General features: G+C 36.7%; 2 protein-coding genes across 6 annotated transcripts in view; both read left to right on the top strand.

The window, feature by feature from the left end:
- LOC114663692 (protein spire homolog 1-like) overlaps positions 1-7,189 on the top strand; it is a 98,369-nt gene extending 91,180 nt beyond the window's left edge. For both annotated transcript variants that reach the window (XM_028817601.2, XM_051935969.1), the window contains 3 exons: positions 3,600-3,627; positions 4,280-4,425; positions 5,632-7,189. In XM_028817601.2, the coding sequence (XP_028673434.1) occupies positions 3,600-3,627; positions 4,280-4,425; positions 5,632-5,890 (433 nt within the window). In that variant the 3' untranslated portion in view covers positions 5,891-7,189. The remainder of the gene's footprint in view (positions 1-3,599; positions 3,628-4,279; positions 4,426-5,631) is intronic.
- A 10,590-nt stretch (positions 7,190-17,779) lies between these two features.
- prelid3a (PRELI domain containing 3A) lies at positions 17,780-69,924 on the top strand. Of its 4 annotated transcripts, XR_007936625.1 has the most exons (11): positions 17,780-18,460; positions 24,032-24,200; positions 26,396-26,485; positions 28,035-28,105; positions 28,201-28,303; positions 32,070-32,159; positions 50,754-51,017; positions 54,489-54,542; positions 63,270-63,410; positions 66,452-66,697; positions 68,721-69,924. XR_007936625.1 is itself a non-coding variant. In XM_028817602.2 (7 exons), exons 1-6 carry the CDS (start codon positions 18,429-18,431, stop codon positions 32,121-32,123), a joined length of 519 nt encoding a protein of 172 aa, XP_028673435.1. In that variant the 5' UTR covers positions 17,780-18,428; the 3' UTR covers positions 32,124-32,159; positions 37,257-37,565. The 4 variants fall into 4 exon arrangements, 2 of the variants coding, with proteins under 2 accessions (XP_028673435.1, XP_028673436.1); XR_007936624.1 differs by lacking the exon at positions 32,070-32,159; XM_028817602.2 differs by lacking the exons at positions 50,754-51,017; positions 54,489-54,542; positions 63,270-63,410; positions 66,452-66,697; positions 68,721-69,924 and adding an exon at positions 37,257-37,565.
- The last annotated feature ends 2,165 nt before the right edge of the window (positions 69,925-72,089 follow it).

Genomic DNA, 72,089 nt, shown 5'->3' with positions numbered 1-72,089 from the left:
TTGTGCAGTAAAACTGAAATTAATCTTGATGATTAACAGAAACAGAGAATTACATCCTGTTAACACAATAATTGAGATATGGCCAGTTATATGAAGAACAGGAAAAGAAAAACTCCAGTCAATAGCATTCCAAGAGAAAATAAACCTCAGGCTTGGTTCCATGTTTGGTAAAAACATACAGTTACAGTTCTGCTGATCTAGGCCAAATCACCGTCCTTCCCAAACATGAGTATGCAATAGACAGTGCAATAATAATATGAATTGCTCCTAATATGTCTGGTGTCACTTTCCATGTGCAGAAGTAGAAGCACTATAACGCAGCAGGATACCGAAAAGAGAACCTGAAACAAAATAGATGCAGGTCATTAACAATTCTTATTATTGCCAGCGCCAATGTAATGTGCTAGGCTAAAATAGTGAGAGTAAGGGTTTACACATTTTATATGTGAATTTGGTGATTTTTTTTATATACAGATTGTGTTTTGGGGGTTATTAATACTGTATCTTCAACTTATTTTAAAGACATTTAATGTAATTTCTACTCCATTTTGTCCTTTGTTTACGTGATGTAGTGAGAAGTGACTGTGATTGTCACATCTTTGAAGTTCACAGGAAGTGGTGGTATATATATGATGGTGGTTCCTGATTACTTTATCCCTAGGTGGATTCACATTTTAAAATCTTTATTAGTGATAGTTAGCTTCGATACAGAGGAGGCTCTAGTGTCAGGTTTTGTTTCTGGGTGTTTTTGAACTCCTTTTTGTCCTTTACTTCGGTTTCCTTCAGTGCTACCAGCTTCGACCTTGCCTTCCCCACGATGTTTGGCTCGTGTTATCATTTCCTGGCTATTTCTTTTTCATCCCACAGCAGTTCTGAAATTTCATGTCTTTTAACAGTGAGTCTTTAGCTTGTGAATGATGTGACTACCTTTGATAAATGCTAGTGTTCTTACAGTGTTCTGCAAAGAATGCCAGTGTTCATATATAATAGATTTATGAGAGCTAATTAAACCAAAAAGGTTACACTATTGAGAGTTCAACATCTGATTCACCATCCGACTGACCTATTGCTTTTGATAACATGACAAAATAGGCACTGCAGTGAAGATAACATTAGTCATACACTGTATCCCTATTTAGGAAATACCGGCTAAGGCCCCAAACATCTTGCCTAAAGAAGGTGTCATTTTGCTTGACTTCTCATATAATCTGGATCAGAATGTTACTTGTCATGGGGTATTATGGACTTCGCATCAGTTATATGCAATTTGACATATAAGAATTTGACTCATTGCTGCTGAATCGTGCTGTGCCCTCTTCATTAATTCATATATATATAGATATTGATATATATATATATATATATATGTATATATATTATTTATATAATACTGTATATGTATTGCATTGGATTCCAAACAACTGCCACCACCCCAGGGTCACCAACACCTAGTTCCAAAATTTCCCGTTTCTCTGCGCCACCCCATACAATGTACAGTTTGAATTCACCGGTTACTGGTAAATCAGTCTTCCCACATAACAGGCTCAAATATATTTCAAGCTACATAGGACAATATTTGCACAGGTCTGGTCAAAATTATTTTTTTTGACCTGACTGGTACTGTAAGAACAAAATATTGGCATTTAATTGCAAAAACAATATCATCAGGCTTTCACAGTGAAGATGAAGATCTGATGATATTGCATACAGTGGTGTGAAAAACTATTTGCCCCCTTCCTGATTTCTTATTCTTTTGCATGTTTGTCAAACAAAATGTTTCTGATCATCAAACACATTTAACCCTTAGTCAAATATAACACAAGTAAACACAAAATGCAGTTTGTAAATGGTGGTTTTTATAATTTAGGGAGAAAAAAAAAATCCAAACCTACATGGCCCTGTGTGAAAAAGTAATTGCCCCCCTGAACCTAATAACTGGTTGGGCCACCCTTAGCAGCAATAACTGCAATCAAGCATTTGCGATAACTTGCAATGAGTCTTTTACAGCGCTCTGGAGGAATTTTGGCCCACTCATCTTTGCAAAATTGTTGTAATTCAGCTTTATTTGAGGGTTTTCTAGCATGAACCGCCTTTTTAAGGTCATGCCATAGCATCTCAATTGGATTCAGGTCAGGACTTTGACTAGGCCACTCCAAAGTCTTCATTTTGTTTTTCTTCAGCCATTCAGAGGTGGATTTGCTAGTGTGTTTTGGGTCATTGTCCTGTTGCAGCACCCAAGATCGCTTCAGCTTGAGTTGACGAACAGATGGCCGGACATTCTCCTTCAGGATTTTTTGGTAGACAGTAGAATTCATGGTTCCATCTATCACAGCAAGCCTTCCTGGTCCTGAAGCAGCAAAACAACCCCAGACCATCACACTACCACCACCATATTTTACTGTTGGTATGATGTTCTTTTTCTGAAATGCTGTGTTCCTTTTATGCCAGATGTAACGGGACATTTGCCTTCCAAAAAGTTCAACTTTTGTCTCATCAGTCCACAAGGTATTTTCCCAAAAGTCTTGGCAATCATTGAGATGTTTCTTAGCAAAATTGAAACGAGCCCTAATGTTCTTTTTGCTTAACAGTGGTTTGCGTCTTGGAAATCTGCCATGCAGGCCGTTTTTGCCCAGTCTCTTTCTTATGGTGGAGTCGTGAACACTGACCTTAATTGAGGCAAGTGAGGCCTGCAGTTCTTTAGACGTTGTCCTGGGGTCTTTTGTGACCTCTCAGATGAGTCGTCTCTGCGCTCTTGGGGTAATTTTGGTCGGCCAGCCACTCCTGGGAAGGTTCACCACTGTTCCATGTTTTTGCCATTTGTGGATAATGGCTCTCACTGTGGTTCGCTGGAGTCCCAAAGCTTTAGAAATGGCTTTATAACCTTTACCAGACTGATAGATCTCAATTACTTCTGTTCTCATTTGTTCCTGAATTTCTTTGGATCTTGGCATGATGTCTAGCTTTTGAGGTGCTTTTGGTCTACTTCTCTGTGTCAGGCAGCTCCTATTTAAGTGATTTCTTGATTGAAACAGGTGTGGCAGTAATCAGGCCTGGGGGTGGCTACGGAAATTGAACTCAGGTGTGATACACCACAGTTAGGTTATTTTTTAACAAGGGGGCAATTACTTTTTCACACAGGGCCATGTAGGTTTGGATTTTTTTTCTCCCTAAATAATAAAAACCATCATTTAAAAACTGCATTTTGTGTTTACTTGTGTTATATTTGACTAATGGTTAAATGTGTTTGATGATCAGAAACATTTTGTGTGACAAACATGCAAAAGAATAAGAAATCAGGAAGGGGGCAAATAGTTTTTCACACCACTGTATATAAATTTTCAAAGATTCAACATAATGCACTTGTGCTGTGAAATTAAGGATAGTGTGATTGCACTCAGGGTGTGAGTAACATGGCCACAGGGTAACCATAGTTTCAATGGCACAATCTTGATTGCATGCATTAAACAAATACAGTTTATCTTGACAAATATATAGATGAATAATAATATACTTACACACAAAGGCCTTTTGTTGCACAATTTTCACATTTTTACCTTTCTTCTCTCTTGTTCTGTCTCCATCTGTTATTCTCTCACTAGGCCAGTATGCTCTCAGTGCTGTAAAAAGGTAAGCTATACGATTTAGTTTTCTTAACATTTTAATGCATTTTTACAAAAGCATGTCTGCTAACTTGGGGAATTTCCTTAGCTCGTATCTATCTCACTGTCCAAGAATAAGTTAAATAGCCTTTATGTGATCTTTCTCTAGTGCTGTTATCTCCTTCCTGGAATATGCACACCAACTTAAAAAAAAAAAAAGTCAAACACTAAGCACACTTGTCATTCTTGATTTCCCTTTATTTAATAATGTATTTACAGACGACTTTATGTAAGCCATCGTATCAAACAGCCATAATCTTGACTTTTTTGAGGCCAGCCATCTTCCTATTTTAAAGCCTTCTTGTATTGCTTTGTGTCTTTTGCTACCAAGAGTGGCACCATATTTTTGTTACCCAAAACATAGAATACCATACTAGCAATCATGGATTACAATAGCCAGAAAAAGTATAAAGCGATTAAGGAAGAGCAGAATAGGCCAAATGAACATTGATTGTTACCACACAATAAGGTAGCACTCCTCTGCACCAAAATCCTCCAACATTTTTATGTCTACCTGTCAATACAATGATTTTACTCATTCCGTCCCTGCTTAGAAAATAAGTTGTTGTTTTAATTTTTAGGGAACCTAAATAATAGCTTCTGTATATTTATTGAAATAGATGAGGCTCCCTTCTAGGCCATATGCAACCCTACCAATATATTCCCTGGGATCCTCAGCTTTACAAAGACAAGAAAGCATCCCGAAGATGGAAAGACCAACTGCTAGTCCTCACCGACAACAGAGTCTGCACAAAACTGTTACAAGGTAAGCTTGCTCCAGTTTTCTGCATTCAGTCATTTTACTTAGCCATCATATAATTTGTGTTTCATTAACAAAATATGCTAAAACACTATGTTGAGTTATACCCTTTTTCTCTGAAATGTAAATCTTTCTAAATACTTTTTTAAAATAAAATTTGTACTTTTTACATTTAAAATATAAACTTGTAACACGTCACGGAAGCCTGGTATGAGGGAGTATGGGTGTGCCCATGGATGTGACTTGCAGTAGACTGTTACCCTATTTAGGGCTGGTTTCTGCTTCAATGTTATCCACAAGGGCTGCGGCTACTTGCCACCCTGTAATGGAATATGCAGGTTTAAAAAAAAATAATGGATGGATGGTACCCTACTTTTAATATCAAGTCAAAAGGTCCTCAAGCCATAACTAGTCACTCCATGTATTTAAGCACCCATCCGCACACTGCACCTTGATTTTTTTTTTTTTAAGTGGTACCTTATCAAAATAATTTTTAACATCAACATTAATATTATATGCTTGAATTAACATCCTAATTTACACACAGAGGTAGCATCACCAAGTGCCTTGCATTAGCAGACCTGAGTGGTTGAGAAGAAGCAGAGGACCTCACAAGTGTCTCTGTATATAGCTGCTGGCCCTTTGACTACTCTGTAGGCAAGAATCAGGGATTTGAACTTGCTGCATGGCACTACAGGGAGCCAGTATAGTGATCTGAAAAGAGAAGTGACATGTGACTTTGGTTGAACACCAGATTTGCCACTACATTTTGAATCATCTGCAGTGGCTTTGTAACACATGCCAGGACTCCTGCCAGCAGAGAGTTGAAGTAGGCTAAACATGACAAAACAAAGCCTGGACCAGACATTGTGCAGCATCTCTGTAAATATAGTGTCACCTTGTTGATGTCAAATAGAGTGAATCTTCAAGACCGAGAGACTGTTGCAGCGTGGTCATTAAATTAAGCTTTCTATGGAAATCACGTGATCTGGTCCATTTTTTTAACACTAGAATCCTTGAAGCTTACGATTTTTTGTTAAAAAAAAAATTAAAATGTTAAAATTAATAAAATTTTCCTGAAAAAAGCCAAGAAGTTTATAGCTCCTGATAACTACTACAATGTGTATTGTTAAGCTTTTAAACAAAAGTAATCATAATAATAAACTATGTGTAAATACTAGCAATAATTGTAATCATTGTTTTCTTTTTAAGATTGGCATCTGCCTCCAGACTATCAGAAAAGACAAAAAATGACTTGGAGCTTCCCAAAGAGCTCACAGACGACTGGAGTGCAATGGAGGTATGCGTGGACTGCAAAAAGTTTATTTCAGAAATCATAAGTTCCAGTAAACGGAGCCTGCTGCTGGCTAACAAGCGAGCCCGTTTGAAACGGAAGACACAATCCTTTTACATGTCTTCAGCAACCCCCTCAGAATATCGACCCTCAGAGAGAACTATTAAAGAAGTTTAAACTGTGCCTTTGTTTTATTTTTGCTTCCAAGTTGTCCTGAAGGGTGCTTTTCTTGTCACAGTACACAGATTTGTCATGCTCCAGCTGGCTTTTGCATCCAGATTTTTTTTTCCCAAATGATTTCTTTTGGACTGACAGGATTCCTCTTAAAAAATGACCTCTACTATCTGCGATACACCGTCATGTGAAATTTAGTGACAACTACAATTTCCAGGTAAAATGAAAATGCTGAACTGTCTTTTAATATTCAGCTGTGGGAGATAACATTTGCTTCTATAAATTGAAAAACCGAAGAACTCAGTGATGGAAATTATGCATTCTAGGTGGAAAAAAAATACTTCCTTTGTGGTGAGAGAAACTGACTCATAAATATACTTTCATGTCTTTCTCCTCAAGAATTCAGGAATTTCAAGGACTTTTGTGTGAAAAGATTATTTAAATTGTTTCACTTTAAATAATGGTAAAAAAATTACCTTTTTAGTGAAAGTAATGTTTCATCCCCTTAAGTTTGTGTGTAAAGAAGTGCCAAGGCCTGGTATTTCTGCATGCTTGTTACAGCTTCTTGACAGTGTATGCATTTATGATTTAAGAAAGGAAAAAACACACAAACACAGAAAGTATTGATCTGTTAACTGAATTTGCAAAAAAAAAATAAATAAATAAATAAATAATAGAATCATAAACAGCACTTATATTCTACAGTTGGAACCCTATTTATACAAACATTGTACATGTTGCATTTGCATAAAACATGACCTTTTTGTAATGTAACATGACTGTCCTTTCTGAAAGTGCTTGTTCCTAAGCAAACCCTGCAGGACTTGTTTTTTTTAATGAAAAAAAATTGTAAAATAGTCTTGGAGCATCTGTGCCAGTTTCTTTACTTAGGGCTTGCTAAATGATTGTGACATATGGTATGTAAATACATGAATTGTATTTTAATAATGAACAGATTTCTCATGCCTGGCTCGTGCATGTACATCACAGCAGGTTGTTGAGACATTACCAGATTTCTTAAGTGTATGCTGTGTTAGTATTTCACTATCGTTAAAACATTTTATGGTATTTTCAAAGCCTCTTATTTATAACTATTATTTGCATACTAGGTTAATTGCACTTACAAGTCACTGGTTGCTTAATATTTTAAGCTGTCATTATTTAATTATAAACAAAATACAGTTTTGTTTGTTTATATTGCTAAATGCTTGAAGCATCGTAAATGTATCCAGGGAGCCTTTTTCATTATGAATATTCTTGTGGTTGACAATTAGAAATAAATATTTTTTACTTGCCCCTCAACTTTCCCATCCAAGCCTTTACTTTCTTCTAATGACTCTCACTGTGAGGTTCAGTCTCACCTAAGGATTCCATTGCTGGTCTATTACACCCTCCTGGCACTTGATCTGGATCCACTGTCCTGAATAGGGAACAGTTAGATATGGTGCTTAGCTAAGCAGGTTTAAGGTCATTGCAGAGTTTCTTAGGTATTCTGTTGCACTATTATATGATATCTATATTTTTTCTCTTTATTTAGGTGGGTGTTAAAGAAATACATGATAATTCAGCCAATGCGAATGTCTATCTATGGTCCACTTTGGTTAAAAGGCATTTCTCAAGTTTAAAAACAAACATTACATCTATTCATCCATTTTCAAAACCCACTATATCCTGATCAAGGTCGCAGGGGAGCTGGAGGCTATCCTAACAAACATACAGCACAAGGCAGGAACAATCCTGGGACAGGACACCAGTCCACCACAGGGTAAGCACACTTACATACACACACGGGGCAATTTTGCATCACCAGTCCACCTAACTTGCATGACTTTGGACTGTAGGAGAAAACTGGAGCACCCTGGGAAACCCATGCAGAGTGAGGGAAAACCATGTAAGCTCTATGCAGGAAGCACCCCAGACATGAACCCTAGTCTTCTCATGAGAGAGAGTAGCGCTGCTACTACAGGCGAGTGCCACCCTTTAAAAACAAACATTATATAAAGTAATTATGTGAATATGTATTAAATAAGGAAAGGCAGGGTCTGGCTAGAGTTATTTTACTCTTTAAGACTGATGAATGTGTTTTTTTTTTTTGTTCATTTTATATCAAACTATTACTTTGATAGTTGCAAATATAATTAAAAACAATGCCCGATTCCTACATTTAGAAATAGACAGTACATTTAGGAATTTAGACAGCACTCTGAAATAACTGGCATGTAAAAATTAATATGCTACCTATTTTGTAACTATGATTGCTTATATTACAGCCGTTTTTTTACCATGTCACCAAATAATTCTTAAAATGTTTTATTTATGTAACACCTCAGTCTAGTTTTACCTGCACAAAGACACCTATTCCACTTTTCTGAATCTTACTGAATTTTAATTTAAAAGTTGTTTACTTTAAGCACAAATTGCTTACACTAATTTGCATACAGTAAGTGATGTTTTTGAACAGAAATGAACTTGTAGCAGAACTTGGATCCAATGTATTGTTGATCTTCATAACAATTCAAGGCTTGGATTCCACTGGAAGGCCAAAAGCCTACACAGAGGTAAAACATGAGTCAAAAGGAGAATCCAAATTCATACTCAAAGACAGGAAACAAAACTCAAATGCCAGTGTTGACTGGCAGTGATGCAGTTTCCTTTATGCTACTGACAGTGTTAGAAGCTGGACATAGCCAGCCCACAATACAGAAATGGATGTGTCCGCAGGTCATCTTCAAAACCAAAAAAAATGTAGACCTCCTCACATAATTCCATGTGACATTTTGCTGTTTAATACAACAGATAACTCCATGTCAGATATGACAGAACATCAGAATTGACTTGTAGGAAACTAGCAGTGTAACTGTAGGCTTACAGACACTTATGTTCCTAAATATTACGTAGCCTACATCCATTTTGCATACTATGAATGCACCTGTCTGAGGTGAAACAATTTAACAAATTGTGATTATAATGAACCTCAAGATGAAATGTAACATCTTGTGACAATTTTTTAATAATAATAATAATTGTGTTTAATTGTAATTATATATTAATAAATAAAAATAATGTACAATAATTTTCAAATAATGTTTACATACTGTAACAATTCAGATATTCAACTAAATTCTCTACTTTTAAAGAAAATTTGCATCATTTTTTCAGGGTTCCACACAAAAGTCATTTTTTTGTGGTCCAACTGTCAGATCCTGACTGCCAAATAATTCCTGTCACTAAGCAGCAGCCAAATTATCAAAAAAGTTGTGTAAAAGGAGTTTATTGTTCAAGGTTTATTTCCCTTACTTACATCTATGTTAAATAAGATCAGTCAAATCCCAACTACTGAATATTATTTTAAAATGTATACTACTGACTCTTGACTGAATGATTTTGATTCCACCTCCTGCAATGCCATCTGTCCCCAAACTGATCCAAACTATTAATGAGAAAAGCAGCAAATGTGAATTTGATCACAATGGTCTGAAATCAATGTCTGAATTATCACTTTTGTAACCATAGATCTGCATTTCATAATTTGTCTCAGAATACTGTATATGACACTATACATAAATATGATACTGTAATCTGTCAGGAAACACTGCTACTGATTAATAATATCTACAAACATCAGACACACCAGACTATGACATAAGCATGTATACTAAGTTAAAGATAGTGTTAAAGACTTTATATAAAGCATAATAATACGGAGTACCCATAGAAAAACTTGTATAGATATAAGTAGAATTTGTAAATTCCAAACAATCACCAAGCATGACATTTCCATCCAAACCATGAAGCCTCCCTGTAAATAATATGTTTGTCAAATACAAAATACAGATATTAGAATTCATGGTTTATCTCTCTCTCTCTCTCTCTCTCTCTAGTAGTAATTAAGGCTTGTGTGGAAAGGGCAACACCATTATAATAAAAGTAAATACTGGAACCAAGAAGGTTATAGATAACTAATAAAGTGCTTATGGTCTGGAGTGTTCATTTTAAACTCCCAGCTAAATAAATGTGCAGGAGCAAATCAGCCATGTAAACAAAAAAGAACAATGCAGGAAAAAAGAGGACACTGGTAACATAATTAGTTTAAATTACAGAATACAGCAATTGAAAATTCAAAAGGAAATCAAAAGATTATGCTTTCAGACACATATCAAACTATACATCTTATTGTATCAGAAATGAATAGAAATAAATACAGAATTGTTACCATTTACTGAACACCACATAGCAAAAAGGATTTAATGCTTCAAACTTTCAGAAACCCACACACTAGTATTTTCCTGGTCTGGAACACAAAAACAGGCTTCACCTCAGGCATCATGACATCAAATCCAAGCGCCAGGCCCCCAAAAGAGATCAAAATGCCCTTAAAGTTTCAAATTCTCTTACGATGTCTCTCAAAGGAGAGAAACCGTGAAAACACTGGTCTGTGGTAAAATCCGTGCTACATTCTTTATAAATTAAAATATATATTCCAAAAAAATAGAAAATTGCAAAAATGCCCTAAACAATGAAAAAAGAGCTGCATAAAAGTTGAACAAGTCTCAAAGCACAGTCCATAACAGAAATCCAGAGTGGTGGCTCTCTGGCTAAAGGGTCTGGGCTGGTAACTCAAAGGTTGCCAGTCCGAATCCTGGCAGTTACAGAAAGAATGCTACTGTGTTAGGCCCTTGAGCTTGGCCCTTAACCTGGAATTCCTCCAGGGGAGTTGTACAAATAGCTGGCACTGCACTCTGACCCCAAAACTCTCTGGAGAGTAAGTTGGGATATGATAAAAATGATAAATTCCTAATACAGTATAAGATATTGTAGACGTCCAATAAAGGATTTAAAAAAAAAAAAAACTAAAAATCACCAAATCAAAGCAAAATAATCAAAAAAAAAAAAATCAAGACAACAAAACTCAACAAACCAATCCTTCCACTACAAGGCACCACAACCCAAGATCTGGGCCTTAAATAGCCAGAGGGAGTTTTTAAGTGTGGTGTGATCATGGTGGGCCCACCCAAACAGTGTATAGAAAGTTATGTCTCTTTAAATGTGCAGCCAATGTATAAATAATAAAAACATTTGATAGAAATTACATTAAAATATAGTTAATATTTCAAAAATGATAATAAAGCAGAAAATAAACTTAAGCTATAGCCACTGTTTATGCCGTGACTTAACAACAATATCTTGTATTGTCACATGTTGTAAAAATAAATTTTTCTATGAATAAAATAGATTTATAGTAACAAACAATGTTTGATTTTTTGTATTACGTATGTAGTGTTGATAATTATTTTTCAGCAATATATATTTTGTATATGAAACATAGAAAAGACCAAGATAAAAAAAAATGGAAATGGCATGAGCTGACACGCTACCACCTTTACTAATGTGTAACCACCACAGAGCAGCACTAAGATGGTCCTTTCCGAGTATTAAATAGAAAAAAAAGCATTGTGATTTTCTCTGATTATTTTTCACAATTAACTTCTCATAGAGACTGGGCATCAGAGCCATGAGACTGATCCAGTAGTCAAAACCATTTTTCCATAGGTTGTCTGCAAACGCCCAAAAATTTCTTCTCGGTCAATGACTGAGTAAATCAGGGACATATAGTTTTGTATAAATCCATACAGAGACTATCTGGCCTAGTCTACAATAAACCTTGGAGTATTGGCCTAGCCTTTCACTCTAAATGCAGAAGTATCATCTAATCGAAATGAGTTCAACAGAGTGGACGTGCAGTCAACAATATCTACATTGTCACTCATGACACTGTCACTCGAGGGCTTCATTGTTGACAAACCCATTCCAAGATATAAGTCATGAGTACCAATAAAACACATTACAATTTTAACTCCAAAAGATGGCATATACAACTGACAATATAACCTAATTAAAGAAACTTTAAATAGAAAACAAAACTGATAGAAAATAGGCTGATAGGAGAGTCCATTTGACACACACAGGGAGGTTACTGAATTTCTGATCATGGGGGTCTCAAATTCAAGTCCGGGGAGCCCAGAGTATCATTTAAAGCTGTTGATGGAATTTGTTATTTACAGTATTTACACAATTTATTCCTGCTCATTCAAATATTTTTTCTATTTAAGTTTTCCTTTATTAAGTTGCAGTGTCAGATTTTCTGTTGTTGCAGTCATACATTTAATATAGGATTCTTAACAGTAGTGTAATGCATTTTGTTACTACATACATTAGAAAACACATTCCAATAAACAGGTCATTGCAAACATTAACACTGAATATACCAACAGAGTCTAACTGTTGAGCTGACTGAAAAGTACTTAACAATAATAACACATTTTCTTTATATAGCGCCTTTCACATGCTCAAGGCACTTACCTTTAGAGGAGGTCACAGGATAACCTGTTTAAAAGGCAAGTTTCTACTCAAAAGGATGAAAAACACCCAAATGAGGATCAGGTTTACAGAGATGTCAGTACAAACCAGTTGCAGTTTCCTTACACCTCCTCCATCTGACTCGGTTAGAGGTACCATCTAAAAAGGGCCACTGCCACCATTAAGGCAAATTGTGCATTTGCCTAGTGCACAGATCATAAGGGGAGGGTAAACGCAGCTGCTCGGGTTAGTTACCAACCAGTCGGTTGGCGCACTATAATGAGCTTGGCCTAGGGTGCAAAATAACCTAACACCGGCACTGGGTCTACAGTGTCAGCATGTTTCTTGTATTTCTCCTGGATAAACTGCAGTCACTTACAGGATGCTACCCATAAGGCTGCTGAACTTTGTCCCCAAGCCACCAGGTAGTAGCAGGGAATCCCAACATTATCACTAAAATACACAAAAAAGTAAAGACACAAAAAAGTACAAGCATCCCAAGATTACAATGATTTGTTCAATTATCTTATTTTTGGAGGCACAGAGGGCAGCCTAAATTTCATATCCGGTCACTGTCCCTTTGGGGTTGGCATGTGCTCCCATAGTCTGCATGGGTTTTCGTTCAAGAACCACCCCCCCAAAACTCCCTGAAGAAGTGCTTTGATAGGTTTAGTTGAACTGGTGATTTCTCGTAGTGTGAGTGTGGATGTGCGCATGGGTGGACCCAGTGCTCTCAGGATGGACTCAAGACCCAGCAACTCTGAGGGGGAACTAGAGAATGGTTGTATTGAGTGTAGTGAACACAATAACCTAATCATTTTAATGCTTAAACCTAACGATTCCCCCATCAAATTGGACTGCCGCTTCCAAAAGGACCTATTATATAAATTATGTCAACTGTACATGACAGTAACATATAAACGTTACTCAACAACAAGACTGAATAGAAAAAAAATTGTTGATACCTTTTTCTAGTAAGAAACTGTCTAAACATTGTCCATGAGTCTAAGCTGCACTCATGCCCTACTGATTTTTACTTATTGCCTATTTCAAAATATTGTGTATCCATTAGTTAAGTCCTAGTACACTTGCATTGAACCACTTAACACAAACATTTTTTTCCTACACTATACAGTATTTTGCGCTTAAATTTAGTTAAGTAAAAAATACTTAAGCCAGTGATAAATTCCCTCACGTAGGATATCTGAGAAATTATGAAAACTCAGACTGGTGCATGTATTTTCTATGCATCATCAAAAATCTCAACCAAGAAATGCAACAAATAAAAACAACAATATAAAGGAATTTTATGTTTATTTTTAGTGCAAAGAGTTTACAAAACCCAGAAAAGGTAACTGAAAGATACATCCATCCATCCATTTTCCAACCCGCTGAATCCGAACACAGGGTCACGGGGGTCTGCTGGAGCCAATCCCAGCCAACACAGGGCACAAGGCAGGAACCAATCCCGAGCAGGGTGCCAACCCACCGCATGACACACACAAACACACACACCTACACACCAAGCACACACTAGGGCCAATTTAGAATCGCCAATCCACCTAACCTGCATGTCTTTGGACTGTGGGAGGAAACCCACGCAGACACGGGGAGAACATGCAAACTCCACGCAGGGAGGACCCAGGAAGCGAACCCAGGTCCCCAGGTCTCACAACTGCGAGGCAGCAGCGCTACCCACTGCGCCACCGTGCCGCCCACGAAAGATACATGATGAGGAAAAAAAAAAAAAACACATTTGGGATTCATGGGAGATATTAGTTAATCTCCTAGCACTACATGTACATCAAAACCATTGAACATGTCACATCTGTTAAAAAGCTGGCAATATATTTACAGAATGCAACTAATCACATTAATTTGGTCCAAATCTTTTAAAGAACTTAAATATGTAAAGCATGCTTAGGAGCTTAAGACCCTGGACATTTTTCTCCTTTCTGTGCTAAATATCCCCAAAACCAGGAACCTGTATGAATAGGCATAAATCTGTTATGTATATAACATATATCAAATGTTTTGTGCTGCTTGAGAATAGAAGTAAAGCACATAGTTTTGCCACTTACCACTGTCACTGAGGTTATCCACACCCAGCACTTCATGACTCAGCCATAATTCTAATTGCAGTGCCTATACGTACATCTGTAACAGTAATAAATGAGTTCAGACCTAAAGAATTTGGACAATTTAACTTAAGAGCAAAGCCAGACACTGACCTCCATTTATTGAAAAACTGTTTTAATCCTGTCAACAATTCTTTGTTTTATGCATTGCTTTGGTAAGTTTATGTTAAGATATATCAATGTTACATTTGTCTTTGTCATTTACTGGTTTTTTTTCTACATTTTGTCTATATTAATCATATTGTGCTGCGCTTTGAGATGTCTAAAGCGCTGTAAAAATATATAAATAAATATCATTACCTTCATCCTGGAGTTGGCCTCTCTCTTTTGCCCCTTCCTCTTCCACCTTTAATATGTAGCTTTCTCATCAAAATAAAGAAATACAGTTTGTATTAATTGTTTTGTACCTCTCACAGAAGCCCCAAGAACCTTCAGTCAATCTTTTTTTCTGAACCCACATACTTCACAGCCACAGCTTTTCCCACAAGAACCAACCCACCCTGTACCTTGTTATAGTAAGGTTAATAAGGTTAACACCATTTAACCGAACAGTAGATGAGAGCTAAAAGAAAAGTAGACTTGTTTTTAATGTATCTTGTCTTATACATAGGGACCTAGAAAGCTGCATTATCAATTACTTTCCGTTGCAAAAAAGATTACATTTAAGACACATAGTTAAAAAATATTGGTCAAATTAAAAGTCTGAATTAGCATAAGCCACCCAAATTTGTAGTTTTCATAAGAAATGTAATGATTTACTTCATGAAGTTGAAGAACATAATGAACAAGAATAGTTGCATGGAATATCTGAAATATTAACATGAGACTATTTAGACTTGATTGGAGTACACAATCGTAAAAGACAATTGTCATTTTTCACCCACCTGATAGAGGTCTACAGAAGGCTGAATCCCTAGTAAAGGATCATAAATAACAATGTTAGTAATCACTGACCTTGAAATGGTCTAAAATGATACCCCACAACTTATGTTTGGGAGTGACTCTTAGAGGGCTAGGACCACTGGTAATGAATCAAAGATCAAAAATATTATCACATTTGGGATCAGCAACCTCACAATGGCATAAAATGACACTCCACATGCCTATATTATGAATCCCCGTTTGTTCAGTTTTATTACAAAAAAAACTTTGACCCCTTGTACCCATTTTAGGGGGTAAAACCCTGAAGTTGGTTGATGTGGCAGGCACAACATCAAGTCCTTCTGATCATTTTTGCTAATGACACCTATTGTTTTTCCCTTTATCATAAGGGTATCATTTCCTGCAGAAAATATCCAAAAATGGCCAAAAAAAAGATTTTCAGATATAGAGGTTCAGAAAGCGCAACGTCTTGCATAACTTGATATCAAGAAGAGTCAAATGGTTTTCTCCATACAGCTGAGTCAGGAGGCATCGGACAAAAAAACTGAAGTGATTTCGAAATGTTCAGAATAAATTTTTATGAAAACAAAATATAAGAAAAGTTGACAAACAAGGGACCATTCAGCCCATCAGGCTTGCTTGTTTAGCTAGTAGTCAGGATTTCCCAATAACTCATCCATTCAAGTGCAAGCAATTTCAAATTATAGAAGTGACCAACCAAGGTAGGGTCAACCAGACTGCTCAATGTACTGCACATCACAGCTTGAAAATTTTAAACAAAAGTCAAAATACAAGGTACATATGAGAATTATTTTTGGCTCGTATGCAGTTTGTTTGACTCTTCAAATAAATCCAGTTTACAATGTACCAGTATCAATCTAAATCCACAAAATTAATAAAAATACATTAGACAGATCATCTATAAACAAGCATAAACACCCATGCTGACTTCATATTGTTTACACTGCAGGACTTCTGCAGATGGCATGTGTGAAATCACCACTGGCAAATGTGTCTGCAAGACTCTCAGAAAGTACGAGTTATAGGCATGACACTGCAGGAAACAAAGCAATTTGGCTCTATTGGCAGGCTCTCTTTTGTTTAATTTAATGTTCTTAGAAAAACATCAAATCTATGTATCATGAATAAAAAAATACAACTTTGTCGGAATAGCGGTACATACAAATAGAATTTGGGACCTATTTGACCCACCAGCCAACCAGGTAGTTTAAAGTAACTAACTATATCTATGTAAATTATTTAAAGATTGTTCACAAAAATCTTAAAACCTGAACATAAAAATCTGGATACACCTAGTATCTTGGAAAAGTTGCAAAACGCATAAGACCGCTTTCATTATTCACCAGCATTAAAAAAAGTATTTTTTCTCTCGACTTGCATCGATAATGCTTTTAACTTTCCACACACTTTCTTAATCGTTTAATTCACTGCACCTCAATAACGTGTACTGTTCAAAAGGCATTTCTGCTGCAGTAATGTTTTACATGAAAATCCGCAGGGATCATTATGCATTTATTTTATTATTTGGTCATTTTTAATATTTGCTACATACTTTACATTTTTTCCGGGGTAAATTCTTATATTTTTCTATTTTAGTCTGCCTGATCTCACAGCAAATGGACCAGGTTCGGGTCATGAATCTTCCCTGCTCTTTGTTTGCATGTTCTTTCCTTGTTTCAGTGTTTCTTCCGGGTGCTCCAGATTCGTCCCACAATCCAAAGACAAGCAGGTTTGTTTGATGCACTGGTAATGCTGTGTGTGTATGTTTGGGTTCACCTTGCGACGACCTGACGCCTTGTTAATGGCTTGTTCCTGCCTTGCGCTCTATGCTTGTTAGTATGGGCTTTTGACTGTCATTTCCCACACCGACCCCGGAACACTGCTCAGGATTAAACGGGTTTAGAAAAGGATTTGGTACAGTATGGATTATCGGGGTCGTTCCGTAATCCGTGACTTCTTTTTTGTCCCGTTCCGTTCTCGAGTTCTGTATTAAGCGCTATACTTCAGCATGCCGTTTGTCTTCCATCATGAACACTGCCTCTAAAATAAGGTATATGGCCTTGAATGATAACTCCCTTACAATTTTAACTGCACCAGCGTCGCCGCCTACTTCTATCTTGCTCCGGACTCAAGTCTACAGCTAGTGCTTCGAGAAGGGCATTGCTGCAGACAGGAGACATTATGGGTGGATCTAGAGGTCTGCAGTAATATCTACTTGAGCGCTTCAGGCGAAAGAAAAACGCGAAATTGGCGCCCACCAGCATCACGTGGGTATCATTTCCGCATAACGTACCAATCCAATAACAACTTTTGAGCAACACCGCCCATTAAACGTTTAAACCTATTTCCGACATTTATTTGGATAATGCCGCCCTATTCTATGATAAATATTAATAGAGCCCGCCCCCTCAACGAAAAACCCCTATCTCGAATTACTAACCACTCCCACATTATGAGACAAATGAGGATGGCAGCCGAAAAATCTTTTAGTATTACTGGGTGGTGTGTGCGTTTGTCGCAGTACTACTTATTAATTGCAGCCTCATTAAAGCCCGGTTTAATTTTGAGAATGAATTATTATTTTAAAAGTGTGTATTTTTTCGGTGAAAAATAAGGCAGGAAACAACTTTAAGGTTTATAAACGTCGTGTTTTCCATTAAGAAATGACTTATAATTTGCTTACGACAGACTTGTTTGTGGCAAAATTGTAAATAAGTGGGGAACAAATAAATATTTCATTAATAGTTTCAATGTGTTTAACAGTGCATGAATAATCTTCCTTATCTGCCAGCTGCATGTCAAACTCCCTATGAAGCGACGCCCACTCAGTGGTGTGTCCATCTGCGCCAAGCGAATGCTGACTCGAGCTTCGGTGTTCTGTGCGAAGGATGCGATCAAGGGGTTGCAGACACTGAAATTAAAAACTGACTGTGCTAACATTTCGGATTAGACAGCAAGCATAGCGACTCCTGAAACATAGAGAAGCACCTGAAACCTCCAGAAACACCAGCAATCTATTGCTTGGGAAGAGAGAAGACTCCATGAGCGCCGGGAGGAGCAGGCCGGGACTGAAGAGGAGAGCGGCGAAATGCTCGGTGCTGTGAAGGCTACTGGCTACGGTGCTTTTGCTAACGGCAGACACGATGAAGATGTGGAGTTCGGAGCATATATTTAGGTATTTGAATCTCTTCATTAAGTGTAAGAGTGAGACTAGTCAAAAATGATCAATTACGGCATGGCTTTGCTGCATAAAAGTGTGCGGCGTGATACACGGGGACATAAAGGTGACAATAGGGGTGCCGTCATCGTAAAGTAAAAGGTAAAAAGGCATCACGGTTACGTGTACGTTTTGTTTATCAAAAATATAATCTCGCGCCCTTGTGTAGCTTGCTTCTCATCTATACTACTTTTGTATTGTACCTTTTTATTAAGCAATGGGTTATCGGTGTTATTTAACGTCAAGATATTTGTACATTTAGCCAAGTATACAGCCGCATACTATATTTGTTTCCATAACTGAAAAATCTCTTCTTGCCATTACGCCAATAAAACCAAAGTAAAAGTGATTTTCTTATTAGAGTGGCCTGCAAAAAAATCGTCAAAAAATTTAGGAATTCTTCATATATCGGAGAATGTTGAATTTAATTCGGCAACAGAACTGCTTTATCACAGCCCGTTTTTGAGAAATGAATATTATACCTATTGTTTTAAATGTAATTATTACTTTCAAAAAGTAGTCAACTTGCAGGTTTTTTACCTCTTATTATCCTTTGAGAGTGTTTTAACGGTAAAATGACCAGCAAAGAGACTCGCTCCACTTTCCTCAATAACGTCTCTCCATTTGAGCAATGACCTGTAGGAACCCTTTACCATGTCCAAACCAGTTAAACAACTTTTTCTTCTGGGCAATAAAGGGGCATCTTTCTCCGTTCTGCAAAAACCTACCGCCTTCGCCCCCCGTGACGAAACTTCATACAATGGGTGACCGAGCCTTTGCAGCCGCTGCTCCACGGCTCTGGAATGCCCTACCAGCGAGCCTAAGAACACAGCAGATTGTGGGCTGTTTTAAAGAACAGCTAAATACTTTTCTATTTAGGAAAGCGTATTAACAAGAATGTTATTATTATTATTTTATCTCTGGTTTTCATCTTGCTTTGCCTTTGTTTAAATTTTTTATGTAGCACTTTGAGATTTACTGCTAATGTAAAGTGCCCTATAAATAAAATGCATTATTATTATTATTGTCTTTCTATCCTTCTAAATACACATTCCTGGGTTATCAATTTTATTTTCCAAATTCCAATTTCAGAAAAGGATTCAGCACACCCAAAACTATACAGTACACCAACATTTTGTTTCGTGCCTGACGATGAATGACTCTAGTTTGTATTATGTAAATGTGCCTAAAAATGGGCAATCAAATCTTTGCAATATACAACATAGCAGCCATCACAGATTACACACATACACACATGGAGCTTGGCATTTTAGAAATTGAGCATACCACTGGATAACTGGCATGTGAATTATGCAAGTTGCATGAGTAACTTAAGTCACCTCCCCATGAACGTTTTTCGCATGGTTTGACGTTGTACACCATTGGTCATTATTGGCTTATGTCATAAATGTTTTATCTCCATTCTGCATGAAACCATTAGATTTCAAGTTTTCCTCAACCACCACTACAAAGTACATGGGGTAGGTAATACATAAAACCATTTTTGGTTGGAGTATTCCATTCATTATCTAACTCACTTAGCCTACCCAATCAAATTCTCTTGTCTTTGAAATATTCAAAACATTACTCTGTTCTGTTAATAAACTTAACATCAAACACTACTTTTTGATTAACAATAGCATTACCTGGCCACAAGAACAGAACAATGTAGTTCTCCTAAGAGGCATAACCAAGGATGATTATTGCTAGCTGGGCAAAGAATTGATCTGAGAATTTAAAAACTAAACTCACGAGAAGCATTCTGCAAAAGTGGCTGCGTAGAAAGGGTTGATATAGAGAGAGATTGAACAGCTAATGTCACCCGGAAGCGTTCAGAGACAGTCTCTGCGCGGTTGACTAATGGAGCTCCACTATTAGCTCACACTACAGGGAGATCGCTTGTGGCCCAGATATTGCAGGTTCACGACTGACCACCGGCAGTTACTACAGCGCAAACTTTCAAACTGAGATGCTTCACAATGCGAGTCCAAAGCAATTCACTTGGGGATTTACAGTGTGGATGGGTGGAATGTACTGGCAACACTGCATAGAAAAGGTAGGGGCTGATAGGAAGATCAGCTGACATCACCAGGTAGCACTCTGCTTGGAGTGTTCAGAGATGGTCTGCGCAGCTGACTAGTGGAGCTCTCGTATAAGCTTACACTGGAAGGAGTCCACTTTTAATCCAAATGTTGCAGGTTCGTGATTGGCCAATGGGAGTTTATTACAGTACAGATCTTCAGACTGATGTGCGTTGCAGTGTAACTCCTCGGCAATTCACCACTCATTGCCGCACCTACATTCATTTACCACAGTCCAATTCAGAATAATCAGACAATCATACTTACACATCTTTAGAATTTTGGGAGAATTTGGTGTAACTGGAGAAAATCCACATGGACAACATCCAAACTGCACAAACATTTGAAATCATGTCTGTGGTGGAGGGCACGGATATTATTTCAGCTAAGTTGATTCAGATATTCAGCCTGAAAGTATCCATATTACTAACCGAGAATGCTAAACCGGATGGACGCAGGGACATCCAGCCATGGGCCGTAGCCGCAAAAAGACGTACTGCGCAGGCGCCCCAAGAAATGAGGCTCCGCGAGAGGCGGCCGCAACCACAGAAAAAAGGAGTGAGCACAGAAAAAAGGAGTCAAAGAAATGAGGCCCCGCGACCACAGAAAAAAGGAGTCAGCACAGAAAAAAGGAGTCAAACGCAGGCGACACACAGCGCCGCACGAAACCCATTGCACACGAAACTAGCACACAAAAAAAAAAGAAGCCCCCCCCCCCCCCTACAGGCACCGGACGGGACATACACAAAGAGGACGATTCAACAAGCCCCTGGCACACAAAAAAAAAGAACCCAAAACCACCCCACCCACCCTACAAGCAACGGACGGGACACACACAAAGAGGAGGATTCAACAAGCCCCTGGCACACAAAAAGAAAGAAGACGCTCGCGCCCCACCAAACCTCCCCCACCCCCGCTCAGACACCGCAAAAGCACACAGCGCCGCACGAATCCCATTGCACACGAAACGGGACCCACACAAACAGGAGGATTTAACAAGCTCCTAACGCACCAAAAAAAAGGAGCCGTGACCGCCACGCCAGGCCCATTAGAGACGAGACATGGCACACGGAACGTTCACAACAATGACAAATCAGACCCACAAACACACTAACATCAATAAGAAGTGACACCCAAAGCCCCATTTCTAAAGGAACCGTCCATATTAAACATACGTCATCTCAACACCTTCACACTAGGCAGCATAAGTGGATCTCCTTACAATAAAGCACTATTAACCATTCAACTGCAGAAAAGGCTCCATATTAACAGTGAGTGCGATACTCCTTATTACTTATCCATATTTCGCATGCTGAGGAACAAACAAGTCATGAATACACGCTCACGGGTACAAAACGATTCGGCTCGGATAACGGGACCAAACACACGAACCCGCATGAAACAACAAAATACACGGCGGCGCATCTGCATTACATCCTACAATAGTTCATTTGATTTTGCATCTACCGGAGTAAATATCAGGTCACCAAAAGGCAATGACCCATACTGCTTTCGCGTATGTGGACAAATATTACATCGCATTGGAACAGTGCACCCTGAAACAAATCAAGAACGCAAATATGCACAAATCATGTCGGCACCTACAAAGCGCTTCTGAAACCGCGGAAGAAAAAATGTCTCGGCTCCAAAAACACATGTCACTCCTTATTCCAAATACCGGTCCCAATCACAGAAACATCGGTATCCACTATGACAATGCACAGTAACAATGCACGTGACATCCGTCTTGCCACACTATTAATTATAGATGAATGTAGAATGGCATCCAGTCACTTACTCAACACCATTGATAAACTTCTACAAACGTTGATGAATAATAATATTCCCTTTGCAGGAAAGGTACTTTTATTAGGAGGAGATTTTAGACAGTGCTTAACTATTACTACACTTACAATGCGCTCAGCTATTGTTCAGTCCACCTTAAAATACGCGGACAATTGGCATTGCGTTGATGAATAATAATATTCCCTTTGGAGTGAAGGTACTTTTATTAGGAGTAGATTTTAGACAGTGCTTACCTATTGCTCCACATGCCATGCGCTCATCTATTATTCAGTCCACCTTAAAATACGCGACGACGTCATATAAACAACACGAGACCGAACTACAATACATATACAGGCGCGAGACCTAATTGGTGATAAAACGAAGAAATGAACAGTCCGCATATTAACAGTGAGTTCGATCCTACTTATTACTTATCCATATTCCTAACGATAAAGATCAAACAAGTCATCAATTCACGATCACGGATACAAAACTAGACGGCTTGAGTAACGGGATCACAAACACGAACCCGCATCAAACAAAAAAATTCACCTCGGCGCGCTTCTAAAACCGCGGAACAAAAAATGTTACGCAAACAATTGGCTTTGCTTTCTAAAGATACACTTGGTACAAAACATGCGATTTCCAGATCCAGAATATAACAATTGGTTATTACAACTAGAACATTGTACACTCACCAATACAGATGGACTTCACCCAGATATTATTACAATTCCTCAACCCTTCATCTGCGACGACTTACTTACGGAGATATTTGGAACAGCGGTCTCATTAGACCAAATGCCCCTTTTAACACAACGCACTATATTATGTCCAAAAAATACTAATGTTGATCACATTAATAACCAGGTCATTTCATTACTTCCTGGAGAGGCACGGCTCTTTCTAAGCTCTGACAAAGTTGACTCTGATGACGACAATGAACATCTAAATTTCCCCTTAGAATATTTGAACACTATTAACCCAGCCGGATTACCACAACACAATCGTAACCTTAAAAACGGAACAATAATCATGCTATTAAGAAACCTTAACACTAAACAGGGTTTATGCAATGGCACACGTTTAGTCGTCAACACCATGACACACAATGTTATTCAAGCAACAGTTCTTACAGGATCACATGCTAACAATACTGTTCTCATTCCTAGAATTGACCTTACGAGTTCTGACCTAGAATTACCTTTTACATTGAAACGCCGACACTTCCCCATTAAACCTCCATTTGCCATAACCATCAACAAAGCACAAGAACAAACCATGGACATGGTTGGCATCTACCTCTCTGAGCCCATTTTTGGACATGGGCAACTTTATGTTGCCTTCTCACGTGTTCGACGTTCATCTGACGTTAAAGTTATAGATGCTCCATGCCAAGGAAGACTCATTCAAGGACAGGACACCATCTTTACTACTAATGTTGTGTACAAAGAAATATTCCAATAAACCATTACTCTGTGCCAAACACTGTATTTTTTGCTTTCTATATGCATCATCCACACTTGCACACTATTCCATATCTAATTCATACATCTCACTCTTTGTTATGCCCCAACGCCAGGGGTTGGCGAGCGAAGCGAGCAGGGGGCGGAGCCCCCTAGTAGTAACTAATAAACCATTTGTGCTTCTGTTTTTACAGTTACCCATGGGAGACTGTGATCAATGCTGCTATGAAGAAGTACCCCAACCCAATGAATCCCAGTGTGTTTGGAGTTGATGTGCTTGATAGAAAACTTGACACTCGAGGAAGGCTTCATAGCCATCGTCTTCTCAGTACTGAGTGGGGGCTGCCTAGTATTGTTAAAGCGGTAAACTTTTCAGTTTTTTTTTTTATTTTGGAGATTGTAGCTCAGTTTCAGAGTTTAAAAAGAAACAACAGAACAACTGTTATTTCAAATATTTATATAAAAGCCTAAAAATACATTTCTTTCACTGTCTTAATGGTTGTATATTGTTAGTTTGTTTAATGAATAAAAATAATACAGATGTATAAAGCAATTACTTTATTAGGTCCACCTTCTCATTAAAAAAATCGTGTGTTTCTCCAAAGAGGCCAAGCAAGTGGCTTTAACTCAATGTGCTGATATCTAGTAAGCAGACACGATCTAGTTTTTTAATTGTTGTTCGACCAACATTAGAATGGCCATGGCACATGATCTGAGGCACTTGAGCCTTAGTGTGGACTGGATTTTCACTCCTTATAGTCTCTAAGAGTTTACAGAGAATGGGCTGAAAAAGCAAAGTTATAGGGGGATGGAGAGAAATGGCCAGACACCTTCAAACCAACAGGAAAGCCACAAATCCTACAATAAGTTTTTTTTTTTTACAGCTGCATGCTAGTGAGGATTGGCTAAAGACATCACTCTATTCCTTCCAGCTAAGAATAAGAAGATGAGGCTATAGTGGTCATGTGAATGTCGACATGATTGAAAGTCAGAAAAATGTCATTGCTGATGGTAGTGACAGAATTTGAGATAAACAGCACAAATCCATGTGGGCCTGTGTCCTTGCATCAGTAGCATCAGCTGTTGGAGGGGAATGTTTCTTTGGAAGATATCGGTGTTCTTAACTCCTAAATGGATTATTTATCCTTGTCAGAAGGGGAAATATTTTGAATGACATCAGCTTTTGAATAGACCGACTTACCTTTGTGGAACTCTTCACATAAATCGCTAATACTTACCTGAAGCAGTAATTTCCACCAAGTTGAGAAAAGGGGATACTGTTGTATGGAAAAGCAGACAAATAATGGTTTCAAAGTGGAAAAACAAAAGAGAAGCAATAATGCTGTCTGCTATACATGCTGGAGAAATAGTTGAAGGCAGCAAAAGAAATAGGCATGGCAGACTCATCAAGAAACCTGACTGTGTGCTCTATTACAATGATTGCAAATGCAGTGTAGATCGTCTTGATTAGCTGTTATCATATCCCTCACTACTATGCCAAGTACTAAAATGATACAGAAAAGTAGCTGTACAGGTTCTGGACATTACCATGAGCTAATCGTTTTTGTTACACCATAAATGTGTTGGGGAAGCATCTCCAGATCTAGTTTCACTCTCATATCATCTGCACTCTCATTACTACACAAGATTGACCAGGTGAGGTTTCGGCTGCTCAGAAAATGTTTCTACATTACAAGGCATCCGACCTGTCACAGTTGCTAGAACAGCACAAAAAGTCACCAACCACCAAATGGGTTGTGTGCAGCAAGTGTGGACAATGCAAAGAAACACATTACATTTGCGACACGTGTTTTGAAGCCTGGCTATCTGATAAAAACTGTTTGGACTCCTCCCAAAATGTTTTTTTTTCTGCTTGAGTGGTCTTCCATTAGTAACTCAGTGAGGGCAAGAAGCCCATCTGCACTGTTAGATATCTGCTGACAAACATTAGGAGAACATCAGGTGCCACCATTTCAGATCTTTATTATCCAGTTAACCTTCAGTTCTAACCTACAATTTAGAATTCCTCAATTTACATGTTGCATGTGGAATGCTAGCCTGCAATAAGATCTTAGCATTGATCTTAACATATCCTTTACTGTCTGCTGCACTGTGGTACCAGTTTAACCCAAAAGTTCCTGCTGAAGCACAGACCAAGCATCCATCCAGAAGCACGTGTTTCTCCAATGTTAATCACAATTTAAAAAAAATTGCCTACCATTGTAGGTAGTGAACATTTTTGAATTTTAAATTGTTTGGTTACAGTGCGATTAACAGAAATTAGTCAAATCTTTTGCCATACCTTGTTCATACTAGAATTTAACACACCTGCATTTTGTTTTGTATAAATTTAACTTTTAACGTGATTATAACTTGAGCTTATAAATATACAGTATTTGTCACAACCATTTTTTCTATTCTCTAAAGTAAAATTATACTCACAGTTCACTGTTTTTCTAATTACAAAAATGTATTCACTATAAAACTGTTAAGTATGGTATACCTTGTAGTAATTTTTAATGTATTTCTTAAAGTTAATCTTAATCTTCTGTTTTTAGATATTGGGAACCAGCCGAACTGTTACCTATATTAAAGAGCACTCCATTGTAGATCCAGTTGAAAAGAAAATGGAACTCTGTTCAACCAATGTTTGTATCTTTTTACATTATTTACATTAATAACCAAATGAATGTTACTAGACTAAATAATAAAGTATTTTTTCAGGTGTGAAAGTTGCTGGAAGAAGTGCATGTGCAGCATGAGGCCAATAGTTGGTGCTGAGAAAATTCTAAAATCTCATCTGCCCATACCTGTGATAATAAGGCATGTCACACTTTGGCATGTAACATAGAAACTTCATTGCCTCTTTACCCGGTTTATCAATCTGTAAAGGAGGATTGTGTTACAGAAAATAGGGCAATCTGATAAAAAGTAAAGCGTTAGTCACTATAATGTACATAATATTATATCCTGCAACCCTGCTAGCCTAATTTAGGGACGTGTGGTTCTGTAGCCTAGACTCAGTGCATGGCAGGAAGCAACCCTAAATGGATCACCAACCAATCACAGGGCTCACATGCAAGTACACCCACAATCACTCATACTGAGAGTTGCTAATCCACTTACCAAGTACAGTATGTCTTTGGGGCTGTGGGAGGTAAAACATACACAGAAACAGGGAGCACGTGCAGACTCCACAAAGACAGCAAATAGGTGTGCATTTCAAATGCTAGGCGCTGGATTCATGTGGCGGTAGTGGCAATCATTATTGCGCCAACTTGCCTCTCCTGTAACATTCACCCACTTGATCCAATTTAGTGTCGTGGGGGACTAGTGCGTTTCTCAGTTGCTTTGGACACAAAGCAGAAAACAACTCTGGTCTATCATAAGAACCAGTTACATTCACACACACACACTAGCATCTCCATTCAATCTGACATACATCTTGGGAATGTGAGAAGAAAATGGGAAAACCTAGGAGAAAATTCATGCAGTCATGGGGAACAAGTGCAGAACACTTACAGACAGTGACAGGGCATGAGATTTTAACCTGGGATTCTGAGCCCATGAACATGCAATTCTATCCTCGGTGTCACCATGCCACCCCATTTGGTATATAAGCCAATATATGAACCTGTGCAAGTCACTTAATCTATTCCAGTTGCTGAAAACATATCTTTGTGAATAACTGTAATTTATCCCAATTCTTATTAATCGCTTTCATAAATAGTACTCTGTAAATTATTACAGTATCTCAGCAGTATCAGGTACAAGACAGCAATCAACTCTGAACAGGATGCAAGTCCAGTGCTGGCCTGGGCCTTGTTTTATACACACACATGGCTTTAACAGGATTTGTAGACATAGATGGCCTTCACTGCTAGGAGAAAGAAGGAGACGACACCATTTATTCTTATGGATCTCCTTTTAGTAATTTTAAATGTCAATTTTTGTCTAAACACCTTGACCTTGGGAAAGGTGCTATATAAATATGTATTATTAGATTGTAGCTACCTTTTGAGTAGCAAGACAAAAGATAAAATGTAGTTCACGTTCAGTCATGTTGTATTTGTGTTTTAAAAAAAAAACTTTGAAATTATACTCACAACAGTAGATTGAATATTGATTTTTGAACGGTTTGTTTTAAATATACTATTGGTGTTTGTTTATTTCACTGCATATAATTCTGCATTTCAGCTAAGCCTAACTAATTTTGTGTCGGTCGATGAAAGATTGGTGTACATACCACATCCAGAAAACCCAGATGTGTAAGTTTTTATATAAGATATATATGTCTTTTGTTCCTGATTTTGTTCCTCATATACAGAAATTGTGTCATTTATATTCTGCATTTTCTATACAGAACAGTCCTTACACAAGAAGCAGTAATCACAGTTAAGGGTGTTGGTCTAAGTAGCTACCTGGAAGGATTAATGGCTCACACCATATCAACTAATGCTAGAAAGGTATGTACATTAATTCTTAAAATGTTATTGTTCGGTGATTTTATATATATACAGTGCATCCGGAAAGTATTCCCAGCGCTTCATCACTTTTTCCACATTTTGTTATGTTACAGCCTTATTCCAAAATGGATTAAATTCATTTTTTTCCTCAGAATTCTACACACAACACCCCATAATGACAACGTGAAAAAAGTTTACTTGAGGTTTTTGCAAATTTATTAAAAATAAAAAAACTGAGAAATCACATGTACATACTGTAAGTATTCACAGCCTTTGCTCAATACTTTGTCGATGCACCTTTGGCAGCAATTACAGCCTCAAGTCTTTCTGAATATGATGCCACAAGCTTGGCACACCTATCCTTGGCCAGTTTCGCCCATTCCTCTTTGCAGCACCTCTCAGGCTCCATCAGGTTGGATGGGAAGCGTCGGTGCACAGCCATTTTAAGATCTCTCCAGAGATGTTCAATCAGATTCAAGTCTGGGCCACTCAAGGACATTCACAGAGTTGTCCTGAAGCCACTCCTTTGATATCTTGGCTGTGTGCTTAGGGTTGTTGTCCTGCTGAAAGATGAACCGTCGCCCCAGTCTGAGGTCAAGAGCGCTCTGGGGCAGGTTTTCATCCAGGATGTCTCTGTACATTGCTGCAGTCATCTTTCCCTTTATCCTGACTAGTCTCCCAGTCCCTGCCACTGAAAAACATCCCCACAGCATGATGCTGCCACCACCATGCTTCACTGTAGGGATGGTATTGGCCTGGTGATGAGTGGTGCCTGGTTTCCTCCAAACGTTTTCTCTCTCATGGTCTGAGAGTCCTTCAGGTGCCTTTTGGCAAACTCCAGGCGGGCTGCCATGTGCCTTTTACTAAGGAGTGGCTTCCGTCTGGCCACTCTACCATACAGGCCTGATTGGTGGTTTGCTGCAGAGATGGTTGTCCTTCTGGAAGGTTCTCCTCTCTCCACAGAGGACCTCTGGAGCTCTGACAGAGTGACCATCGGGTTCTTGGTCACCTCCCTGACTAAGGCCCTTCTCCCCCGATCGCTCAGTTTAGATGACCGGCCAGCTCTAGGAAGAGTCCTGGTGGTTTCAAACTTCTTCCACTTACGGATGATGGAGGCCACTGTGCTCATTGGGACCTTCAAAACAGCAGACATTTTTCTGTAACCTTCCCCAGATTTGTGACTCGAGACAATCCTGTCTCGGAGGTCTACAGACAATTCCTTTGACTTCATGCTTGGTTTGTGCTCTGACATGAACTGTCAACTGTGGGACCTTCTATAGTCAGGTGTGTGCCTTTCCAAATCATGTCCAGTCAACTGAATTTACCACAGGTGGACTCCAATGAAGCTGCAGAAACATCTCAAGGATGATCAGGGGAAACAGGATGCACCTGAGCTCAATTCTGAACTTCATGGCAAAGGCTGTGAATACTTATGTACACGTGCTTTCTCAATTTTTTTATTTTTAATAAATTTGCAAAAATCTCAAGTAAACTTTTTTAATGTTGTCATTATGGGGTGTTGTGTCTAGAATTCTGAGGAAAAAAATTAATTTAATCCATTTTGGAATAAGGCTGTAACATAACAAAATGTTGAAATAGTGATGCGCTGTGAATACTTTCCGGATGCACTATATATACACACACACACACAGTATGTAAAAAAAAATTCCATCTGCACAGTTTGAATTGCTTAATTTTGAGCTCACATGGTACGCTGTATGTGGGGCAGCACATAGTACACTACAGTGCCTCAAAAAAGTATTCACCTCCTTGGAAGTTTTCACATATTATTATATGGTAATTGCAGTGGATTTAATTTGATCAAAAAAAAAAAAAAAAAAAAGAGTCTAATGTCAGAATGAAAACAGATCTCTGCTAATGTAAAACACATTGATTACACAAGTATTTACCTCACGTCCAGTCAGTATTTAGTAGGTGGCAGCCATGAGAGCCTTGGATCTGTGTGAACAGGTCTTTCTCTGTCTCTATCAGTTTTGCACACCAGGACACTGAAATTCTTTCCCATTCTTCTTTGAAGAACTGCTGAAGCTGTGTCAGGTGTCATGGAGGTCATGAGTGAACAGCCTTTTTCAAGTTCAGACAAAAATTCTCGATTGAGACCTGGACTCTGATTCGGCTACTCCAGTTTTGTTTTTCAGCCATTCCTGTGTATCTTTAACTTTACTTTGGGGTAATTTTGCCAGTAAACAAATCTTCTCCCAAGGCACAGGTTTCTTGCAAATTGCATCAGGTTTTCTTTCAGGATTTCCTTGTATTTTGTTGCCGTCATTTTATCCTCACAAGCCTTCCAAAGCTTGCTACAGAGGAGCATTCCCACTGCCAGATGCTGCTGCCACCATGCATTATAGTGAGGATGGTATATTTTTGGTAATGTACAGTTTAATATGGCATTTAGCCCAGCTGTGGTCTCCTCAGACCATAGAATCTTCTTCCAGCTGACCTCAGAGTATCCCATGTGTCTTCTGACCAACTCTAGCTAGGATATCATCTGCTTTTTTGACTTTGGCTTTCTCTTTACAATTCTCCCATGAAGGTACAGCTAGTGAAGCACCCAGTTAATAGTTGTTTTCTGAAACAGTTGTTGTGTTAAGTTTCTCCAATGTCAATCACTGTAGCTTGTAATTTCTTGATAGTTCTCTCAGAGGTCTTGTGGTGGCAGTCTTCACTTGTCACCATCTTACACAATCACTCAGTTTTTGTAGCCTGCCTGCTTTAGGGGTGATTTACATCTGTGCAGTACGCTTTCCATTCCTTAATCATTATTTTAACTGAATATTCAGTGACTTGGATATTTTCTCCTTCCTCTGACTTGTGCTTTTCACAGAGTTTCTTGGAATTGAAAGCCCTTGACTACAAAGAGTGCACTGCATCAGTGATGATTTAGGTGTGTCATATTAAAAGAACCGAATGCTTATGTAATAAAGTAAATGTGTTTTATATTTGTAATTAATTTAGACCATTATGACATTAAAGAGTTTTTTTATGTTGATCAGTATCAAAAATGCCTAATTATATTCACTGTGATACAATACCGTATACCAATAAAATGTGAACAAATCCATGGGAGTGAACACGATTCATTTTACGTATTTTTGCTTAGGAGGCACGTTTATTATATGAAGTAATATATATTCTTTAATGTATACATACATAGGGGGTACAGTGGTTAGCATTGCTGCTTCACAGCTTCAGCACCCTAGCTTTGACTTCCATGCTTAGTCATTGTTATTGTGGAGTCTGCGTGTTCTCCCTGTATCTGAATGGATTTTTCTCTCACATCCCCATTATTGTCTGTGTCAGGTTAATTGGTAGTTCCAAATTGATCTTGTGTGGGTGTTAGCATGATTGAAGGACTGGTGTCCTTTCCAGCATTGGTTCCTGCCTTATGTCCAATGCTGTTGGGATAGGTTCCATGCATAAAGTACAACATCTAACAACACATTTATTTTCAACTTATTTTAGTTTACAGCAAGCCTCCCTCCCTAACCCCCAATATATAGTTCAGACCTTTCAGTCTCCCATTGTAGCAGCTGCTGATGTCAAAAGGAATGCCAATAAGTCCTCATAAACCAGGGCTTAGAGCTCTACTCTTTTCTTTCCAAACATCATGTTAGTGGTACTGACTTTTTAATTGAAAAATGTGGGCAGTCCCTAATTTGTATCAATGTATTATAAATGTTTTGTTTTCCTCCTCGTGTAAAATGAAACTGAACCAGTTTGATGAATGTTTTATATATTGCTCTAGGGGTGGGATGCTATTGAATGGATCATTCAAAATTCTGAAAGTGCTATTAGCTAACAGCGTTTCCTTCTATCAAGTATACTATTATCAGTGGTAATTATACATTTTTTCTTGCAATATTTTGTTGATGGCTGCTTGCATGACAACATTGATAGTATTGTATGTCTTTATTTATTTTTTAAATTCTAAGCTCTTTTTTCCTCTTTAATGTCCCTTATTAAATACTTGCTTCGGCATGACTTTCTAGTGCACTTGAACAACATCAGAGCCATTTTTACCAGTCTAGACTACTCCCATTTAACATTTTAAAATTGCACTGAAAATGTCTCTCTGCTTGAATGTTAGCAAGGAATACCTACAAAAGTAAAATAAAAAAATACCCTCCAGAGCAGGATTAGAGTATCTAACCTTTCTCTTAAATGTATATATACCTTTTGCCTCAAATGCATACACTTCTGTCTTTTCAGTCATATATATTTTGGTAATAATCTGTCAAAGGGTACTTCTCTGTGCCTTCAATTTGTATTGGACTGGCTAACTGTCCAGGAATTGTTTCCTGCTTTGTGCCCTGTGCTTGCTGGGATAGGCTTCAGCTTCTCAATGACCCTACTCAGGATAAGGCAGGTTGAGAAAATTGGTAAATGGATGGATGTTAAACTTATTTTTAATTATTTAATTGTGGAGAAGGATCTTATTTTGTGGCTTAAACAGCTCAGAGACAAATGTTGACTTAAAATAATTAAAGTTGGTTTACAGATCGTACTATTAGTTTAATGTTTCTTTACCTCTAATACACGAAATATTGAGGTGACCTTTTTAATACATAAAAAAATGTTTTATTTCACTCTGGTTATATAACCCTCAAAATGGGCCTCCACTCAAATCTCCATTCTGTAGTACTTGTCTGAGTTTCTCTCCATGCATGCCAGTCACTTTAGTCCACCTTAGATTTTATTACTACATTGCTTTTGTATTGGTCAATAAACAGGCCAATTAGGGTCATTCTAAACAATTAACCACAACTGCCTTAAGGGCAGTTAGGATCCATAACAGTTTCTATTGTTCCATTTAAAATCATAGAAGAGAGAGAATTCTGAAGCATTACGCATTTTCATTTAGCGCATTTACACACAAATATATTAGCAGAGGCAACTCTGCTTGGCTGTTTACAATCTAACTCATTATTCATTATCTAAATGATTTTTTTTATGTGTACCATTCTGTGGACACATAATACTTAAGAGAATAATTAGATCCAATGTAAAACATTGTGTTAGAAAGTTCAAGCACTTATTCATTAGGCTTTTTTCAAGGCATTCTTTCTCCTTATTTTGAAAATCCATTGTGGACATCCCTGAGCAAATCTGCTTTATTTTCATAATTTTTAGACATTTTCTTTTGTGTGTTTATATATTGTACGATATTTTCTCTAAGATATTTTTATTGGTGGGTGGCATTGTTTACTGATTTGGTGGGGTGGGAGAATCATGCCCTCTGTTAGGGATGTGGCATTGATAAATAATTAATCTATGCCTAGGAATAAATATAAACTTCTGTGTTATAAAACACATAAAATTACAACAAAAAAGAATTTATACAATTATTTGAATTGAATTACACTAAAAGCATATCTGCAAAAAATGCATATAATTGAATCACATTCACAAATGGCATACCTATAAAAAAAAAAAAGCATACAAATCTTTAACTGATCACATTTAACAACTTGGTATGATAAGTAGGAGGTCAGAACACTTTATTTGTTTTGTGTTATAAGTCAAATTGTGAGAATGTGTTTTCTTTGGAGGCAAGCAAAGCCATGCCCTTGCTTAAAAGCAGTGTCATATATGCATCTTGAAGCAACTTGTAATAACATATTTTAAGTGGGAGGGAGGCATGCAATGTTTAAGGATTGCCGTTAATAAAATTTTGCTACTCTTCATTTGTGGGAGTTGACACCTTACATCAATTGCCGTGTGTAACAAAAAAAAAAAAAAATCTTGTATTTTGTTACACACTGATGTTGTGTCATGTACTGTATTGTGAGTAGCATCATCCCATATTTTTGTGGTCTTTTATTGTACTTTTACATCCCCAAATGTGTGTGTCAATTGGTGATGCTATATATTATACCCCACTTTGTGAATGTAAATGTTGTTTGCTTGCACAAACAGTGGTTGGGTGTCCGCTGCACATAGGATAGGCTCTGGCCCACATGACTAAATTGAATTAAGCAGGTTTGAGATTGTTATGTTATATTAAAGAATAAAATTAATAAACCTAATGGAAAATATAATCTGTTGAACATACAGGATTACAGAAAATGTTAGCAAAGAGGTGTCTGCAAACTGGTCTAGTGTAAGATTATGTGTGAGAATGCCCTGCAGTAAGTTGAAGTCCCTGCTTCATGTGACATGCTGCCAGGAGAGAGACTAAGCCTTCCTGTGATTCTCTATTAATTCGGCTAAGAAGATTAATAAAACTAATGAATGAAATAACTTCCAATATTATATGTTATAGAGAATGTGTAATATTATTTTGAAGAAGTGTCTTTCTAATGATTATCCCTTCTTTACACTTATTCAGTCTATCATAATGATGATATCAATGTTAATCTTAGGATGCCATGATTTGAAGATGGGAATAAGATTAGTTTTTCCTCTCTCTCTTTTTTCTCTTAATTTATCTACAGCAGTCTTAATATTCCTTGTGATTTTTTTTCTGCACATTTTAATTAATGTGGGCTATAAGTAAGCAAACAAATAGTTCTGGATAGCAGAATGGTTGTCTGCTTGCACTTTGATTTAATATACTTGTGTTCACTTCAAAACATTTTATACCTCTGAAAAAACTCTTGTGGCCTGACTATTTAGCCTATAATTACTTTACTTTGGAAGAATCCTAATCCTCATTTTCAAGTATTATGGTGTTACCAGATGAGCTGTTCATCAAATATCCATTATCTACAAAGACCCCATTCCATAAATTCTCCTGAACTCTTTCTTCATTAGTTCTTAATTCTACAAAATACCTTCTAGTTTATCAAAATAATGCTTTAAACACGTGTGAATACATTTTGGAAAGAAGTGCAAATGGTGATAATCTGGTTCTTTTCAGATATGTAAATTTTGCAGGTCAAGTTAACAATAGGATGGGAGGGAGTGAATTTTTATATTCATACTTTTTTTTTATTAAAACAATGACAGAAGAGGAAAAAAGTGTATGTAAAGACATTTGTTTAATGAAAAATACCTCTGTATGCCATTCTCTAACAGCATGTTGACATCTGTACATTGTGTTATTTTATCAAATATTATGTTAGTGTTTGTGTTCAATCTAGTTTCTGTCCTGTTTATTTTTTTCCACTGATCTATCATTTTTAACTTCATCATCATATTTAAATAGATTTCCAAGAATTCTTAGACAGCCAATGTTAAAGCAATACTGTAACCAAAAATTTTTTTTTCTTTTTTTTTTTTTTTTATATATAATGCGGCTTACCCCATGTGTTTTGTAATAATGACCATGGAACATTTTTAATGTCAATGTATGGAGATTTAAAAAAAAAACTTTATGATAAAGTAGCCATCTATAATGACCTCTATACAATGCCAAACAAGATCAAAAATATCCAAGGGGAAAAAAAAATGTCACTTTACTCGTGTCACATAATCCACATGTCAGTTATCCAGTCGTATGCTCAAAACTAAACATGAGCAAACCGTGCAGTTCGCCTTGCCTTGAGTTCAGTGAAATCATGGAGATGTTCAGGAACTTCAATGATTTCTGCGAGTTCAGTGAAGTCAGTGGGGAAGGAGGAACAGAACTAGTTTTGAGTGGATGATAATGGTGCAATGGTCTGTTTAGTCTCCCTTATGGCTAGGGAAGCATCTGCCAACTATACTGGACCGATTATTGTGAGCAGAAATGTGACCTGAGCTGTGAGGCAAAAAGTACTTTTTTTTAAATATATCCTTGGATCCCTTTGATGTTTTTTGCCATTGTACAGCAGTGGTCATCACAGACAGCACTATTCTATCATAAGCCTTTTAATTTCTGCTCTCCATGAACACAAAAGATTAAAAAGTTTTCTCAGACATTACAAAACACATGGGGTAAGTAACACATAAAAAATGTATTCTTTGGGTGGAGTATTCCTTTATAATTTTGATAAACACTGAACAACTTTACCTTAAAACATTACCTATGGTTCATGAAGATCATCCTAAACTAAATAAGTTTTATTTATTTTCCATGAATAATCTCGGGCGGCATGGTGGCGCAGTGGGTAGCGCTGCTGCCTCGCAGTTGGGAGATCTGGGGACCTGGGTTCGCTTCCCGGGTCCTCCCTGCGTGGAGTTTGCATGTTCTCCCCGTGTCTGCGTGGGTTTCCTCCGGGCACTCCAGTTTCCTCCCACAGTCCAAAGACATGCAGGTTAGGTGGATTGGCGATTCTAAATTGGCCCTAGTGTGTGCTTGGTGTGTTTGTGTGTGTCCTGCGGTGGGTTGGCACCCTGCCCAGGATTGTTTCCTGCCTTGTGCCCTGTGTTGGCTGGGATTGGCTCCAGCAGACCCCCGTGACCCTGTGTTCGGATTCAGCGGGTTGGAAAATGGATGGATGGATGAATAATCTCATGGTTTACACCAAAAAGAGCTTGAAATGAAATAAGACAGAGATATGTACTTCCCTGTACTATTAAGAGCATGCAATAAGACCTAGTTACACTGTAGTTAGTCAGGTATTTAATGACCCTGTTGGAATGTACACTTTAAGCTTGCTGCAATTTTTAATCTTAAAATAGCACTTATACTTTTCTTAGTAGTTCAGTATCACTTGAGCAAATAAGATGGACAAAACCAAAATGTACTAGAAAGTCTATGAAGCTTTTAATATCATTGAATAACTTACTAATCTAATGTCTGGATGTAGCATGTGTCTTATTGGTTTTACATTGCATTGATAGTTGATTTAATACTTAAGTTTAAATAAACTTGAATAAACTTATTTAAATATAAACCATCATGTTTTTCCACTTCAATATTTCAGTGTGTCCTACCTACATGTGTTGAAATATTATGATATTGGTGAAGTACACCTCAAAAAATACCTGGCTGATATTTAACACACGTGTTCTTTTTTTCTTCTTCTTCTTCTTTTTGCTTTTCTTCATTTATTTTTGTGAATTTCAGCTGAAACAGTTGTAAATATTTCTTCTGCGAGTGTGTCTGAGGTCAGGTAGGGTTTACTTGGCTTTAGGATCGATAAGCTGGATGGACTACAAAAGGTTTTTTGCTACTCTTCCTGTCAATTATATTTTGGAGTTAAGATATGTATGACTACTGGAATATTTAATAATAAACTTTAATAAAATGCTTGGTTTAATGACATAACATTTCTGATTTCTAAACTTTCCATGAACTTTGAGAGAACTGCAGTGGATTTGTTTTTTATTTTTATTATTAATTCTGTATTTTTGCTCCAACACAAGAGTTTTGGTGTCCACATAAATATATATGATGTTGTTGCTATCTTCTAAATTTCTTTAAAAAAAAAAAAAGAAATGCTACGTAAAACAAAGTCTCCTCTTTGCTGCTTCGCCTACCTCACAAAGTTTATCCTTATATTCTATAGTAATTGTTCACGTGTGAATACAGTTCAACCATTATTTATTTAGTTTTATCTTTATTTTTTCAAAATTTTAGATTAGAAATTAACTAATTTCTTATTAATTGTTTTTTCTTGATGGTTTCTTTTGAAGATGCAATTAATTACAATTGTTTTGGGTAATTGTTTGTCTGTTTACTGCATGGCCATTGTTACCAGTGGTCTAGTGAAGAAGGGATGTGCACATAGAAACCTGCATCTTAGAACTTAATAGATCTTAAGAGTTTAATAATGCTCTGGGATAACAAGACTGGCACTGCTGGTGGGTGGTCAAGTGTTGTGGATTTTTCTGAAAAACATAATGAAAAAAAAGGTATTGAATGGTCCATACAGTACTGCCATGTAAGAAGATTTTTACAATACAGTACATCCGTTAACTTAAATATTTAATTATGTAAACAAATATAGAGTGAAACAAGACATTGAATGAACTCAACAATTTACATGATATTTAATTTGAAACAAAACACAATGGATCAGATGAATTAGACAGATTGGTATGGGGTGTCTTAATTTTCAGTGCATATCAACACTTACAGATCTAGGTATGTGTGTGTTCATTTCTTTGTCTTCATCATTCAATATATGCTTTGGTAGGACAGGTCAACCAATAGACCTGAAAGTTGTTAGCTATGAAAAGAAAAAAAAAAGATTCAATTGCAGAGAAATAACAATATCCACATATGTGGACAATTCAGGAAGTGTCCGATACTAACTTTAATCCCTTTGCCCTCATAATGCCATGTATTTCACACTTCTAGTTGACCTTTTCTAGCAACTGCCTAGTAACAAATACAACAAAAGAGCACAAAATGATGATGTTGCGCTAATGTGGAACAAATGGTGCAAGATGAAAAAGGGTTAGGAGAAGAGACGTAAATGGAGGGCAAGTGAAGGTCTTCATCAGCAATCAATACATCAAGCTGGAAAACGGTAAGATAAAAATCAAAAAAGTCAAAAAGGAAAGCAAAAAGGTTGTTAGAAAGTACAAACAAATGTAATTTTTTTTCTTTGACCTGCAAGGATGGGTGTTATCTGCAGTTCTGGATGGAGACATTACGTAAATAGTGACCTTTTAGACTGTACACATCCTGGCTTTAACCTTGGTAACATAAAAAATGGTTGCACCCATAAAAAAGGCAATGAAATAGCAAAATAAAAATTCAAAAATCATCACATCAAGTCATAATAATAAAAAAAAACAATCCTTGCATTCAAAACCCAATAAGAGTGCACAAACCCAGGAATAATTATATAAAATGACTGAAATAAATTAAGATATGAAAATACCAGATTGGCGCCCATAACAAAAATAAAATGGCACTGCAGGTAATGGTATTCATTTTTGGCACAGTCAAAAAAACTTGAAATCCAAAAATAAATGTAATGAGCATATTCCTTGACCTCTAAAAACACAAATTTGTATTAAAGGAGATGCCAATAAAAATGTTTAAAATATTAATGATATCATAATAGTACCAACCAATCAAACGATAGCTTCTTACATCATTTAGACAACTTATCACACTTAAAAAAAATGCATAAAGATTAGTAATACAGAGTGTATGGTACTGATCAACTGTAACATGCTTGCAAAGACAAATTTAGTCCTTTACAGGCAAAAAAATAAAAGTAATTCCTCACATAAGACATGCTCGTATGCTGTTGTACTTTGCCTCTGCTTCTTGGACTTTGTGTATCATGTAGCGAATGTGCATGGCAATTGTTACAATTTGATTCTATTTCTAATTTTTGTAGGTTTTCCTCCATTGTTTTCAGTGATATGACACTCCTTTTAGGTTTTCTTTTTGGGTCACTGAATGTGAATCTGACGTTAATTTCGCTGCATTCACTGTAATAATTATAAAATATTTTGGACCATTTGATCCACCATTTTCAGCAGCTTCATGTGCTGTTAGGGGTGTGTCCTCAGGTGTGTGAGCTGTAGGTAACAATGCAACAGGTTAGCAGGCAGTCCAGGATTTCACTTCCTCATCCCAGTTGCAGAATCAAAGCCCCTTTTGAAATCAATCCTTACAAATAACTTTCTATTAAAAACATACTTGTGTTTTTTGATTTGTTGCTTTTGAATTTTTGATAAAGATTTTCTTCTCTCATTTTAACTTTGGTGATTGTGTTATTGATTTCTCCATTTTTGGCCCTTTTCCATTTAAACATCTATCTCCAGGCCCCCTTCTCAAAAAACTGACACTGCGGTGACATAACAGCAATGTTATCTGTACAAATACAAGTGTTACTCTGTCAGCCAGAGCCCTTTGAGCCCTGTCACCGACTTGAGTTGCCCTTGCCCGTGTGCACATGCCATGTTCACTAGGCAGTTCATCATACCATGTTTGCAGCAATTCAGAAACTGTTGTACAAAAATAATTTGTTATATTGCATTGAGAGATGGAATATGTTATTATAAGCATGGATTTTTGTTTCTGTCATATTACTTACATATATAAGGTACTCTTATTACTGAGGAGAACATACTGTTACGATATGTTATAATTTGTTAATTTTATACTGTTTATTACAACAACAGAACACCTCAAATACAAGTGATGGTCAGTCCATGGTTGGAACTGTAAGAGACTTTTTTCCAAATTTTATTCAGTTTCTTCTGCTTGAGTATTCCACAACTTTAAAGCAAATTTCTGCTTAAAGATTACATCAGTAAAGTAATATTACATTTTTTTGTTTCACAAAGATAAAAATGTAATTGGTGTCTCTGTTTTAGTTAATAAGGGTACAAATGCAGGAAAACATACAACTGTTTCTTGAAGTGTAATGCACACATTAAATGGTCAATCTGGAGCATAAGATACTATTCATTTTAACTTTTTAAAGATTTTATGTATATTTTTTATATATATTTTAAATAGTTTTGTTATTTTTGCATAATTTGTGTCTTTTTTTTTTATAGGGCAGTGAAAGTGCATTGTGATATTGTTTACATTTTGTAAGTGAAATTCCTGATATGGATTGACCCCAGTGGCCACAATTTGGATATAAACATTTTTGTAGGTTACAGTTCAGAAGAACTAGATGAGTTAGTAGAGAGTTCTTGGAGTTAGCAAGATTAGGCACAGTGTGCTGAAATGAGTAGGAAGGTCTCTTCACTGGATTGTGAGGGAATGCTAGGCCTTACAGAAGACCGATGCTTTTTTTCCCCTTCATTTTTCATAACACCACCCTGCCTAATCCAATTCAGGGTTTCAAGGAGACCAGAGACAATCCTGGAAGCCCTGGGTTTAAGGCAATAAACAACCTGAACAGGACACCAGTCAATTACAGGGCCCTTACACACACACAACACAGAGCCAGTTGACCTAAAAAGTAAATCTTTGGAAATGGTAATGGAAAGCCCATCCAGACTCCAGGGGGGAAAACAATCAGGTGTGAAATTCAAACTGAAGATACTGGATTTCTAGTCAAGGCGCTGCCTTCATTTTTCATTTTATGGCATTATTCATATCTTTAGTATGTTGGGTACGGTTTGTTTTATTTGGTTCTGTTAGATATTAAGGAATACTCTGAGATGGATGCTAAGAGAAAGGCTTTTAGCACAATGGAAGCAGTGAGACTACGCTAAAGTAGTTGTCTTATATTTAGAAATTTTGAATGAAAGTAATTATTAGGTGAAAACATTATTAATTATGTCTAGTTGTGAATTTCCACTTGGGATTAATAAAGTATCTATCTATCTATCTATTTCCCTCCATGCTGGCACCACGATAGGCTCTGATCTTGTTATCCTTGAAACAGGTTCAAAAGTTGATGGGTGGAATGTACTGACAATTCACTTGCTCACAAAAATAATTTTCTAGAATATTTGTGTCCCCTATTGTAAGGATTAGACTGTGTTACATTAGAATTGAATGACACTGGCATGCAAAAAATATTAACTCCCATCAAACATTTTAGGCACTCTTTATAGATTTCAGAATGCAAAATCTAAATGTGGGAACAGAACTGCTCAATCTCAAACAGATTTTAGGAGCTAAATTGAAAAAACAATATTTATAATGTAGGAGCCAAACTTTATCCTGATCGCTAACACTGCAACCAAAATAAAACATGGTAGACTTTGTTCACAAGTGGTGTAAGCAACTTTCACAGAGCCGCCAAGGTGAATTCCCCACAAACGTAGCAAAGATTTTCCAGTTTGTTCATGCAAGCAAAGAACAGATTTCACTTCCACAAAAGTAAGACTTTAAAAATAAAACAACTTTTATTGTCAGACAGCTGAGGTGCTACTGAACCTTAGATGTGAAAGGTAGGGTTTAGTTAGAGAGTAAAAAAAAAAAAAACAAAAACCTGAGAATGACAAATGTGTAGCAAATACTTGATTTGGGTTATTTCCATTTCAATTAATGTTAAGAACAAGGAAGACTGACATATGTCAGTTCAAAATAAACACTAATGTTCTGAGCTAGAAAAATACTTAAGCCAGAAAACAAAATGGAATTTTATTTGAATCCAATATCTCATGGTACAGTTTCTGATAGAAAAATTACAGTTTCAGAAATGGATTCAACACAAGTAAGTCTATAAAGTTCACCAGTTTTATTTTGGTGCAGACCAGTGCTACTTAAAAAGTGGAGTAGCATTATAAATCCATTTAAAATCTGCATTATTATATTACAACTGTACCTTGAGGCAGAGAAACAGAGAATGTTCACACTGTCTTGCATAAAAAACATACTAAACAATTAAAAAAAGAATAAGCTTGTAACATGTATAAAATGCTATTGTCTAGTACTATATATAAATTACTTAAGGCGTTTCCATGATAATGTCAAAATGTATGTAAAAAACTAACAAGTCTGATGTTAACTTATAACTGATGTTAGTGTTATTAATCCTTGACAGTAGATGTGAAGATGATATTTCTGCAAATCCCACTATTAGAAGAAAATTGTGTAACTATGCATAAGAAATTGAACACTTACTGTACTTCATGAAGATTTAGATAGCATTGTTGTTTGCCCCAAAGGGAAAAAATGTAGCTTTTTGCAGAAGATCAGTAAATAAAACAAACAACAAGAACTTTCCACAAATACACAACAAAATTAGTAAAAATAAAGAACACTTCTGATTTGGTCATCAAGTGTGTTAAATAGCAGCAGCTACAATAATGGACAATAAAGAGCAATGTGGTTCAAGTTGTAAACAGAAAATGGAAAAGTAATGGAAGTCAGTTTCGTACATACTGTAGGACATTTGTATTCAGTGTTTTACTTTATTAATTTTAAAAAATGCGGTAGGTTCAGATACCGTATATTATTTGAAACAGACAATCTTTGCAGTACCAGTGAATTTCATGTTTCCCCAATTGCTGAAATAAGGAAAGAGGCAATGAGGTAAAAAATGAAGTTGGATGTTTGATATAATGAAGTAAATGAGATATGTAGTGAATATTGTATGTAGAAAATAATCTTGAATTGGTAAAATTTAATTTATATGAACATTATGTATAAAGATAATTAATACCTCTATGCATTTCTGAATGTTTTTGTTTTATCTTGCCAGTCACAGATTTTGTATTTTTGTTTCTTTTTGTTTTTTAAAGAACACTTGTACACTGTTGTAAATCACAAAAAAAAGGTAAAGCACATCAGTGTTGTAGCTGGAAAAAAAAACTTGAGTTTCAGAGTGAATACACCTGCAGACTATCAGTCTACTGTTTTATAGTCCAAAAGTACAAAATAAAGAGTGCATAAGAATAATTAATATTTAAATGCTAATTTATTCTGTGAAACTGGAGTGTTATTTTTGACTATTGAGAGTAACATAAGTACATTTTATGTGTAAAATTGTTTTAATCTACTGTAAATTACGTGAGGACCACTTTAAATACACTTTTAAAGTACTATTCAGAACCTGAAAGAGGAGGAGGAATATTTAATCACCTTTAATTCATTAAGTTTCATTTTAATAATAAAAAAAATACTTGTTACGCAAGTCTTAACTTTCTCAATATTGATACTCAATGGATAGAACAATTAAGTGAAAGACAAACCAAATATCATCTACTACCATTGAATTGTCCTCCATTTTTAAGACCGCTCCCATCTTCATTTATTTAGGCATTAATAATTTAAAGAGTGGAATATTAAATATTAGGTAAGATGTGTTGAAAGAGAATAAACCACCACCTTTTGGTTTGGTTTGTATGCTTTGAAGATGCATTGAACCTTCACCTACTATTTGCCAAATACTAATATTAGACAAAACATGTCTACTTTGTCATTATTAAACCACATAAAGATATACTTCATTACATAAGGTCCATTTTACCTTTGTTAAAGAAATGTTGCTATTTTTAACTAAGTATACTTTAGTATTTAAAATACAGTATACTGTACTTTCTATATTGTCCAGATGAAGGTGAGTATGTACAATCAACGTAGAATTACACACAACTGAACCAGAAATATTTCTGTAAACCAGGCAATCTATAAAATACGGACTTTCTGGCATACTGTAAGCAATTTTGAATGAATTATGTACGTTTTGAATGTCAATGTAAACACATTTAAGTTCCTACAGTCTCACTAAAATAAAAAGGAATTATAATGCTGCACATCAGATTAAGCAACTAAAACAGTTGTACTGTATATGTGTGTCTTGTTTTAAACTTAAGAAGAAGTTTGTGTAACTTTTAGGGTGACAAACTATTCATGGGCTTATAGGTTCCTTACTGTCACATATACAGAGTCCATTGAAATACTTTCTTGCATGTGTGAATCACTATGCAACACGTCCCCACTCTCCAGCACCATGACTGGTGACCAGAACTACCAGACCTCAATACATCTGTAATCCTTACCTGAAAAATCTCAGAACAAAGTTACAACACTAGAACATGTGATATTTTTGATTCCTTGAGTTATCTGAATAGCAGCATTATGGAAGGAAAACTGGTGGAATTTTAATCTAATAAGGACAGACATTATAATATTGAATCCTAATTTATTAATTTGGTATCCTAAAATTAATTAATGGTTGCAATTTAACATTTTTACAATGAGGAGCTAAGGTACCAAGTCTGATTTGTGAACGACAAAAAGAAAAATGACTAAAATAATTCCAAATGCCACAAAATCAGTGAGATTTTTTTTTTTAATTAGAGTATTTTAAACCACAATTAAATATAATGTATTTAACTATCTATAGAAATAACTAATTTGATTAGAAATTAATTAATCTCTTAATTGTAAAGCTTTGTGAAATTTTATTAACTGGGTTAGGGGTTTAAATGTAAAAATATCTAACAGGATAATGAAATATCTTTTTGAAATGTAAATTTAGTGTTTGTTTTTTTTTGTTTGTTTTTTTTTTTTAATTCATTTCCCCCTTTTAGGGATTTTATACATGGAACTCTCAGCAGGCACAAAATGTGTATTGTTGATGTGCCAAGATGTTTTCATTTTCATTTTCCTTCTATGGTTAATTCCATTTTAAGGAAGATGAAGTGTAGATAATAATAGAGCAGTTCTAGTATATAGTGCAGAGGATAAAGTGCTTTTGTAATCAATTACTACAAGAGATGCTGGTGTGCAAAATATGCAATATACTCATCTGCTTTCTATACCCATTTTGTCCCAGTCCATGGAATTTGGAGCCTACACTGTACAACTTAAAACTTGTCTAATCTAATTCCGGGTTGCTGGAGGCAGAGAGTATGGAGTGGTGGCTCTGAGGCTAGGGATCTGCAGTGGCAATTGGAAGGTTGCCAGTTCGAATCCCATAAATGCCAACAGGGACTCTGTTCTGTTGGGTCCTTGAGCAAGGCCCTTAACCTGCAATTGCTGAGCGCTTTGAGTAATGAGTAAAGCGCTTTATAAATGCAAAAAACTATTTTTACAAAAATTTATTATTATTATCCCCACAGCACTGGAGGCATTACAAAACCCTACCAATGCTTGGGCAGATTAATCTAGCAAATACAGGAAACCCATGCAGATGTGGAGAAACGATGCCAACTCCACATGGATAACAACAAAATTCAACCTCCGGACACTGGAACTATAACATCAGTTCACTGATGGGTGCTAACAACTTGACAAATGTTCTTGTTTGCTTCAACTATTAAATACAATAATTGAAGGTGATTTTGCATCATTTTTCTTTCCAGCAGAATGTACAAAGAATGATATATCTGAAAAAAATTCTTCATACTATGGTGGCACAGTGAGTAGTGGTGCCATCTCACGGGTCCAGCATCCTAGGTTTCAATCCTGAACCAGGACATTGTCTTTGTGTGGCCTCTCCATGTCTGCTTGGGCTTTCCACCTATATGCTCAAAGACTTGCAAGTTAGCCCTGCAATGGGCTTGCATCCAGCCTAACAGTGGAAGGATGGGTTCTGGTTCTCAGTGTTTCTGAATTGGAAAAAGTGGATTGGAGAATACTGGGTTAAGTTTATATATAGTTCAGTCTATATGGGGAATGTTACCTTTCTGCTTCTGTAGTAATAGTGAATGGCCACCCTAGGCTGCAACAACAAACTCATGACACCCTGTCTCATGGATTTTCATATCAGTGCTAGGCCGATGATGTGCACTTGTACCTGTCATTCCCTCCAGAGGACCATACAGTATCAACTAGAACTTTTGCATATCTCACTGATATCACAACCTGTATTAAAGACCACCATCTCCAGCATAACCTGACAAAGACGAACCTCCTTGTTATCCCACCTTGTCCATCTATTCAACAGCCCATCTCTGTTCAGCACAACTCACTATCACTAACACCTGACAAATCAGTATGCAGCCTTGGTGTGGTGATTTGTGGGTGACCAGCTGTCCTTCACTGACCATGTTGCAATGGTCTCTCGGTCTTGCAGATTCACTCTATACAACACTCGTAAGATCAGACTGCATCTAACAGAGTATGCAGCAAATATCCTGCTCCATAATTTGGTTATGTCACATCTGGACTACTGCAACTCTCGACTGACAGGAGTACCAGCATGTGTTACCAAATTGTTGCAAATGAATCAAAATGAAGTGGCACATCAGGTGTTCAGACAGCCATGTCGGGCACGTCCCTCCTCCTCTTAGATCACTACATTGGCTCCCTGTAGTAGCACATATTACATGCAAATCCTTGATGCTGGCCTGCAGAGTAGTCAGCAGATCAGCACTATAAGGAAACATTTCTGAGGTCCTCTGCTACTACTTGACCACTGCTGATAAATGGTTTCTGGTGATGCCACCTCTACATGGCATCAAATTATAATCCAGACTATTTTAATGTGTAGCTCCTATTTGGTGGACCACCCTCATTTGAAATTCTGACTCTTTTGGTGTGTTTTAAGACTTTCCTTGTTATATGCATTTCTGCCGTACTGATAGGTTCTTGTAACAAAGGAATTGTATCTTGCTTGCATTTTGTTCTGGGCTCTTTTCGTGTGATGGACACTTTTTTAACCTTGTCCTGTAGTACTTGTTCTCAAACAGGTTCCCCATAGTGAAGTTTACTCGATTATTTTGACCTCTAATGCGTATATATAAAAGTGTCTTCGCAACAAAATAAATGTGACATCAGAGTACATCGGCAACTCTGCCTTATGATAATTCTCAATTAAAACTAAAGTGTTATTTTTATGTTTTAAGCGGATAAAATGGTAGATGTCGATTCGTTGCTTATTCGCTTAAATAAATTTACTAGGAGAATTAACTGTGCAATCTTCACGATTCCTTTTACTTTCTGTTTATTTCCCATATCAGTTGAGGTGACGTCATCGTGTTTAGCATGGGTTGCCGTTGGAAATTTGCCGATCACGTGATGACGAGTTGGCAGGGGATTTCTTCGCATGCCTGGAATTTCTAAGAATTTTAACACGCGAGGCTGACAAAAAAGTAGACTGTGGAAGATCTCTCAGCTGGTTAAGCGTTCTTAGAGACTCGCTAAAAACATGTCTTGTTACGGTAAGTCACCGTTCGACTCATTGTTTTATATTTCTGAGCGAGTGAGAGATTTGTCGCGAGTGTTTACAGTATTTTTTTTTTAGTTATAAAAATTAGTTATTGGAAAATAAAACTCGTGGGACAACTTTGTCTTTACAAAAATACGGTCTTGATATGAAGTGGCATTTGGACCCATGTATTGTTTTAACTTCCCATTTAAAGTAACAACATATCGAACACTACACAAGCATGTTTCTTAAAGGGCTTGAGTGAGCGGTCACCAGAGCACTTACCGCGACTTTTTCAACTTTTTAATTAGCTATGCACGATTTCTTATGTATATTGTGTTTGTCCTGTGATTATATATCGAACTGAACATTCGTCTATGACGCTAAATTACAGCGAAATAGGAAGCGAGACACGATAGAAATGAGTTGTGTGCACAGACCATGATGTCCGGTTTTGACTATTGCAGTACACGATGGTTCCTTCTGAGTGTGGATTTGTGAAGATTTAGTTGTGCGTCCGTCTGTTTTATGAGTGAACTATAGTGTTGTAGAGAACCGGAACCTAACCATACACCGTTAGTCATTATGACAGCGAGGGGGCGCCGCACGCCTTTGGATATCGAAATAAACCCGAATTACGACGGAAAAAAGGGGGTGGGGGACTCTACAACCTTCTCTCAGGGTGTCTGAATCTGCAAGGAAATGGTTCAAAATAGCAGTACCACCCGAGGCATTGGCGTCCGCAGAAACATGAATTTGGGCAAAGTATTTTGTGACCAGCGACATTAAGGAGCGTTCAGACACTAATGGAACTAATAAGAAGAAAGCTAAACAGTATACAGGTATTTGTTTGCTATTAAATGCATCAGTTTTTTATTTTAAAAGGCATTTCTTACAATAAGCATTTAAATAATAATATATTCTAATAAACATGTAGTCCATGATTGTGAGGTTGAATAGAGAAGACTATAATATGAATGGCCACATCTACCTTTAGGGTAACTTCAATGCGCACCCTGAAGCCTATCTCACAAAGGAGCCTTAGCATATGCTGCTGAACAATGCCTAATATTAAGAAGGGTCCACAGCAGTCCACTATTCAGCACACACAACCCTGCCCACTTTGATCCGAACGATTATAATAAACCTATCAAATCAGACATGAATAAAATGAGTTTGAAAGAAAAATGTGAGTCCTGCTTGGTTGATGTGAGTGAAGCATGATCAGAAATGACTGGGATGAAAATCTGTAGTTATAGGGATGTAGGGTTTCTAGAACTAAACTCAAGGACCGCTAGTCAAATTGTACTGGGACCAATGCAATAGAAACAAAATGCATTAAGCAGATGTTTAAAAAAAAAAAAAAAAATCTTATTTTTTTATTGCTTATGTACATACCAAACAGCAAATGAAAAATAATCTTGCATTACTCCCAAAACCCTGACTGGAAATTCACTAGAATGGAATGGTGTAGAATGGCAAGACATAACAAGTGGTAACTCTGAAAATTCCCAAAGTAATTTAACACAGGCTAAATGGTGTTGCCTCACAGCTACCTTATGTCCTCACAGGTGGCACAGTGGTAGTGCTGCTGCTTTGCAGTAAGGAGATTGTTGGTTTGTTTCCCTGGTCCTCCCTGTATGGAGAGCGCTTTGAGTAGTGAGAAAAGTGCTATATAAATGTAAAGAATTATTATTATTATGTAGCTCGATTCATGCTGCCAAATTACTTGATTGATTTGTATTTAAAGTTAAGAAGGGGATACAACAGGCATGTTCACTTCAGGCTAGGGTACAGATGCCAGATAACCAAACAGACCCTTGTTTGGGAGGTCGGATGAAAATTCAGATCTAGAGAAAGCCCAAGTCAGAACAGGGGGAAAACACAAGCTTTTTACATGTATTAGAGAAAGGCCTTGGATTTAAACATTTTCTCTGGTGCTGTTAGTCAGCTGCACTATCCAGTCTGCCCCTTTTGTATCTTGATGTACTCCTAGGAAAATAGCCCATTAGCACATTTTTTGTCTGTTAACCCAAAGTGCCCATCCATTTTCTTGCCTTGTTCAGTCCATTACAGGCTTATGGAGACCCATACAAACAACCCTTGACAAGATGGCCAGTCCATCATATAAGCACATGCGAGGGTGCCCTATTTTGACAATTTAGAGATACCAAATCAGTTTAACATGTAAACCTTAGGCATATCTTTGCAAACCAGTGCATGTAAGGACCATCCTGGTGATTACAGAAAGGGCATGCAAAATCCACAAAAAGAGATTGTGCTGGGAATAGTGTCCACAATTCATGAGCTGAAAGGCAACTCACTGGCACCATAGAGGAGTTAAGAGAAAAGTGATGATAGAACTTGAGTTCTATGACCAATGAACTAAATTAGAAAAGTGATGGTTTTACTTGAGTTCTATAACTAACTAAAATGTTGAATAAAAATGTATAAACAAACAACAATAACGTCTAAAATTAAAGTCCTATATTAAAGTAGATAACTACATTACAAAACATCAAACAATTTATACAAGGAAATGTGCATAAATTGAGTGCAACAGTTATAATCTGATAAAATAAACATGTGAACATAGTAAAAATAGTTATTAAAAAAAAAAAAAGCAATAGTGCAAAAATACAGGAAACCCCGAAAAGATACTGTCCTTGAAAAATTTCAAGTTGGGTCACAAAGTCAAGGGACATTCCCATCTCACAAAATGTGATAAGGTTACTCTGCAAAGGACATTTGTATTTTTTTTTATACATATATTTTCCATAATTTTTTTCACTTATATCTTTTGTATTAATGAAGAACATTTTCTTCTATCTCTGTATTCATACTACATTTTTGGTGTATATATGTAACATATACTCTTTTGATTGATTTACTTAGTTAAGTACTATATCTTGTAATCCCACCATCATTGTGATTATGAACATACATTATTATGATTGTTTGTTAACCCTTGCTTTTATTTATTATTATTAATCTTCACCATAAGCAGACTTTTATTTATGTCAACACTTTACTTTTGTAAATAAAAATGTTTACCACAATAATTCTGCTTATTTCTTCTTTTACTACAGTTAAAAGTTTACAGAGTCAGAGCTATGAGCTGTGTACATCAATGCCATGGCCACTGGTAGAGAAAATTTTAAGTCATCTTCTTAGTGCCCATGTCATCACCCGCTATGAGTTTGATATAATCCAGTCTAAAACAGTGACCTTCCAGAAGACATCGGAACTCTTGACTACTATCACCCGAAAAGGACAAAACGCATGTATGATCTTCTATAAAGTCCTACAAGATTATGATCCATCCCTAAATGCACAGCTTACAGGAAAACAAGGTACAGAATTATATTTGTTTTTTTTTTTTTTTTTTTTAATTTGATGAAAACACAGCTACAGTATTTGTATTATAAACCACAGGGTTATTTTTTGCTGAAAACAAAATAGATTTTTGAGTCTGCTTTATCTTGTTTGATCATTTTATTATGACTCCTACTTCTTTACATTAAAGTGGATATAGGGCAAAAGAAATGTTATAATATGTTTAAAATTACAAGTTATTATTCAGGAATGACAGTGACATGTTGGTGCAGTGGTTAGCGGTGATGCCTGGCAGGTTCACGGTCTTGGGTTTGAATCTACATTCCCAGTCAATTGTCTGGGTGGAGTTTAAGCAATCTCCCAGTATTTGCACAGGTTTCATTTGGGCACATGCCCAAAGTTTTATCTATAATTTGGCAATTACATATTGCTAAGTGAGTATGGGCCTATGATTGACAAGTGTTTCCAGTCTTGTACCTGTTATGATTCAAAACAAGGTTTTGCTTCAAAACTGGGCCTCAAGGATCCAGTGAAATAAGGATGGACAAATAAGAACAAAGTGAATAAAAGGGAAACTATGCTAAAACAAAACTAGAACTGCAAATTTGGCATCTAAAGAAGTTTAAAAAAAAAAAAAAAAAGAACATTTCTCATCTTTTACTTTAGTTGCCAGAATATTTATAGTGAATATGAATATTCGCCCAAAACTCTTAATGTCTTTGATATGTCAGCAAGCTAAGTAATTTTGTGTCCATCAGGTGATAGATATGGGACAGAAAAAGGTCAACACTGGCAGATTATAGACCATAATTATCAAGCCAAGCCATAAGACAAAAAATCGAAGTCAAAAAACATAGGCAAAAATGCCAGGACCCCAAAAAAAAAAAAAAAAATCAAAAAAGAAAAGTTTTAAGCAAATGACGTAGAAAAGGGATTTTGATCTACAATTTGGATGAAGAAGTGACTTTCAGATGATTTTTTAAACCAACGGGTCGATTTCCCATGGGGCACGACCTCTGAGGACATGCCCCTAGAAATGCAACACACTGTCCTAACGACAGGTGTTTAATGTTGAGCGTTAAAATACAGGATGGTGGCCAAAATGCACCAAAATTAAACAACTCATAAAGTAAACAACAGAATGAAAGATTAATGTCAGAAATGAAATCTGCTGCTTCCAAAAAACCCCAAACAACTCTCATTATCTACAGCTGAAGTAGTCATGGCTCTACATCACTGTCAGTTCTGTTACTGTGCTGCAAATATTTACACAATAAATATCCACAAAAGTACAAGTGCTTGGTTAGCCATGGAAAGGAAATCTTGTTGTAAATCTTCTTTGCATGCCTTACTCTCTGCTCCACTCAACATTAATTATCAGAAAAATAACCAGAAAATCTATGGTTCACTATTTATTAAATATATTGAAAAAATGTAGTGCATATTTTGTGGTTGAGAAACTTTTACCTCTTAACCTATACAGGACAATCACCTTTTTCGGCCATCATTAATCTTCTTTAAGCACTAGAAACTTCTTTCATGTATAAAAAATGTGCTATATAAATAAATGTTATTTAACCAGCTTCTTTACTGTAGTCAGTCTGTAGAAGTGACTGGGAAGTATGACATTTGGAGATCTATATTAATAATACATTTACATCTTTATTATTTATGTTCCAAGTCTGCTCTTCTATCCTTCTTTAATTGACAAATTACAAATTTCATTAAAAGTAACCCATCCAAATTCTTTCACCCATATCCCTTCCTGAGGTAATGCTGGCTAGTTTGGATGAAGATCCAGACAAACTCCTCCAATGTATTAAAAAATAATGGTAGAAAACAGTGAGAAAATGTATCTTATTAAAATTCCAGAAAAGGAATGGAATTCAGCCATTTCTAATGTACAATTTAGTTCAGTATGCACCACACAGTTTAACTTTTAAATTATTAGTCATTCACATATACACCATGTCTTCAGAAAGTATTCAGGCCACTTCACTTTTTTCACATTTTATTATTATGCAGCCTTATACTAAAAAAAATGTAATTCATTTTTTATCCTCATCCAGCAATACTCAGTACCCCAAAATGACAAAGTGAAAGCAGGAATTTAGTAATTTTTTGCAAATGTATTAAAAATATTAAAACTGAAATCTCCCATTGACACAAGTATTCAGACGCTTTGCTTTGGCTCAGGGGAATCCCATTCTAGTGGTCATCGTTGAGATGTTTCTACACCTTGCTTCACTCAATTCAGTTGACTGAGCATGATTTACAATAACACAAAAATGTCTAAAGAAGGTCCTACAGTTGGGAAAATACGAAGTCATGAGGTTGAAGGAATTGCCTGCAGAGCAATAGAAACAGGATTGTGCTGAGGAAGGCTACAAAAAATTCCTACAGCACTGAAGGTTTGCAAGAGCACAGTGGCGTTCATAATTCTTTAATGGAAAAGTTAGGAACAACTACAACCTTCCAGGTTAGAGCTGACCACTCAGTCGAAATAAGTAATTGTGAGAGAATGGTCTTGATAAGAGAGGTGACAAAGAACCTGATGGTCACTCTGGCCTGTGTGGAGATGGAAGAAACATCCAGATGGACAACCACCACTGCAACACACCACTGATCTAGGCTTTAAGGCAGAGTGGCCAGATGACACATGAAAGCCCACTTGGAGTTGACAAGAGTTGTATGTGTTATTTTTATTTAAATTAAGTTGTGCTTTGTTTGTGGAGGATTTTGTAAAGGGCTGTGTGGCCCTAATTTCTCAGTACTCTCTTCTCTATCTTGATAGGCTGCTGTGATGACAAACATTATCTAAAACAGCAAGGTATACCTTAAAAACCCAGCAATGCTTGTTCTCCCCCCCATCATATACCTTCACTACCTAGTGCCACCCATAACACTAAAATTGCATGCCATGTTGCAAAATATCAAGTCATGTTGCAGGATCACAGGACAGGCCAGGGCCTCCCACATTAGTGATCTAGCTAAACTGGCATCAAGATGATTCTCCTAATCTGCTACCTCCTAATATCAAAAAAGTACTTTTTCATTTATGTAAAAGACAAGCATGGTGTAAGAATATATTTTACTTTCTTCCCTCTGCCTTTTCTGACAAAGCCATAAAGCAATAATAAAATATTTGTGCCACCATAACTGCACATTGTGCTACAGCAATACAGTATTTCAAAAAAAAAAAAAAAACACAGGATCAATATTAGGGCCTTCTATTGCGTAATTCACTTCACGGAAGGAAGTAATCTTTAGTATATTATGATTACACATAATTGCTAAAACCCACAGTACTCAGAATTTGCACACTTTTCATTTGGCAGTTTTATTTTAAACAATTCTCAAATATGTATATATTACATATGCATTGGTTATTTATATTTGTAATTGCTTATGTCATATAAAGGGCCGACATTGAACATATTGTGAAGATGATACATATAAATAATGAAATTGTTTTTTTCCCCTTCTAGTCCAACCTTTTAATTTCAAAAAGGAAGATGATTTTGTACCAGCACCAGTGACTGGTAAGCATGTTTTCATATTTCAAAATGACAATCTGGGTGTCTATTGTTCATCTTATGATCACTTTGGTTTTTCAGTAATAATAAAATAATGGAGGATCTAACAGAGTTATAGTTGAAATTCTTATTTTTTCATTTGGTAAAAATGAAATGAACTCATTTCAGTAGCATAAAATATATTATTAATCCTAATAATAAAATGAACAAAATTCAATTTTGGCTTGAGGTACTTGATGTCAAGGATATAGAAAATATTTTATACAGTACATAAAGCTATATTGAGGTTTCAGTAGTTTAAAATTTATTCAGAACTCAGCTGGTGTGAGAGTTTTCTTACCTTTCTCTCTGATATAGCATCCTGTATGCAGTTTATCTGCGGTGTATATTAATCATTGCATAAAATTTTAGTTTATATTTGAATAATACTGGTTTAAAAGTATTGTAAAAGTAAAAGCATTCATTCATTTGCAGTTGAGATAGCTTGTTGCATCAGTACTTCATGGTGGAAATTTAGTAATGTTATACTAGCTTTACTGCACTATTGATTTGTTTATAGCAGTCTTTTTGTTGTGTAAATTTACTTTGGCTCACATGACGAATCTAAACTATTTCATTAGAGCTGCTGTTCCCAGGTATTTGCCATTAAGGCCTCTTACTGTATATTACATTCTTTAGTTAGCAGTACATTCAGTTAATCATTACCAAACAAGATAACCCTTTATGGAGCACCAAATGTAAACTTGTCAATTACAACCCTACTATTATTTAATTTACATTAATGTAAATGACAGTGCTTAAATGCCACTGGGCAACTTGTTCTGAATGAGTGAGGTGTTAAAAAATTATACATAAATAAGCAGATGAGTCTTTAAGTCTCGTTACTTTTGTGCCTGGCTTACGACTTACCGAACACTAAATGTTTGCAACATACAGCAATGGCAGCTAATTTCTTCTAGTTGTGACAAAAAAAGACAACTGCCTTATGACTAATTCTTATTCTTTCTTTTGTTATTGTTACTGTTAAATGGGAGTAAAACAGTGAATTTCCCAGCCTTTTCAGCATTTGTGACATATTTGTAGCTGCCTTCAGCAACATCCAGCTTTTCACTATTCTTGGTATACAGTAGCTTCCAACATGTCCCGCTTCTCTGCATTCTTATTGACTGCCATGCAGGTGCACACTGTACAAAACAGCAGGTGTATCTTCAAAACAATATCTAAGATTTACACAGCAGCTAAAAAAAAAAAATCTGAAAGCTCGATTTATTTCAGTTCATCAAACACCCTGGAGCACTAAAATTACATCCACCACTGCAAAAAGTTCCATAAGAATTTATGTCCACATGCACAAATAGACAGGATGAGATACGTGAATTTCTTGTCAGTTCGGCAGTGTGTAAGTCACAACTAAACGATTTATACTTTCTTAGGATACCTAACTAGCTACCAACAGATCACAAGTGGAGGACAAATAATAGTGTATTGGCTAATTGTGAAGCAAGCTAATTGTCAAAGAGCCAGCCAAAACATGAGAGTAGTCAAAAAGCAGGAGAGGACAAATAAATTAGCAATTAAGTGTTATTATTAAAATATATGCATGATTCACAACAGGGCACGCAAGCTATTTATAGAATATGTAAGGGTTAATACTAAAAAAGTTAAAAGATGCATATATATATATATATATATATATATATATATATATACACACACACACTAGCCAACCTACGGCGTAGCATATGCCACATAATTATGTATTGATGGGTTAACACTTCCTGAAAGACACAGTTGTCCAAATGGGGTGGGTTTGAGGATACGACTGTAGGTGAATGAAAAGATGGAACTCTGGAGAGGGCAACATACAATTGTCCGTGACTCAAAACTGGAGGGCCGCCGTCGTGCCTCCACCTCCCAGAGCGAGGGACGGGGCTGGACTGCGCTCGGGCACGGAGGGAGGAACGAGGGGAGAGGGGAAAGATGCCCATTCCGCCCCCTCCACCCCAGCCCCCTGCCATTCTAGTCTGCGGATTTCGTAGTCATCTCTTAGTCATCACTCAGTACGCACTGCCTGCTCATGTGCTCACCCCCAGCTCCTCACCCGAGTCGCTTTCGTCTGTGTACAGTCCACATGCACCTCTGAGCCACGTTGACTTATCATTGTTCTTTGCAGTTCTGGCTGCTTTTCTATATATAATCCACCAAGTCACCCGACCATGGTAGTAGCGACGGGGGGTGTGTACAAAGGGCAGGGACTTAATCAGTGCGAGCGTATGACCCGCACTTACTGGGAATTCCTTGTTCGTGGGGAACAGTTGCAAGCCCCGGTCTCCATCACGAATGGGGTTCAACGGCGTAGCCATGCCTCTCGGCGCCAGATACACACATGTTGATCCATTCAGTGTAGCGTGCGTGCAGCACCAGACATCTAAGGGCATCACAGACCTGTTATTGCTCAATCTCACGTGGCTGAAAGCCACTTGTCCCTCTAAGAAGTTGGACGCCAACCACTCTTTTGTCGCATAACTATTTAGCAGGAGGGAGTCTCGTTCGTTATCGGAATTAACCAGACAAATCGCTCCACCAACTAAGAACGGCCATGCACCACCACCCACAGAATCGAGAAAGAGCTATCAATCTGTCAATCCTCTCCGTGTCCGGGCCGGGTGAGGTTTCCCATGTTGAGTCAAATTAAGCGAAAGGCTCCACACCTGGTGGTGCCCTTCCGTCAATTCCTTTAAGTTTCAGCTTTGCAACCATACTCCCCCGGGAACCCAAAGACTTTGGTTACCCAATTGGCTGCCCGGCGGGTCATGGGAATAACGCTGCCAGATCGCCAGTTGGCATCGTTTATGGTCGGAACTACGACGGTATGTGATCGTCTTCGAACCTCCAACTTTCGTTCTTGATTAATGAAAACATTCTTGGCAAATGCTTTCGCTCTCGCTCGAATTGTTGGTGGGCGCGGCTCTGTGAGTTGGCGGGAGTGGCTCTGTCGTGCGTGTGCCATGGTCGGCTGCTTAGTGAATTCTTGGTGGGCGGGTCTCTGTGAGTTGGCGGGCGTGGCTATGTCATGCGTATACCATGGTTGTCTTGCGTGCCCTGTCGGCTGCTTAGTGAATTTATAGATACTAGGGGGCTTCGCTCACCAACCCCCGTGTTTGGTTTTCCGCATACACACTTTTAAGATTTTTTTTTCTTTGAATTGTTGCTATTTCATTAGTTTCACTTTTATTTCAGAACTTCTGTAAAAACAATATTTGTAATCTTGCGAGTCCCAATATGCTGAATCTTTTTAATGAGGTCAGGATAGGTTTCTCTGTTTGAAATTTCAGCACAGACAAAACGATCTATATCATCAGCAGTTAATAATTTTTTTTTTTACAAAGTAAAAAAGTAAGTAGAGTTCTGCATTGGAATCCTGTCTGTAAAGTCGTGCTATTTTCCTCTCACAGTTCCAAAAGTACATGGGGTTACCAAGGTCATACCCCAGTTTTTGTCTAGGTTTTTGTACAAGGGCTAGACAGAACGTTTTTGACTCCTGGGGTAAATTTACCTTTTTAAATAAGAAGACAGATAAATATATATACACTAACAAAGTAACCAATAAATGCATGTGCAGTAAACTCCATTTTTGAAATTCTCAAGATTTTTTATTTGTCACATGCGTAGTTACACAGGACAACATGCAGTGAAATGCACCCTGATCCGCTTATCAAAAACTGTGCAAAGTTAGAAGAATATCAGATTAACAAAAAGTCATAGATTGAAAGATAACAGTATAGTAGAACATAATAAATAAGTAAAATTATGTGAATAAAGTAGAATTAAGTGTTAAGGTGCAATAGTGTAGTAATTGTTGTGCAAAACCAAAGTTAGACTGGTGCATAGTTAAATGAGGCAGTTTGTTTGCGCTACTGTGATCTTTACTTTCTTTTTTTATATTTTCTAATTTTCCTACTTTCATATCCTTTAACTTTCTCCACATGTGTATAGCACCGTTGGTTTTTTTTTTTTTTTTTTTGAGCCTTTTTAATTTCACTGGTTTCATAGTCTCGAACACTGCCCTTCGATCTTTTTAAAGCCTGTACAGCCGCTGTCCTTTTTGCTACAGCCCTGGGACAATCTCTTGGCACCAAGTCTCATGTTTACGGTCCCAGCGAGACGCACCGTGGCAAGTCTCCTTGGTCTCGCGGGTCTTTAAAATGTCTTTCGAGATTATCACGTATCGTAGCCTTGCATTTGCTTTCCATTCCAGGATTTTCTTTTATATATAAAGAGAGAGTTTTTATTTAGGAATATGTATTTTTATTTATTTCCTTACAAGATGGTGGAGGCTTCTTCTTTGTGCATTCTCTAGCATTGTATCTTATTTGAAAGAATTGTATACATAATGTATTTACTGTATATTGCTGTAATCATTATAATCCAACATTTTTAATTGTACATATTTTGGAAACATCATTCACCATTAATGGGAGGACAATTCAATTTGAGCCTAGATAATGCCATTTTTTTGAGCTCACGTCGTACAGTACTGGTTTAAGCCTATCTAGGCATCGTTGGTTAGAAGGCAGGATGTAGCTGTGGACAGAATGACAGAAATGTAGCACCCACAATTGAGGCAATTTCTTTACCTGTAATCTGAGGGGCATCTTCGGGATAAAGAAGATAACCACATTATGGAGAAAACATGTTCATGTACAGAAAGAACATTCAAAACTTCACATTGTCAAGAATTGGGTTTACAATTGAACCCATGTCCCTAGGGCATCAGTGCTAGCCACTATACTGCCAGTATGCACTTCTTGATGGTCATTTATTCCTTTATGTTAACAGAAAACATAAATGAAAGCAAAATTAAAACAGCACTTTCAAGCCCACATGATGCCAGAGACAACAATGGCCTTCTCTCACACACTTCCCAAGTTGGATTTAGCTCCGTTTGGATTCACCAATTAACCTAACATGCCTGCCTTTATGGATGTGTGAGGAAAACTCATCTAGACATAGGGAGAAGGTGCAAATGACATATGGGCAATGACTGGGCATGGAAATCAAACCCAGGATGCTGGATTAGTGAGGCGGCAGCAGCAGTGACCATTGCATCATCATACCACACCAAAATAAATGGGTTTCAATTTGTTAACAAGTCCTATAATTAGCTATGTTTTCAAAATTGCAATACTAAATAAAATGCCTTAAAACTGTAGCTTCACCAGTCAAGTTAATCTCTGATAAACACAGTTCATAGTACATACATCATATAAAAGGCAAAGATAGAATATGAGTGACTAACAAATGTGAAACATTTTCCCTCTACAGCCAAGGCTATTGAGTGGGATTGAGGCAGCAGGATGATCGCCTTACATGGCACTTTGATCAGGGAGGTATTTTCACACAGAAGTATTTTTTAACTTTACAAAATAATAATTAAAAAAATAAATGGAAAAGTTTGAAGCATAAGAGTTTGATGCATATCAAGTGCTCAGTTTATATACTGCCTTAAGAAATATTTTAATTTTAAAAGTTACAAATATCTCAACTGCATTTCACACCTTTTCAACACAAGGTTAGCTTCCATGTATCTAAATGGCCCATGCACATTTCAAGCTACCTGTCAGTAACTGATACTGGTGTTCGTTGTTATGATTTTCACATATCATATTATGTATATACTGTTATTTTGTAACATATAGTTAATTTCTGGAATGTTATTAAAGTGGCAGTCAAAAGGTACAATATCTGTTAAATGCCTTGCAAGATACTAATGCATGTGTTTAGTTAAAAACAGGAGACACTTTTTAGCTTGCAGGACTGAGTTTTCAAACTGACGACATATTTAGATAATTGTGTGTGTGACTTCAACTTTGCCAGCACAAAACCTTTATATATACACACATACACTGTATATGGATGTAATGTATGAGACATGCTGAGGTGAAGAATTTTTACATTTATATTGTTTTTAATACTATTTATAACTTTATTTATTTTCAAAATGTTTTCCGAAAATATGATTTATTTATTATTTTGCCTTCTGTCCTGAGGACATAATATATTGTGGGAGTATTTTATTATAAGCCCTATGTTGCAACACATATTGTATATAGATTAAGTATATCAACCTAAGCGTGTAAGTAAATATACATGAGGGGAATTGGGGCATCTAAAATGGGGATTGCCTCATACAGCTGATCTACTGTAATAAAAGGCATAGTGGAAAGCCATGAATCCTGCTAAGTGTTTGGTCTCTGCTTTACATGGACCGTTACGGTTTTTGTTTGTTTAACAAGAGGGGAAAAAAGTGTAGGTGGCAGGAAAAGAAATCCTAAAAATGTATGTGCTGCCATTTCATGCCAAAAAAGCAACTCCTCTAAAGTGCAGGCCCAGATTCACGGCTTATCAGAAAACTGCTTTCATCCTCCCTATGGTCTTGCTTGTATCATCTTTGACCAGTGAAACTGTTACTGTGCCTTGCAGTGCTCTGCATCCCAAGTTAAGATTATACCTTTTCTGAGTAGATAATGGATTGGATTTTAAATGTGCTTTAGTTAGTGAAACATTATTAAGTTTCACTGTTTTTTCAATTAAAAAGCTGTAAGGTGTCCAATTTCAATTTTAGGAGATTATGTCCATATAACAAATAGAATATCCATGCTTTCAAAATGATGGGGGATTAGTTCCAAACTCCTGCTGTAATAAAGTTTGTAACAAAATTACAGGATCCCTACAGCCATTTCTGTAGTCTGGCAGATGGTGCTATAGCATCAAAACCTACTGTAAACGTGTATCTGCCTTCTATCCATTATCACCAAGACTCCCAAGTATCTAATGCTGTGTTGCTACATGTACAAGAAATATTGACTTACTAGAAGGAATTTATAGAATAATTTATTATAGCATCATTGTTGTCACATGAACAGAGTGCAGTGAAATATTATGTGCAAATCAACAAACAAATTTTTCATATGAATGCCCTTCAAAGTGACAGCCATTCAAAAAAAACATTGTTAGACCCGTTCTCCAAGTTGTGATAAAATAATATCTTGCCTCATTTAGATAGATAGGATACTTTATTAATCCCATAGGGAAATTTACATACTCCAGCAGCAGCATACTGATAAAAAAACAATATTAAAGAATGATAAAAATGCAGGTATAACAGACAATAAATAATGCCTAGGAATGGGAGTTTGCACTTGTTTATTATTATCAACTCTCACTTATTTGGAGAAAGTAGTAATAAAGTAGTATTTGTGACACCATCAATTCTTAAATGACACAAATGTCCATATCAGCATATTAGATACCCCATTCCAAAAACATAGGCATTAATTAATATGGAGTTGGCCTCCCCCTTTGCAGTTACTACAGACTCTTCTTCCTTTCACAAGATTTTGGAGTATGTCTATGGGAATTTGTGTCCAATCAGCCAAAAGTGGTTCCACATTTATTGATTGATAGATTGGATGTATTATCTGTCCTGCGAGTCTGTATTCTTTTTTTTATGTTTCTGCTGCTGTATGCATTGCAATGGGATTAATAAAGTTTATCTAATATAATTCTGAAAAGCATTTGTGAGATCAGGTACTGATGTTGGATGAGGATGGGCTCTGTTCCAGAAACTCAAGTTCCACCATGTCTTTATGGACCTGGCTTTGTTCAAAAGGACACAATCATGCTGAAGCAGAAAAGAGCCTTCTCCACACTGTTGCCACAAAGAAGACATGGACAGTAATATTTACTGGAACCAAGGGGCCTTGTGCAAACCCCACCATTATCCCCTCCTCCAACAAACTTTACAGTCTAGAAGGTAGCTTTCTGCTGTCATCCACCAAATGCAGAGTCTGCCAGACTGCCAGATAGTGAAGCATAATGTATCATTTTAGAGAGCATATTTCCACTGCTTCAGAGGCCAATGGTGTGGTGTGCCAAGCACAAATCCACCCAGTACCTGGTATTGATGTTAGGTCTGTGTGATGTTAGGTTTATGTGCAGATGCTCGGTCATGGAAGCCCAATTCATGATGCTCCAGACGTACAGTTCTTGTTCTGATATTGCTTCCAGAGGCAGTTTGGAACTCTGTTGTGAGTGATGCAACAGAGGATATGCGATTTTGACTTGCTTGAGCATTCGCTGGCCCCGCTCTGTGAGTTTGTGTGATCTACCACTGTATGGCTGAGCTGTCGTAGCTCCTCGGCTCTTCCACTTCACAATAAGAGCACTTAAGTTGGCAGAGGGCAAACAGTGCCACATTTAAGTCGCTGAGCTCTTCCGTACACCCCAGTGTTTGTCATTAGAGACTGCATAGCTATGTGCTTGATTTTATGCACTTGTTAACAATTGAACACATGAACTCGATCATTTGGAGGGGTTTTCACATACTTGTGGCCAGAAGTTTATGAAAGATTATCACTTATCTTTTGTTTTTTTTAACTTAATTTTTATATTAGTTGTTTGTTTCAGGCATTTTGTTTTTATTAAATTACAGTTCACTCTATATACTGTACTTTTTTCTCTTGTCATGAGACTTGTTGCTTGTGCATTGGGTTGGATTGAATTTCTGCACTCTGTTTTAATTAGATCCTTGAACAATTATAGTGTACTTTTATATTTTCCTTTTATTTAACTTTATTTTTATTATTACTAAGTGAGCAATGTACAAATTACATATAATAACAACTGCATTTACTATAGTTTTATTAACCCTATATTTTTTTTATTATACAGGTGGAAATACTGTTAATTATTCAATCAATATTTATAATTCTCATCTAAATGGATGCATTTTTGGAAACTATAGTACTCTTTCAATTATGAAGCAAGAAGCAGACGATACTAAGGACCAAAGCCTTCCAGCAAAACAATATGGTATTATAATATTAAGTAAATAAAAAGTTTAAATAAATATTCTTTTACTTCTTTTTATACATTCAAAAGTAGAGACTCTGTCACTCATTACCAGCTGTCCTCCTAGCTCTGAAAGAAGCAAAAAGACCTTTTTTTCCCCACCTTAAGCAGCTTTGTGTAATGCAAGAGCTTGAGAAAATAGGTCTGTGTGCTTTATCAGGAGCACGTGTGGGCATTTGGAATTGGCTTCCAGTGTAAGCCAATTGGCTGCAGCTTAAATTTGCTGTTTTTATTGGTAGAGCACTACATAAATCGGTAAGGAGAATGGAAATGGCCACTCATTAAAAAAATAATGCCCATAGGTTTTAAAGTGCATAATCATGTACATGACAGTGTCTGAAAGCAGAGAAAGACAAAATGAAGAATGACATGGAAGGTAAGTCTGCTTGAGGGAGGGTGTTCACTAAACCTGGATTACAACTTGAGTGGTGTTAGGTTCATAAATCATTATATAAAACTGAAACTTAAAAGTAATTTTATATGAATTTTAATGTAAAATATATTTTAATTCTATATTAATGCTTTCATACTAGGACAAATGGCATTCTGCTTGGACACTAATCTAATTGCCCACTGGGGTGACATCTGTGTAGAGTTTGCTTATTCTGCCCATGTTTCATGGATTTATGTGTAAATTCCAGTTTTCTCCAACAGTGCAAAGATACGGTGTCCAACTGCATAGCAGCTCTACATTTACTGCTAGAGCGTGCTCTGTGATAAACTAGCATTCTACCTTGTGCTTTGGCTGCCTAAATAAGCTCCATCTTCCACTGTTAGTGTTTGAAGTGCTACTGATTGTACCTACATGAGCCCAGTTGTATGCCAAAATGATCTACCATTGTTGAGTTAAGTGTTTTAGCAGGACTTTCTGATTAGAAGCAGACTAAGAATCAGTGAGTCTGAAAACTTGAGTTGGCATTTGTTGTGGCAGGGTGTGGCTGTGACAGCATTTTTAAAAGGTAGCAGTAGGAATAGTACAGTCAAAGACTATGAAAACATATATCTTAACTGTTGATATAAGAAGTATTTTTTCTGAACACACAAATTTGCACAAGCTGAAAAAGTATTGTTTAAAGTAATTTTTTTTGTTATTGTATGAACTGCCGGGAATGTTTACTGTTGCTCTAAAGTATTCAACTCTCTGAAATTGTTCACATTTTATTGTTGCACAACACTAAATCACAGTGGATTTAATTTGACCTTTTTGACACTGATCAACAGAGAAACACTTGTGTCTAAGTGAAAATAAATCTCTGTAGGGTTGTCTTAAATTATTTAGAAATATAAAACAGAAAATAATTGATCACCTACTGCAAGTATTCATCCCCATCAAGTCAGTATTTAGTAGATGCACCTTTGGCAGCCATGAGAGCCTGGAGTATGTGTGTACAGGTCACTCTCTATTAGCTTTGCACATCTGGACACTGCAGTTTTTCCACATTCTTCTTTACAAAACTCAAGCTCTGTAAACATCCTTTTTCAAATTCTCAAATGGATTAAGCTGTAGGCTCTAACTTAGCCATTCTAGCACTTTAACCTTGTTATTTTTTAACCCATTCCTCTGTAGCTTTATTAATGGAGTCATTGTCTTGCTTGTCATCTGCCAAGGCACAAGTTTCTTGCAGACTATATCAGGTTTTTCATCAGAAATATTCTGTGCTTTGCTGCCTTCATTTTCTTCTCACAAGCCTTCCAATGACAGCTGCAGATAAGCATCCCCAAACATGGAATTTAATCTTGCAGCCAAAAAATTCAATTTTGGTCTCAATAGACCATAAGAACCTTCTTCCGGGTGACTTCACAGTTTCCCTTATGCACAGTGGCTTTTTCTTTGCCACACTGTCCCATAAAAAGCTGTGACTGGTGAAGCACCCGGGCACTGTTATTGTCTCCCTACTCACAGTTATAGCAGAGGTCTTATATCAGAGGTCTCTTAGTGGCCTACCTAACTCATCTTGTACAGTTTTTGTAGAAGGCCTGTAGTAGGCAGATTTACAGCTGTGCCAAACTCCATTTCTTAATGTTTGATTTAACTGGATATTCAGTACCTTAGATATGTTCTTGTCTCCATCCCGACTTGTGATTTTTCCATCGACTTTTCACAGAGTTACTTGTTGTGATCTTTTGTCTTCGTTGTGTAGGTTAGGCCACCATTACAAGTAGGACCTTCCAGATAACGTGCATTTAGACCACAATCAATTGAAATCCCAGACAGGTCATGTTTTATTTAATTAATCCTGTGACTTCTAAAACTAATTAGTGGCACCAGTGATGTTTTCAGTTTAACATTAAAGAATATTTTATTCGTTGATCAGTGTCAGTAAAGCCAAATCCAGTGTGTTTTAATTTTGTATAACAATAAAATGTGAAAACTTCCAGGGAATGAATACTTTTTAAAAACCTTGTATAATTTTAAGTAATCGAAAATTTAAAATTAATTAGCACCAATGTAAATTCTGAGTACAACAGCAAACATGATTCACTTAACAGAAATCCTGACATATTTTCAAATCTGTTTATTATTGGGTTGCCAAAGCCAGTTCTGGCAGCACTGAACACAAGGGGACCTGCTTACAAAAGCATAGTGTCAGTTTGCTATCACCAAAATTACCATCAGATCTCTGGGGATGTGGGAAAGAAATAGAAATACACTGAAGAAAACCAAGACATACACAGGGGAAATATGCAGATTCAACACAGACAGCAACCATGTGGAGGCTTTGAAACCTGGATGCAGGATCTATGAGGGTAGCTTTGCATTGCTTTAAAATGTCCTTGATGTTTAGGGTAAACCATCCATACCACGTTTGATTTTTTTAATAATAAAAGCCTAATGACTAGAGATGATGTAGATACTGAAGTGCCCATCCTTGTTTACAATGCGACACAGTATTAGCAAACACGGTGTGGCAGTATGTCTGCCGTCATGTTGACAAATATATAACGTGAAGTCAAATGTCAAGTTACAGTATGGTTTTACATTTTTTTTTCCTTTCCTACAGCCGCTCATCCTCAAGCATACAGAAGCAGCAGTCAGGCATTAAAGCCGCCGCCGCCACCGCCACCGCCACCACCACCACCACAAACAGACATAAAAATAATTGACTCTCGTGCAGAGTTTGTAATTATTGGGGATAACAGTACAATGGAAATAAAAGAAACTACAGTAGAAGAGGACACAGATGATGAACAGACAGAACCTGAAGAGACTGAAGAAGACTGAAATTGAATTTTCAAAGCCATACCTGGTAAGTTGAAAGATAAATCTTATTTTAAAACAGACTAGTGGGCATTTTGCTAGGATTGACTGCTGGAATTTGTTACAGAGTATATCTGCTTTGTGTATGACTAGCATCCTAATCAGGATAGAGTGCTGATTTACCTGTAGTTTTACCAGAATCTTCTCCAGTGACTTTAAATGGAATTTTAGTAGAATAAAACAACAACTGGATAAATAATTGGTGTGCTGCTTTTGCAACCTAAAGAGAATCTAACATACCCTTTCCACAGCTGTTGAGAAAGTGTCAGTACATAGCATAAGTGACACTGAAAGCAATTAATCAAATTTGTGGTCAGCAGGAGGCTAGAGCCTATATACATGGAGCATAATACACAAGACTAGAAAACAACCATAGACAAGGTACCACTCTTCATGATCCACTGACATGGGCCAGTTTGGAATTGGTAATTAACCTGTCCCGCAATTATTTAGGGATATGGGAGAGAAAACCCACATAGATACAGGGAGAATGTGCAAAATCCATATGAGCAATTACCAGGTGTGGGATTCAAACAGGGGACACTGAATCTGTTAGGCACTGCAGCACCATGATACCCGCAAAAATAAAGGAAGCTGTGAAATACCAAGGCCATGTCAACCTAAAGCCACCATCGAACTACATGACTAAGTCAGAAAGCCTAAGACACTTAATGCCTGCCGTTACTGGAGTTTGTGGCTTTGAAGATGTTTGTTTGCACAACAGTTAAATGCAGGGGATGACCGGTTACATGACTCCCTCTCAACTTTTCATCCCAGAGTCAGGTTTCCTATTGTGCCACATAAGTATTGTTGTAATAGGATATGTATCACGCATTGTGAGCGCAGCGACCAAGAGATGAAAATGAAGCCAAAAACAGTGATTAAAATGAGTGACAAAGTGTCACAACCAGGAAAACAATAAGAACTGAGCAACCAGTGCAGAAGGAAAAAAACAAAAGCAAAGGTCAAAGCCAGAAACATCTAATAATATATTGAAAGCACAACAACAACAATAATACAGAGTGAATACAAATTAACAAATCACTCCTTTTTTGTTTTTTTATTAGCATTTTCCATACTGTCTGAACATTTTTTTTTTTTTGAATTGGGGACTGTATACCATTTTTTGATACAGTAGTGCACATATAGTAACTTAACAGATGACATTAAACCAGGACAAGAAAAACACATATGAAGTGGTCTGATACTCATTTGTTTGGATGCTTACGATAGATAGATAGATAGATAGATAGATAGATAGATAGATAGATAGATAGATAGATAGATAGATAGATAGATAGATAGATAGATAGATAGATAGATAGATAGATAGAGTGAAAGGCATTATAGATAGATAGATAGATAGATAGATAGATAGATAGGAAAGGCACTATATAAGATAGATAGATAGATAGATAGATAGATAGATAGATAGATAGATAGATAGATAGATAGATAGATAGATAGATAGATAGATAGATAGATAGATAGATAGATAGATAGATAGAGTGAAAGGCATTATAGATAGATAGATAGATAGATAGATAGATAGATAGATAGATAGATAGATAGATAGATAGATAGATAGATAGATAGGAAAGGCACTATATAAGATAGATAGATAGATAGATAGATAGATAGATAGATAGATAGATAGATAGATAGATAGATAGATACTTTATTAATCCCAAGGGGAAATTAACAAATATACCTATATCTATATACCTACCTTTTCAATCTCATCATGGAAGAAAATACAATTTGGAAATTAGTAGGGCAATATTGAGATAAAATAACTGGATAATTTCTGCCAGATAATGTAAGTACATGGCACTATGCATTCCTGCATTAATCATTAAAACATATTGGCAGATATCTTAGAATACAGTAAGGCAGAGTTGGGGTTTCTTTATAAAGAAATGGACACACAGGTTCATACAGTCAGGTTTTGCTGTCAACAGCTTGTTCAGTTGTACTGCATACACTTCTCATGGCTTGTTTCTTTTTTCCAGGTCTCTTCGTAATCAAACTGCCAAAGGCTTGTTGTGGGCCAGTAGCTGAAGGAATCATACCTGCATGGATCATCATGTCAATCCAGGCAGCATGTGATGGAACATTCTGTACCTCCATTATACTACTCATTTTTTTAAGGCTGGATTGATACATTGTTAATTCAGTTTTAAGTACGTCATGTAGAAGGTTAATGGAATGTGACAATGAATTCAGGTTTACAAATAACAGTCACCATTTTCCATAAAATGCTTCACTGAACATGTGGAAAGTGAAGTGGCAATGCCTGCAGTACATTATGTTGGTGTAAATTATTGTGATGTCTCTACCACAAATTGAGCAAAATTCTGGGAACGGAATCTCTCAACTAGATAAGATCAGTCTGGCTCAGATCACTATCTTTTTTGACAAGAATATCTGTTTTTGTGCTTCGTTCAACTCCTTTGGTAATTTTCAGAGTTAGCACTTTTGACATCTTACCTATCCCAACTTGTAAATGTTCTTTCAGCATTTTGAGAGAAATGCAAAGTTACTTTTGATGTTCCAATTTGATCTGCACAAAAGGCAATGAAAGATTGCTTATTTTATCTTACTTTAAGACAGCTAAACTAAACACATTAAAATACAAAGCAAACTTAAAATGTAATTTTTCGCATTTTTTAAGCATATTATTATTGAGATGAGAAAAAGATTGCTTATTTTATCTTACTTTAAGACAGCTAAACTAAACACATTAAAATACAAAGCAAACTTAATGTAATTTTTCGCATTTTTTAAGCATTTTATTATTGAGATGAGAGGTCAATATTTCATAACAACTGGACTAATTTGGGTTGCATTGTTTTCTGTAAATTGCCTCAGTGGGAGCTACCACAATACAGGGCGTTCACTTGAAATCTCCCACTGAGAAGCTTATTTCTCTATATGTCCCATGGTACATACTGTACATATGATAATAAGCTGTATCTATTTTATTGGGGTATTTATCCACAAATATTCAATGAGATGCAAAAGCTAAGATTTTTATGCAGAAAAAAAGGTCTCATAAAGCTCTTGAAGCTATTGCAGTATGGGGTTTGTGCATTTTTGTGTTTGTTTTTCATGTCTAGTGTATCTGTTTATTGTCATTCAAGTGATATTTATTATTACTAATTGTAATGTATAAAACTAAGCATTTTACAATAAAAATAGAACCTTTTGAAACTTTTCATTTGAATGTTTATGACTTGTATCCAAATCACATATGTATATAACAAAGAATCATTAATAAAACCTCATATTGAAATAGCTATAAGCTGCAACTAGAGTTCTGCACACATTTAGATGTCATATGTTGATGGTGTCATTCTACTGCCAGTATGGGTCTATATAGAAATTAAGGTAAAAGCTGAGATGAGGCCAGTCAGTAATTCTTTAGAACAGGGGCTGCATGGGTGCATTTGTCACTACTACTACTACTACTACTACTACTTCTGTCAGTTACAACTGTGTTACAAGATCTTAAAAGAATAGTCCACCCAAAAATTGTATTTTTTTATACATTACTTAGCTCATGTAGTTAGCAGTGAAGGCTGAGAAAAAAAAATATGTTTTAATGGAGAACAGAGATAAAGTTTCTGATAGAATAGGCATCTATGGTGATTAACACTGGATAACAGCAAACAATATCAATAACCCCCATTAACAAAATCTCACGTTATTCATGTCTTTTAATCCACATGTCAAGTCGTCCCAGTCGTATGCTTGCAATGTCCCAAACGTTAACTAAAATGCTGTTAAACACTTCCAGAAAATAATTTTGTGAACAAAAACACACTCAAATTCTCCCTAGCATATTAATTGAAGACGATCCTCCCCTTCATTTATTGGTCAGGACTCCAGCCCAGTAAGAGTTTACTCATTGGCTTACACTGGGATTCACATGATCAACATTGATAACCGCACTGAGAGACAAGTACAACAAAAGATTAAAAGTTTACACATATATTTGAGATGCTTCAACATGTAAATGGTCAATTTACCCAAGCAGTTTCACAAATTCCTGCTAAATAACTCCAGTTGTGGATATTAATATAAATGTAACAGGAGGCTGTTCTACAATTCAATATTGCTCAAGTTTGAGCATGTTCCATTTTCATTTACAAGAGAGTTTTGTGGTTTATTTTATCAATATTTTAGTAAAAACTGCTGTCCCCCGCAGCTCCAACAGCGTAGTAGTGAAACAGGGCAAACTTTAAAAATCAATTTAAAAAAAAAAATTATTTGTATTGAGAAGAATAAATTTATATCGATAGCTTTCGTATCGTAGTGCCTCTTGATATACCTAATTTTTTGGTTTTGCTATCGGGCAAAAATGTCACTGTGATCACTTTGGCAAAAATGTAAAAAGTTGGCAAGGTATCTCTGGTCAAGTGAAAGGTAGGTACGCTCCAACGTCAAACGTTTCCACTGTATTTGAACATGTTCAGCTCCGATGAGAAAGAGAGTCCCCCATGTGAGGAGAAGAGCATGTAACCGTGATATCCCTGTCAATGAGCAGGTACCATCTAAAACACACGTATCTCTCTCTCAAAAACGTCAAACATTACTCTTTAACAATCTAGATGATAATGTCTGCTGAACAAACAGGTATCACTAGCTAAGCGGAGGCAAGGTACGCTCCAACACGTTGCGCGAGGTAGAGTGACTCGAACAGAGGCTAGCGTGTGAATGAGGAGGACCCCGCCCACCTTCCCCATCCCCTTGGCCCGCAGCCTGTTTCTCGGATTCGTGCAAATAAATTGGTGCCGCAACCAATCTATAATACTTAGCGCAATGAGAGAAGTTACAAAATCAACCAGAATGTTCAAGCAAATTATAGAAAAAAAGCACGATCTAAATACATTAAGTAGTTCTTTCGTGAAAAGCGGACAGACATACAGACAGATGTTGGATTTTATGTACGTATATATAGAGATTCATGTGTTTGGAATGTTGCAAGCATACAACTAGACAACTTCACAAGTGGATTATGCGTCACAAGTAACATGAGGTTTTTCATGGATTTTTTAATATACAGTGAATCCGAAAAGTATTCACAGCGCATCACTTTTTCCACATTTTGTTATGTTACAGCCTTATTCCAAAATGGATTAAATTCATTTTTTTTCCTCAGAATTCTACACACAACACCCCATAATGACAACATGAAAAAAGTTTACTTGAGGTTTTTGCAAATTTATTAAAAATAAAAAAATTGAGAAAGCACATGTCCATAAGTATTCACAGCCTTTGCCGTGAAGCTCGAAATTGAGCTCAGGTGCATCCTGTTTCCCCTGATCATCCTTGAGATGTTTCTGCAGCTTAATTGGAGTCCACCTGCTATAAATTCA

This window comes from Erpetoichthys calabaricus, chromosome 13, assembly GCF_900747795.2.
Source record: "Erpetoichthys calabaricus chromosome 13, fErpCal1.3, whole genome shotgun sequence".
In the NCBI taxonomy this organism is placed as follows: domain Eukaryota; kingdom Metazoa; phylum Chordata; class Cladistia; order Polypteriformes; family Polypteridae; genus Erpetoichthys; species Erpetoichthys calabaricus.
Note: the sequence above shows the minus strand (reverse complement) of the source record. Positions and strands in the feature narration are given on the sequence as shown.

Bases quoted from the DNA above. Each gene is read 5' to 3' on its own strand.
- prelid3a (XM_028817603.2), top strand. The intron at 54,543-63,269 runs GTAAGCATGTTT...TTTATTATACAG, and splicing joins TGTACCAGCACCAGTGACTG to GTGGAAATACTGTTAATTAT. The intron at 63,411-66,451 runs GTATTATAATAT...CCTTTCCTACAG, and splicing joins CCTTCCAGCAAAACAATATG to CCGCTCATCCTCAAGCATAC.